Source organism: Lethenteron reissneri, chromosome 50, assembly GCF_015708825.2.
Source record: "Lethenteron reissneri isolate LAM-NWPU_2019-01 chromosome 50, ASM1570882v1, whole genome shotgun sequence".
Taxonomy (NCBI): Eukaryota; Metazoa; Chordata; class Hyperoartia; order Petromyzontiformes; family Petromyzontidae; genus Lethenteron; species Lethenteron reissneri.
Genome location: NC_083828.1, coordinates 3,522,387 through 3,594,475, shown reverse-complemented (window position 1 = coordinate 3,594,475; position 72,089 = coordinate 3,522,387). Strand labels below are relative to the sequence as shown.

General features: G+C 45.9%; 2 protein-coding genes across 2 annotated transcripts; both read right to left on the bottom strand.

Moving 5' to 3' along the window:
- Positions 1–30,867: 30,867 nt before the first annotated feature.
- On the bottom strand, positions 30,868–53,883 carry KRTCAP2 (keratinocyte associated protein 2). The gene is made up of 5 exons (XM_061572626.1): positions 53,753–53,883; positions 44,372–44,526; positions 35,892–35,955; positions 34,959–35,025; positions 30,868–32,448 (listed from the first exon to the last, which is right to left on the bottom strand). The coding sequence occupies exons 1-5, from the start codon at positions 53,754–53,756 to the stop codon at positions 32,334–32,336; spliced, it is 405 nt and encodes a 134-aa protein (XP_061428610.1). The 5' UTR covers positions 53,757–53,883; the 3' UTR covers positions 30,868–32,333.
- A 1,147-nt stretch (positions 53,884–55,030) lies between these two features.
- LOC133355047 (membrane protein FAM174A-like) lies at positions 55,031–68,189 on the bottom strand. The gene is made up of 3 exons (XM_061572304.1): positions 67,786–68,189; positions 66,214–66,359; positions 55,031–59,365 (listed from the first exon to the last, which is right to left on the bottom strand). The coding sequence occupies exons 1-2, from the start codon at positions 68,043–68,045 to the stop codon at positions 66,215–66,217; spliced, it is 405 nt and encodes a 134-aa protein (XP_061428288.1). The 5' UTR covers positions 68,046–68,189; the 3' UTR covers positions 55,031–59,365; position 66,214.
- Between the last annotated feature and the right edge of the window lie 3,900 nt (positions 68,190–72,089).

Here is a 72,089-nt window from a genome sequence, read left to right as displayed (position 1 = left end):
TCATCCAACAATATTATTTGTCGCCACCTAGTGGAATCTTTAATAAAATAAACTTGAGTGGATTGTATTAATAGTGAGTATATAAACAAACAAGATGTATTGTAAGAGTCACTTTATTTTTCATTAATATTAAAGAAGTTAAGTTGCCTTTACATGCTTAAGCTGTTAATTTATCCATTGCATGGGTGGACCTTATCCTTATCAATCATCCAGACATTTGCCCCCCCTAAGAGATTTTGCAGGAGCCGCCACTGGAATCAACATCACGCGCTTAGAGGATTCGGCCGCTGTGCATTTCCACGTGGTGATGATGATGATGAGCCATGTCGTTGGGGTATCACTTGTGGCCAGGTCGCTTGTGAAAATGAGCTGTGTGGCTCAGTGGGCCTTACTGGGTAAAACATTCATGTTGAGTTGAACAGTTTGAATAACACACACCCGCGCGCGTTATATTCATATTATATTAATTGTAACAAAATACAAATAAAAAAACACACCAAGGCTTGATTGTCGCTCTCAATCACGAGTAGCCGGCTTGATGTCTCCTACACAGTCATCCAGGACCCCCACCACCAACACAGATTCTCCGAGCCACCCCTTAGGGCTGCGCGCTACGAGAAGTCCGCATTTTAATCAAACATCGTTTGTTGTCACGCGCAGCGCCAGTTACACTGCCCTTTATTCCGCCGTGATTGATGTCTTCATTAGAGGCAGACGTGTGCACTGAATTACGGCCGCGTTAACTCTTTAGCCCGCAGTCTCTTTACTCCGGAGACCGGGGGGAGGATGTACGAGCGCGTGTCGAACTTCTTTCGCACCGCACGTAGCCAACCGCGAACAATCGGAGGTGCGGTTGGAAGGACAACGTACGGACCCGCAAAAAAAGCAGTTTTAAGGAAATGAGTTTTCAACCGAGATTTAAAACGGCATCGCTCCAGCGGCTTCCTAACATCGGAAGGGAAGAGCGTTCCAGACGGCCGCAGAAGTGCATCCGAAAACGACGCGGTGACCGCCGCCTTTGTTCGATGTCGAGCAGCCAAAAGCCGCCGCCGCCGCTGCCGCCGCTGCTACTACGAGGATGAGCGGAGTGCGCGCGACGATGGTTCATGCACGAGATCGGCACGAAGGTCACTAGCGGTTCGTTTTTTGGCCACGAACTTTGTCGTGCAGAATGAGCGCCACGTTACGAAGATCTTTTCGAGACGGTGGCTCCCGCCATTGGAATGTGGAATTTCACTTCGCGACTGATGGCGTTCGTGTTTAAGCCGGGAGACGCTGTAGCAACGGCCGCCCACACCGGCACCAGCGTTATTCGATGGCTCTGGAAATAAATAAATATAAAACACACATTTGATGGCTGAAAATTGTCTGTTGCTTGCAAATCAAACGCCGCATTTGAGTCGTCAGAGCTGCAAAATGCTCAATTAAAGTGCAATTCAACATTCAATTCTTACGATGATTTCCCCCCCCCCCACCCCTCCTACTCATTCCTGAACGAGCCCCATCTTCATCAACTCCCCCATACACTGCGAGAATTCGGTTTCAAGCGCCGGATGGCTGCACTACGCCCCCACCCCTCCCTAAAGATCCCCCCCCCCCCACTGCCCCATCCCTGTGATTCGGACAAGGCCAGAGCGAGCGAGCGAGCCCACCGGGTCCGCTGGTGACGTCCTTTGCTCTGAACTTCATTCAGCCTCCTCCTCCAAACCGCACTCCGAACCACCATCACCCCCCCCCCCCCCCCCCCTTGTGGAGATTTTCTCATCTTGACACCACGTTGGATTCTGCGGGCTCAAGCGCGCGGCGTTGATTTGGTCGTTCAACTGCCCCCTTCTTCGTATTACTACTACGACTACAAGATTCCAATCTTGTGCAATGATCAAAAGCGCACCGGGTTGCCATTAGATGCCCCCCCCCCCTATCCCGCCTCCCGTAATCTTTCAAGTTATGTAAATAGGCGTAGTTGTTTCATCCGCGACACGGAGCCGAGCGCGCTACAGCTTTATAGGAGGAACAAAGCGCGAGAGGAACGATTAAAGGATAATGATGTGCAGCACACACACACACACAGACGCACACACGTAAACAGTAAATTAATAAAGTTCCGTAAAGAAATGGACAAGCGCGTGACCGTACACCTCGCGTGTGCGTGCGCATGTTGCGGAGAGCAAAATCGACAGCGGTGAGCGATTTGGACGAACCCGATCCCTGCCGTGGCAACGTGGAATTAGACTCAGCGGGTTTTGACTTTCAGCTGTCGTCCCCAGAGAGTGGACACATCCGCTCGTCGCCCAGTCGACTATCAACAACAAAACCGACGGAGCGAAGTTGCTTCTCGGTAAAATTAGCGGGCTCCTCGTTCGCGTTCTGACCCGGCCACGAGTGATTCCGACGAATACCTCTCCACTCGCAAACTGAGACACCCCGAGAAAGCCCCCCCCCCGCCCCCCGCCCCCCCACTGCCGAGCACTCAGAACAATTAAGGGACCTACTCTAAGGAAGAGAAACACACGCCGCATAATGAGCATCGCTTGCGCAGCGTGAAACCCTCCGATTCTGATTGAATATGAATAAAACATTTCAGTTTATGAAAGCCACTCTCCGCGGACGTTACATTCGGCACAATACAAGCGCCACTTCAGACGCACGGGACAAAACAACACAAACACAGGGACGTTCAGTTTAGCCGTGGAACCGAGCTTCGTTAGCGAGCGCCTATTAAGGCCCCGCGTGGCACGCGGCTGAGTCAGACTATTTACGCGTACCGGAGGAGGAAATCCGATGAGCTATAAAGCGTCTTTTTCCGGTAGGGCCACGGGTGTGTTCAGAACGTCACACCGACGAACAATACAAAAGTAAAATACGACAGGGGTGTAAAGTATCGGGAAAGATTTAACAAATCCACGACTCAGGCGCAAGACCGGTTCGGGCACTCGTCGCTGTCGTTGGCCGCGAGCGGGAATCTCGAACTCGGCTCACCGGGTTCGCGAACCGATCCACCACCGCTTCGCGCACAAAATGAATTCAACACTGCGCCGCGTAAAATGACAAACACACAAGCGCCCAATGTACGTCGCGTAAATATATATTTACGCGACGTACATTACGTAAAAATCGCAGGCGTTTTATGTCAACAGAATGCAGTCGCTGCAGTCATTGCACAGAAGCCCACAAGCGCACTTCTTCATAGGAAGGCATAAATAGACGACACTCTGCCTATTGTCACAGCGGGCTCACGGTGTTTAAATTATTGTGAGCACTTTGCAATGAATACGTACGTACCCGCACACACACACGGGCACACACACACGCGCGCGCGCGCGTGTATAATTAATTCTAAGCGCACGCACGCACACACACACGCGCGCACGCACGCACACACACAACACTTGTCCTGATTTAAATACAAAGACACAAACGACTACCAAGCCCGTTGTTAATTGACGGAACGAGTCCTCGCAGCGAGCACCTATTCAAGGTCGGCTTGACATTCGATTAGGATCGTGAGATGTATCGGCACTTTGCGGAACGTGTCAGAATCAGAATCCTTATTTAGATTCTGGCAGAAACCGTTGAGCTATAGAGCTCTTTTTCACCGATTTCCACCGTGGAGATGGAGCGGTGAAATCAGCTCCTGTGCACAGGCGCCCTGTGGATCGTTACATCGCTACTTGGGCAGGCCTTCATCCAGCAGTGGATCGATGATAGCATTTGAGGAGGCCTGTGGGTCTCATATCCGCAAGAGCCCAGTTGTTGGCTTTGTCTCACCAGTAATGAGAGTCTTCTTGGTTCTTTCGGTAAAGTCACGTAGAAGGGAAATAATAAAATAATAAAAATGAAACATAATAAAATACAATTCTCACGACGTTTCGGCCACAACGCAAGCAGCCGTCCTCAGGTGAAGAACAGGTCTGTCGGAAAGACAGCGTCTACATGTCTTTCCGACAGACCTGTTCTTCACCTGAGGACGGCTGCTTGCGTTGTCGTGAGAATTGTATTTTATTACGTTTCATTTTTATTATTTTATTATTTCCCTTCTACGTGACTTTACCGAAAGAACCAAGAAGATGAATCCCTGCTGCAGTCACGAAAGCTTTAAATCGAAAAGTAATGAGAGTGTTGAAAACAACACATCTGGGCTCGTTTTAGGCTGAGTGGACCTAAGGCAGAAACGCAGCAGGTACAAACACATTTGCAACAAATGTGCCACGGCCAAGACTCGAACTGTGGTCACCGGAGATGCTGGTTTCGAGTGTTGTTATCCACCAGCACTTCCAACTATCACTCCTCGCAGAAGACGCAGAAGACGCTGAACACAGAAATGCAGCAAGTCATGCTTTACCGCGGTAGACGCGTTCCTTAAAAGTGCCGCGTTAAGCGACAAACGCGTTCAGCGAAAAAGGAAATTGCCCATAAATAATGTAACGATGAAGTCGCCGGTATCGTGGGGCAGCCGTGTCAGCCACAGCTCTGCAAGAACGGGAGCAGTCTTCTTGGTTCTTTCGGTGAAGTAGAATGGAAATAAAAAAAATAATAAAAATAAAACATAATAAAATAATTCTCACGACGTTTCGGCCACAACGCAAGCAGCCGTCCTCAGTTGGAGAACAGGTCTGTCGAGAAGACAGAGTGACCCACGCTTTGAGACTCTGTCTTCTCGACAGACCTGTTCTCCACCTGCGGACGGCTGCTTGCGTTGTGGCCGAAACGTCGTGAGAATTATTTTATTATGTTTTATTTTTATTATTTTATTATTTTCATTCTACGTGACTTTACCGAGAGAACCAAGAAGATGAATCCCTGCAGTCACGAAAGCTTTAAATCGAAACAGGAGCAGTGTTGCGCGTGTGTTGAACTAATGCTGCTCAAACTTACGCACTCACACGAAAGGCTGTGTGGCTGCTGATGGGACCTTTACCCAACAGATAATAGGGAGAATAGGGGCGTGGATCATATAGATTTTTTATTTTTAAATCCTTTATATTAAGTTCGCTTGCTTGCTTGCTTGCGTGCTTGCTTGCTTGCTTACGACCGTGCAAATCTTTCGGTCGTTTTTAAACCCACTTCCCGTGATCCAATCGAGCTGACATTATGCACACAGACTCGTTGTGCGAGACAATTAATGTTCGTGAAATTTTTTGTTCCAAAATTTTACACTGTTTAGGGAAAACAAATTAAATATTTAATTACCAATTGCTTAATACTGGCAGACAATCATCTGACCCATAGGTGGCAGCCATCTCAAGCCAGAGGACGAGAGGACTCTAGCCGCCACGCATATAAAGGATTTAGAGTGAAAAACTTTGTTTTTACGGGTTATACTTATTTCTCGAACCCGCCAGCTCCTGCGGCTAGCTGAATGAGAATCCCGAGTCAATGTCCCTCTGAGTGAAGCCCCTTGAGTTGAGAAGTTCTCTTTCTTTACTTCCAAGGGCGACTCGGACAGCAGCAAAAATCAAAGCGTGGGTGTCACGATATTTAGTGTCACGGATAACAGCAGCTCTCCTGTAAGCAAATACATATTTCTGTTTATCTACAAATTAATAGAATTGTTGTTTTCCTGCTCGGAGTTTGTGATTGTTAATTAAAGCCGTTATTTATTCATTTTGTGCGGTCGGGCGTGCGTGCGTTGATGGATCTCTAGATGTTAACTCTGCAAATTTGTCGCTGCCTCCTGCCAGAGAAAATTCCGTCCTTTTACGGCACCCGCTCCTTGTTCTACAAACAAACAACAACCACAATCCCTCGATTTATAGAAGTTCAACAAAAGAGCGCAACCCACAGGCCAGGTTCATTTCAGCTGGAAGAGTCCCGGCGCAGGGGGTTGGTGGACCACACGGAGATCAGCATGAGCTGTGAGGCTCCCACACCGCGCTCAGCTGTGAAGAGGCCAGGATGGGGCAGTACAGCAGGTGCATTCATCTTCTTGGTTCTTTCGGTAAAGTCACGTAGAAGGAAAATAATAAAAATAAAACATAATAAAATAATTCTCACGACGTTTCGGCCACAACGCAAGCAGCCGTCTTCAGGTGGAGGTGGAGAACAGGTCTGTCGAGAAGGCAGAGTCTGAAGACGCTCTTCGCCCCAGCATAAATAGTCGCTCCACGCCTGGGGCGTGCCATTCAGACTCTGCCTTCTCGACAGACCTGTTCTCCACCTGAAGACGGCTGCTTGCGTTGTGGCCGAAACGTCGTGAGAATTATTTTATAATTTTATTATTTCCCTTCTACGTGACTTTACCGAAAGAACCAAGAAGATGAATCCCTGCAGTCACGAAAGCTTTAAATCGAAATTCAGGTGGATTCAGTTTTCTTTTTTATTCTATCGTCTCGAGTGCGTTATTTCAGCCGGAGAAATCCTGGGTGGCACCCAAACCACATCTATCTCGAATCATTGTACCCCACGTGATCTCTGAACCTATAGATACATCTTTGTCATAAACCTACTTGCTGTACTGTCCTCTCCGATCCCAGGAAAACCTTCTTCTCGCGTGCACTTGGGACATATTACCTCTGCCACGTTCACCACAGACTTACACAAATTACAAAGGAGGAAATCGTACGAATTTAATCTGGCATGAAATGCGGGCCAATAGGTCTATAATAGTTAAATTCATATCATAGCCACGTAATAATTGATTATAATGTACAGACCGTTGCCAATGCACCGTTTGATGTAAGCCTCTCTACACACTGTTGGTCATGGGATTGATTGACCATACTTCGCCACGCTGGTAAGTACGGGTTGATGAAGGCTGGGGCATTTGGCTTCCCGGATTTAACGAGCAGCAGTGACCAGCGCGGTGAAGTATGGTTAAATAACTTCCATGGCCAACACGGCGCATGAGGGAAGGCCGTCATCTAGCAGTTGATTAGCAAATCGTCGTCAATTATACTTTAAGCACGTGCACATGTTACTGGCATCCAGAGCCGGCCCAGCCACTAAGCGACCCTTGCAATTGCAAAGGGCCCCGTGGCCAGCAGAGGGCCCCCTAGAGTCACTGCTAGCTCGTGGGTGAAAAAAATCATACATCAAAGGGGCCTCCAACCAAATTTTGCTTAGGGCCCCCAAAGGTCTAGGGCCGGTTCTGCTGGCATCATTGAAAGTGAGAAGACATTACGTGGCCCTGCACTGGACACGGCACGGCTCCAAGGGATGACAATATGACGATGATGATGATGGCAGAGAGTCCGAGAACAATGAGGGCGTTGCAGCCATAGGAATGGAACACACCTTAAGGAGACGTTCACCAAGGAGATGGAATAAATAAATCATCGTGTTGTGTGTCGATGCTACGTAAACTTAAAACTAATTTCTTTAGAACTGCTCTTTGTGTTTGGTTTGTTGTCCTTCCCCCGCACCTTCGATTAGCGCGGTTGGCTACGTACGGGGCGAAAGAAGTTCAGCATACAGTACATACATACAGTTGGTGGAAGATTCGATGAGGCCTTCATCCAGCAGTGGATTGACCATGACAGATTATTATGATTATTAAGCAGATATGTGCCAGCAGCCCCATAAAATCAGTGACACGTACTGACTGTCGTCGTACCGGCTATGATTACAGCAGTGCATACGGACTGTGGTGGTACCTGCTATGATGACAGCAGTGCATACGGACTGTGGTGGTACCTGCTATGATTACAACAGTGCATACGGACTGTGGTGGTACCTGCTATGATGACAGCAGTGCATACGGACTGTGGTGGTACCTGCTATGATGACAGCAGTGCATACTGACTGTGGTGGTACCTGTTATCACGACAGTAGTACATGCTGACTCTATAGCAGTATTTATCGACTCTATGCTTTAGCACAAAGTATTCACCTGACAGAGTGGTTTGGTGAGGCCTAGTCCCGTGCAGAGCCTCCGGCCTTGCCTAGATTGTCCAGCCGGCCTAGGTGGCACCTTGGCAGACTGGAGTTGGGCTGCTACCCCTGACCCCCAGCCACGATCTCCCCGGCCGCTCTGCAGTAATATCTATGGCCTATATGGTATGGTCGTGCACGCATCATAAATAAATAAGAAGAAAGCACACAGAAATCGCACAAAATCGCTAATGAAACTAATTTAAAGTTGACGGAAGTGAAAAAGGAATAGCGCTTGTTCACGGCGGAGCTTACGGCGTGGTACCTGACTATTTACTTTTTAACGTGAACCCCACCGTTGGAGAGGAAAATCCTTTGCAAGCGCGCGGACACACACAAACCCACAGACAAATTTTTACTTTTATATATAGAAAGAAGATATAGAAGAAGATGCTACAGGCCCCGTACTAGCTTAATCCGGCACTGGCGCGATCCACGTAGCAGCCGGCACATTTGATCCTGAATTAAGACGCTCTCCCTCCAGATCGTGTGCGCACAGGCTACACACTTCCACCGATAAGGTCTGAATTGGTCTGCAATAAGATAGGGCACTGATAAAGGGGTTGACAGGTATGCAGTGGTGAGTACTAGTGGTGAGTGTACTAGTGGTGAGTTTAGTAGTGGTGATTGTCTATTTGTTTGTGTTTCTCCCTTGTGGTGGGACTTTGTAGAATGAACGTTGAGATTCATAAGGGGCACGGGGTGACCAATAAGGTGCGAATTCGTCTGTAATAAGGTAGGGCACTGATAAGGGGGTGACAGGTATGCAACTGGGCTTTAAAGTAATTGCCTTTCGCGGCTCAGCTATCGTGTCTGCTGCATGTACACCGCCAAAATATAACGCGCTTTGTTTACTACACGGACCCGGCAGATGAAATGTACCTTTGACACTGCTACAATATCAGACTCCGAAGACGAAAACATTATAACTAGGCCTCAACTGTGATGAACGTTTTGCAGTGGCCGAGGCAGCGCAGCGTAAGTGCGCAATGTTGAAAGGTGAAATAAAGGCGCTAGAAATTGTTTCAAATGAACACCGCGCTAGATCAGAATGTGTGCGTTACACTGGAGGAATCCGATGAGCTATGAAGCTCTTTTTTGCACAGATGCCCAGCACTGCTCGTAGGTCTGAAAGTACGTTTCTTTGTCCCCCCGTCACATTCTCAAAGTAAAATGCAGACGCTGAGAACTATCTACGGCGGCAGCAACAACAAATTATAGATTTGAAGCTTTCGTGACTGCAAGTATTCATATTCTTAGGCTTTTTCGGTAAAGTCACGTAGGTAAAAAATTCAAATTTAAATTAATAAAAGTAAAATTAAAATAAAGTAAAAATCACGACGTTTCGAAGGCAACACAAGCTCCCGTCTTCCACCTGAAGACGGAAGCTTGTGTTGCCTCCGAAACGTCGTGATTTTTATTTTATTTTATTAATTATAATTTTTTACCTACGTGACTTTACCTACGTGACTTTACCGAAAAAACCTAAGAATATAGCAACAACAAAGGCAACGGAAAGAATGGAAGTGTCCCCCCCACACACAATCTTTCTCTCTTCTTCCCCGCCTCTACCCCCCCCCCCTTCAATAGACCAAAAACATTGCAGCAAAGAACGAATGTAAACATTGTCGCCGCACGTACACTCAGGTGTGACAGCCATCACAAACAGCAGAACGGGTGCGGCACGACCTCCTGTATACCAGGCGAGGTAGTTAACATCTCCTAGCCACCGTGATGGTGATGAGAGAGATCAGAAGAACGCAAACTCTAAAAATATAACAGGTGTCAAGGTCGGGATCGAACCCACGACATCCTGTATACCAGGCGAGGTAGTTCACATCTCCTAGCCACCGTGATGGTGATGAGAGAAATCAGAGCGACGCAAACTCTAAAAATATAACAGGTGCCAGGGTCGGGATCGGGATCGAATCCACGACCTCCTGTATACCAAGCGAGGTAGTTCACATCTCGCCACCACGGATCAGCCGTGTAACGAATCAAACTCAAACTTCCATTGCAACACGGCACGTTCCTCTGTTTCCCTGTCCAGGCCTCTTTCGCCTGGCCCACATTTCCCACGTGTGACCAGTGGACTCCCGGCTTACCCTCTCGAGTATCTATATTTCCCGACGTCGTGCGTGGCGCACTGAGGTTGCCTCGATGAATTCCGCGTGTGTGTGTGTCATGTTGAATTTCGTTCGCCGGGAGTTGGACTCGAACCTGCGTCTTCTGGGTGTCCGGCGTGCCAACCGTTATCGGCTCCGTTCGTTTCTCAGTTGAAGAAGCAAAACGTGTTATGTCATTTTTTTTGTTTGCTCCAAATATTTCGAGATTTGAATTTGCATGGCTCCAGTGGCTTGATCACGAAACGGCGATGGTGATGACGACGTGGTGCTGGTGACGATGACGATGAGGTGGTGACGATGACGATGAGGTGGTGGTATGTACGTGCGTTGGACTTCTTTCGCACCGTACGTTGCCAACCGTGCTAACCGGATTTCTGTGCGCCACGCCGGTATTAACCGGTTTTTACTGGATAGGGGAAGGGGGAGTGGGCGGAGGGGTTCATGCGGTTCCCGGCGATGCAAAAGACACGGATTTAACGACGCTAATCTGTATGCATTGGCTGCCGTTGTCATCCAATTAAACCACTCACCACAACAAACTCACCTCCCCGGCTTTAATTGATGTTGGAATGCAGCAACGGTTGAGTAATAGCGCCTGCAAGTGTCACCGCCAGGTTGCCTTTCGTGGTCCGAATGAAGCCAGCGCATTCCCTTTACGCACCCGTGCGTGCGTGCGCTGGGGAGCGGTGGCACGGTGGTTAGCGTGCTGTGCTACAATCATTGTCAACCCGAGTTCGATTCCTCCCCAGGTGTGGAGGGGGGTGGGTTGTTGCGCGTCGGACAGGGCCGGATTTTCGGCGAACCGCATCACGCGCGTTTTCAGGATGCGCTTCTGGGGCCGTCTGGAACGCTCCTCCTTCCGATATGAGGAAGCCATCGGAGCTATGCACTTTTAAATCATCATCTAGTGATTTTTGCGAGCAGCTTCTTGTGTATAGTTTGTTGTCCTTACCCCGCACCTCCTATTAGCACGGTTGGCTACGTACGGTACGAAAGAAGTTCAACGTACATACAAAGGTACAGTAATAGCCACAGCGGCTTTTGGCTGCTCGCCATCGAACAAAGAAGGCGCTCACCGCATCGCGTGGCGCTTTCAGATGCGCTTCTGCGGCCGTCTGGAACGCTCTTCCCTTTAGATATCAGGAAGCCACTGGAGCTATGCACTTTTAAATCTCGGTTGAAAACTCATTTATTTAAAACGTTTTTTTTTGCGTTCAATTTGTTGTCCTTCCAACCGCATGGTTGGCTAAGTGCGGTGCGAAAGAAGTTCGACACGCGCGCGTAACACAGCAACAACAGCAACTGAGACGCGGCCGTCACTCACGCCCCTTGACTTTTACGCGATGCCCATTTAATGGGATGATCGTGTCCACTCATCAACGCGTTTTAATTGCGCGGCCTTAATTAAAGTCCGGGCCGTTCGTGTGTCAGACGGCGCCGTAGGAGTGCGGACAGACGGACAGATTCATCGCGCGTGGAGAGGGTTAAGGTTGACATCTGCGATAAAGAGCTTTATAGCTCATCGGATTCCTCCAGTGTGTAAATACACATTCTGATCGTTGGCGGGGGCGGCGGGGGGGGGGCGAGGCAGTGGGGGTGGGGGGGACATTTTTTTTAAATTTGTTTTAACGTTTACAAAAAAAAATCCCACATCTGTCCAAAAAGACACAATTTATGAAAACGCGCATCTTGAAAATCCTTTGCAGCGGCACGCTCTGTGAAAGAAAAGAAAAAAAAACACGGAATCAGCCGGATTAGGGGAGATAAATTATGAAATATTTGACTCCGATGTCGGGGATGTTCTAAATGGCTTTGGTCAATGCCGCTAATGCACTCGAAGCGGACACAACCAGAGTTGGCTATTGACTGCGCGTGCCCAGCGAATCGTTTACCCGTCAAACGCACCCCGACAGCTGGGAAATTCAATTGGGCACATTAACACTTTTCATTCCGCGGGAGCGCTCCCCTCTTTTTTATCAGCAATTAATCGGAAGACACTTTTCCTGTATTCAATTGACGGACACATTGTATCGCTGGCAGTGTAGGGCGAGTGGGTGGGCGGGGGGAATAATGAAATTAAATAAACTCGCCCCCCCCCTCCCCCACCTCCTCCCGTATGAATTAGCTTTGGCGAATTGCAACAATCCACGGTGAAATGTTTAAATGCACGTCGAGACCCTCCGTCGGTGGCCCTCAGGCAAGGGTTGCAATGGCACGTTACTATGGCAGGGACCAGTACGTTCGCGACGTTTATGAGCCCGCGAATCGAGTGTGCAGCCGCAGAGCTGCCTTTGTAAAAAAAAAGGAAAACGAGTCTTGTGTAACTAAGGAATCAATCAAACATGAATAACGCATATTCTTAGGTTTTTTCGGTAAAGTCACGTAGGTAAAAAATAAATTATATTAATAAAAGTCAAATAAAAAAAATATTTAAAAATTCACGCCGTTTTGGAGGCAACACAAGCTTCCGTCTTCAGGTGGAACCGTCACAGCACGATAACTCTCACTTGATACAGCAATCGTGCTGTGACGGTTCCACCTGAAGACGGGAGCTTGTGTTGCCTCCGAAACATCGTGATTTTGATTTCATTTTTTATTTTACTTTTATTAACTTTAATTTAATTTTTTTACCTACGTGACTTTACCGAAAAAAACCTAAGAATACTGTCAGTGTTGTGTCCATAAGTCATGCAAAGAAATATCCTTGCAAGCAAGAGAGCACAGCAGCTCACGGGAAAGAGCATTGGAATATGAATGAATGGAGCAGAGTTCATCATCACGGGGGCTAGGAGATGTTAACTCCCTCGCCCCGGTATGCAGGAGGTCGTGGGTTCGATCCCGACCCCGACGACTGCTGTATATTTAGAATTTGCGTGTCTCTGTCTCCCCGTGGTCGCGTGGATTTTTGCCCAGTTCCTGCGGGTTTTCCTTCCACATTTAGAATCAACACGCGTTTATAGTATTTCACTGCTGTACATGTCCACGTGATAAGCTCAAGTCGTTGCGCTGTCATTTATGGCCAGGTCGCTTCTGCAAAAAGAGCTCCGTAGCTCAGTGGGCCTTACCTGCTAAAATAAAAAAAAGTTTAGTTTGAGTAGTATCAAGCAAGCGCTGTTGTTGCAATTACTCATGCTGGGTCGCACTGTTGTTAGAGTCAAGTGGAGGTGGTGGCCGACCCCTTTCGAAACATGACGTCCCAGTGGGGGGGGGGGGGGGGTGATCAAAGAGCTAGAGAACAAAAAATTTCACGAATATTAATTGTCTCGCACAACGAGTCTGTGTGCATAATGTCAGCTCGATTGGATCACGGGAAGTGGGTTAAAAAACGACCGAAAGATTTGCACGGTCGTAAGCAAGCAAGCAAGCACGCAAGCACGCAAGCAAGCAAGCAAGCGAACTTAATATAAAGGATTTTTTTTTAAAAAACTCAACATTTTAAGAGCCGCAACGCACTCGCGTGATGAACGCGAGACGGCGGATGACGCTTCACAATTGACGTCGGCGAAGCCAGCTACTTCAAGAGCAGCTCGCGGCTCCGGACCCGAATGTTGGCTCCACCCACCTCTGGTGTGGACCTTTTGTTGCTGTTGATGTTGTGTTTGCCCCCACTCTTACCGAGCGAACTCTTGCAGGCAGATTTCGCAGCCGGCTTAGCGTCCCACGCTAAGGACGGCTCACTCGCTACCAATCCCCCGATATAGTTGACATTCTATTATCCACATGCCATGCCACGGGCAAAACGAGGATTACACTTTTTATTTTATTTCATTTTTTTTTGTCGTCAACCTTCCGTTGTCCTCTCTGCAGATTAGCAACAATTTGCCTCCCTCCACCCCTCTCTCAGAAATCAAATAATTACTCGGTGTTTTGTTATTTTCCAGCAGGTTGTCAACATTAGTGGAGATCAATCAGTAACAGCCGAATCGTATGCTGTCTGTCTCGTCAGTGCTAAGTGCGAATAAATAAATACGAGTCATCTCATTACGAAAACATTGCTGCTAATTCGTCTTTTGCCGCAATGTCTACGGATAAACCAAAACAAATAACGTGACGTTGTTTTTAGCATTCTGAATCGCATTTTGCCAGGGATTGCGTTTTCAGATTTTTCAAAAGTGAATCTGGTTTCCAAGGACATTTGAGGATCGTTTTTCTTTTTCCTTCAGATTTTCTCCGACCGGTCACATTCTGAGAATAGGTTTTCCCCTTTTTTTCTGGCAACAAAACAGGTGTTAAGATGTTATAACCTTTTACAAGGAATCATGCCTGCATTAACCACAATACTTAATGCGGACATTATTCCTTGTAAAAGGTTTCAGTTTGGTGTTTTAACATCTTAACACCTGTTTTGTTGCCAGAAAAAAGGGGAAAACCTATTTTCATATTTTGGTACTGGAAAAGGAGGTCCCATGACGGTCACATTCTGTTACAGTTTAACGATTCCTCGCACGGACATAAGTAACGTCACCCATCCGAAGTGACGAAATAAAAAAAAAATAAGTACAGGTTGAACCATTTCCCCGTGACGTCATACTATCAGACAACATTCCTAAAAAAAAAATATTTCCGGAGCATCTGAACTGTTGACTCTGGGCTCAATTGTCAGATTACTCCAATTAATCTGAACAGCTGGGAACGCACCTTTGCACGAGCTGGTTTCATCACTCCATCTCCGGGACGAATGTGAGGTCACGTTCCAAGTTCATTTTTTTCACGAGGTCAGAGCTCCATCAAGAGACCAGGATCCAGGATAGGCTCATTTGCAAGCGACTTGGGGTATTAGTCTGCCAGTCGACGGCGATGATTGCTGCTGTGTGATCTAGACTAGGGGCACTCCCAGTGGTGGCTGTCTCTGTGCATCCGTCTGCCACTTGAGTCATTTGCGGTTGTAATTTTTCAAATTTTGGCAAATTTGGACCGTGACGCCGGCACACGATGGCCTCCTCTTGCGAACGACGCCGCGGGAGTTTTAACGTCAAATGTGAAGCAGTGGACGTTACAGCACAGCAAGTTGGCACAGTAGAGGGCACAGGTGGTGCATCAGCCAGTCATCTCAGTCATCTCAGTCAGTCGACCCGTGGCACCTGCTGGGTCTGCCCCGTGACATCCGGCCAGCGGGCGTTCGACACTTCACGTGGCCTCAAGGTGCACATGGCCTGGCACAAGCGTCGTGGAGACGTCACCGCCACTTGGTGTCGAATGGCGGTTGTTGTTGTTAAAGATTAACATCGGTGGTGAGATGTTAACTGCCTCGCCTGGTATACAGGAGGTCGTGGGTTCGATCCGGACCCTGTAGTGCAGAATGTAAATGGGGACACGGTGCCACTGGCGGAAATTCCACATTCCCATGACAGGGTCCGTATGACTACAAGACGACCATCCTACGGGTGACCAAATAAACGTGCCCACTGTTTCTGTTCAGTGTCCTGAGATACGGTCACGTTGAGATGCTGTATGAAGCCACGTTATATATGTAGTCGAAATTACATTATTTTGTATGCTAAAAATGATTGGGCATTCTTTGAAATGTCACTGTTTCTGTTCAGTGTCGTGAGATACGGTCACGTTGAGTTGCTGTATGAAGCCACGTTATATATGTAGTCGAAATTACATTATTTTGTATGCTAAAAATGATTGGGCATTCTTTGAAATGTTTTATGATTGCCTTGATCGCGTTGAGGCTTCGCCGTGCATCTAAACGCCGTCACAATGCATATGTCTTGATAACACTTATTTATAATTACTTGTCTGTAATAATCAATTACAACATTGAGATTTAATTGGCTCATTGCTATGATGTGCTGCACTCGTTACGGAAGAAGAAAAAATCAATGTTTCAAAATCAATTGGCAAGTTGGGTCTGAACTGCAGACTTTAGCGCCCTCTATTGAAATCCAGGACTTGCTGCGGCAATTGAAGCACCGTGTGGTGAGATGTTAACTCCCTCGCCCGGTATACAGGTGGTCGTGGGTTCGATCCCGACCCTGACTCCTGCTGCTGTATATTTGGAGTTTGCGTGTCTCTCTCTCTCTCTCATCATCATCACGATAGCGAGATGTTAACTACCTCGCCAGGTATACAGGAGGTCGTGGGTTCGATCCCGACCCTGACCGTTGCTGTATATTTGGAGTTTGCGTGTCTCTCTCTCTCTCTCATCATCATCACGATGGCGAGATGTTAACTACCTCGCCAGGTATACAGGAGGTCGTGGGTTCGATCCCGACCCTGACCGTTGCTGTATATTTGGAGTTTGCGTGTCTCTCTCATCATCATCATCACGATGGCGAGATGTTAACTACCTCGCCAGGTATACAGGTGGTCGTGGGTTCGATCCCGACCCTGCTGCTGTATATTTGGAGTTCGCATGTCTCTCTCTCCGTGGTCGCGTGGATTTTTCTCCGGGTCCTCCGGTTTTTCCCCTCCACATTTAGAATTGCCATGCGTTTAGAGCAGCGGTTCTTCACCTGGGGTGCACGCACCCCCTGGGGGTGCGAGATGCCCTTTCTGGCGGTGCGAGACATGGCCACATTTTTTTAGAAGGTAAATCGAAACACAAATTAAATCAAAGTACAACTACTTTGCTTCATCCATCTTATGCATTTATTAGAATTATACATGTCTTAACGGCTGAGAACCAAAGGGGTACAAGGCTGCAGTAAAGGCTAAGAACCACTGGTTTAGAGCATTTGGCCTCTCTAAATTTCCACGCGATAAACCACTTCGTTGAGATAGAATTTGTGATAACCAGGTCGCGTCTGAAAAAGGGCGACGTAGCAGCTCACTGGGACCTTACCCGGTCAAAAAAAAGTTCAGTTTAGTAGTTACGGTATTCCCAAAACGTGAGTGTGTGTGGCCGTTTGGTCTCGAGCAGGTGTGTCCAAACTTTTTGCAAAGAGGGCCAAATTTGATAAAGTGAAGATGCCCGGGGGCCAATAGTGCCTTCTGACATTTTTTAACCACAAAGGTTACGTGGAAATACACACTGTTATATAAAAAAAAATGTCACAATTACCTTTATTTTTCAAATGACAATGTAACCAAAATATAAGCCACTCAGGCAGACGTGAACAACTCTAAAAACGCAATTCTGCCTTTCATTCAGTCAGATAACATTGAACAAACTATATAGAATACCTTACATTTCCATGAGTTAAATATTTTTGCCTCATGAACATTTTAAACAGGAGTTATAAGTAATGCAAAGTGGTAGGAAATCTGACCGCGGGCCGTGATTGGCCAGCGGGCCGGACTTTGGACATGCCTCGTCTAGAGTGCATTTGGTAGGGCTCCCAAATGTTTGGGCGACCTCAACGAGTAAACATTGGTGCGCCGGAAGCCCCGCCCTCCATCCGGCACCGCCCACTTTCACATAGCCACACCCACCCGCTTTGTTAGCCGCCGCCCACATGTCCAGTTGCCCTGCCCACTCTCCTGCTATCCCCCTCTCACGAATCCTTTGCTGCTACCACGAGTCGAGTGCGAGGCCAGACATTTTTAAACCGGGACAAAACCAATTACATGCCCGCCAAATGTCCGTGTGGGTACCTGTGGATTCCACACATCCGGTTTCGCTGGTACTCAACAAAGCGGCTCTGTCATCCAGCCTGAACTTTGCCTGGCTTCCGAGATCTTGACGAGATCTGGGGTGCACTCCGGGTGATGTTGGCTAGAGGCAATCGCCACAACACCGGGCAATGATGAAGGGCGAGGAGGGGACAGCGAGGGAGGGAGGGAGCGAGTGAGAGGGAAGGGCATTGCCGGGATGTGACGATGATGAAGAGCAAATAGATTAAACGCCAGCCTGCGAGGGCAAGCATGCGACTGTTACGGCTGTCAGAGCAATGAGCCAACGCAGCTGACGTCCTGGGTTCAAGTCTCGGACTTAAATCTTAATTTCAGCGGAGTCAAATTAATTGTAACAGATTTGTATTTATTCGTTTACACACCTCGGCGCTGTTACTGGTGGCCCTGGCTGGGAAGATTGAGTTTCTCTGCAATCGAGAGCCTCCTGGTTTGAACCTTCAGGATAGGAGGCTCCGGATTTGGACCACGGAGGCGCCAGCGATGCTGGTGCAGTGGTTCTTGACAGAGGCCGTTGATTGCGATGCCCCCCAATCTACCCAGCCATGCATGAAATGAAAAGTCTGTATTATTTGTTTTCATTGATGATGATGATGCAGATGATGATGCAGCAGCATTTAAAGAATATCCTCTGCTTTATTTTGACTGAAGGCAGTGGACAATGGCGATGATGATAATGATGATGATGCAATATAAAAAAAGATTATTTATAGTAACTTAAATGGGTGGATGACAATGATATGTTAACGATGACGGTAGGAATATGCATAATCTTTTCTTAACCGAAGGCAATGCACAATGGCAATGATAATTACGAAGAAATATAAATGATTTAATGTGACTGAAATTGTTGGATGATGATCTTGACGATGACGTGGTAGCGGTGCAATAAATAGGATTATGCTTTGCTGTGACTAAATCAGCAGCAGCAGATGATGATGCTGATGGCGAAGCTAATACTATTACGGAGATGGTGAATACTTGGCTGTCAACTGTGTCAATTGTAACCGTAAGAAAAGGCAAAAGACAAAAGTCAGAACCTGCTCTGAGTGCCTGGCAGCGCTCGTTTGCATTTACCCAAAGCCAGCGATGAAAAGTGCACATTCCTAGGCCACGGCAATGTTCCCGTATGGCAATAATGATGCAATATTTAAACAGTCAATGATGAATATCCTATGATCAATCAATGAAGTAAATGCTAATGATGATGACGCAAGTCATGTTGTACACGAATTCTAAAAAGCTGATGACGCCGGTGATAATGACAAAAAAGTGATATTCTTTGTTCATTCATTCAAATCAATGACGACGATGATGACGACGACGACATTGATGATGATGACGACATTGATGATGATGACGACGACACTGATGATGATGATGATGATGACGACGACAGCGACGATCGTGGTGAAGGCACCGCGCTCTTGCGATCGTCGACTGCGATACATCAACGCGTGCCCCCCTGTTAATCCTCCCTCGTTGCGACCGTGGGGGTTAGAAGGTCAGCGGACAGTTGGGCCGCACGCCCACGAGAGAGCGAGCGAGCGAGCGACTACGAATAAATATCTCCCAGATTCTCCGGCTGGAGACGCGGCGTGGTAACGCGTGCGCTGACTGTCAACGGCTGTGCGCTGCTGCTGCTGCTACTACGGAAGGGTGTAGGGTACACACACACACATTACTGGGAGGAGATGCCGGCGGAGCGAGGCCAACACCTGGCAACTGCTTTACAAAGCGAGGGGGCAAATCCGAGTTTGACATCAGACGATGTTTGCTTCGATCGCGTGCAAAGCCATGCGCGTGGTCTGTGTTTAACGGGTCAAGGTGCAGCCCTGCAAGTGCACGCTCGCGCCACTGAGGATATGCATTGGGGCCATAAGTAAGAAAAAAAACCGTAGAAAATTATTTAATTCACTGAGATTCGATATAATCAGGTGTGAAAAGCAAATATATTGTAAGGTGAACATGAGCTTCATCTGACATAATGACATTTGTAATGAAAGCGTCGTCTTGGTCTGCAAGTTCAACGAAAGTACGCGCGACTACTCCGGGCGGCTTTGATTGCCTCCGGGCTGAAATTATTGGAGAAATTCGTCGCAGCGACCGTCGCAAAGTTTCGGGGCTTTCTCACTGAACACTCTCCCTTCAACTTGCTCAATAGGAGTCGGAGATCGGTCGGTTCGAGGTCTGCCGACACGATGCCCGGCATCCACCCCCGGTGTTCCCGTTCGTCGAAATCTGGAAATCAATGCCCGAAATGTCTGCGATCGTCTCTCTCCGTGTTGAAATAATTGAACAATTGTTGGTGAAATAAATGTCTTAACTATTCTTACACGCTGCTGACGTGTATACCCGTTAATCATAAACTCTCATGCTTCTACTTTATTATTTCTGCAAATATTTGTAACGAATTAATTGAATTTCGATTTAAAGCTTTCGTGACTGCAGGGATTCGTATTCTTGGTTCTTTCGGTAAAGTCACGTAGAAGGGAAGTAATAAAATAATTCAAATTAAACAATAATAAAATACAATTCTCACGACGTTTCGGCCACAACGCAAGTAGCCGTCCTGCTTACATTGTGGCCGAAACGTTGTGGCCGAAACGTCGTGAGAATTTTATTTTATTATGTTTTTTTTATTTTTTTTTATTTCCCTTCTACGTGACTTTACCGAAAGAACCGAGAAAATTAATTGAACACAAAATACCGCCATTTCAACGCAGATCGTTGCTTATGGCCCCACCCTGTATTTGCCCTCCCTTTCCACGCTGGGAGTTGTGGGAGGACACACGCTTTTCCCCGCCACGATCGACTTGGGTGGAAAGTAAAGTCACGACATTTACAATTGTGGCTTCACTCTGCAGCACACCGGTGTGGCTGTACCAGTAACGAATTGCCATGTTTTGTTTACGTGACAAACCTTACTAATTGGCTGCGTCGGGTGGCGGTGGGGTTAACGACACATTTATACCACTGCACCACTGTTCGACTCCACAGCATACGGCTGTGCACGTCTGAGATGCAGTGGATGCGGTCCTGTTTTAGTCGGTACTGCCTGCTACGACACCTGGTTCACAAACGTGGCCTTTGACGAGAAATACAGAACAAAAACTGTCAAGTGTGCAAACAAGCGTGGCATCTATGCACGCTTGAACTCAACAGTGAGAGACGGGGAGAACACCGGCGGTTAGATAACAACCACGAATTAATTATCGCAGGATGTACAACGATGTATGCGCTGCATGTTGTTGAACTTAATTCGCCACACACGCGCGACGCAGTGAACGTCTTTGTTCGATGGTTCGCCAAAATCCTCCGCCGCTGCGAGGATGAGTGGAGTTCGCCTGATGGTTTATGCCAGAAAGGGATGCTGAGCGATGGTCAAGAGCAATAACGGAGTGGCAGGCAACGAACGGAACGCGTCCGACAAGACGCCCACCGAGTAGTACGGAGTGATTCAATCAACTCGTGTGCAGGTGCCGCGTGCCTCGTTGCGCCACAGGGTCGTGAGAGGTGGCGACGGCCTTGGGGAAGGCCTTCATCCAGCAGTGGATTGACCATGGCTCACGAGGATGCTCACGACGACCGTAATAATGTGCCGTATATATATATCTCTGCATTCTCCGGCGAGAAATAGCGTGGCTTGGAGAAGGGCATACGCGCGATTAGCTGCGTGTCTGCATCGTCCCAGACTATCCGTATCAAGACAGCCGCCGTAGGTGACACGAGTAAGGGCACAAACCCTGCCTTTGAATGTCCTGCATGCCAGATCTCCGCAGGGTCCCCCCCCCCCCACCCTTCTCTGGCTTGCAAGACTGCAGGGTGTCACGGAGAGAAAGCAGAGCAGCGCGGTGGATATCGCCAGCGCTGGAACCAGCTGATAAAACTGGTGGCACGTCCGTGGTGTATAGGGAGGGGGGATGGGGGGGGGGCGTGGAGTGGTGGCGCAGCGGTTAGCGCGCCGCGCCGCGAAACCCGAGGTCTTTTCCTCGCTCACTGACACCAACGCCATTGACGATTATCTGAACCGGTACCGTGTGTCCCCTAGGTCGACTCAGCCGCAAATGAGTAGCTAGTGCGGTGCACAAGCTGCCCAGGGGAGTGGTGCTGGCCACCCACTCAGTCGTGTTGCCGTGCCGGCCTTCATAGGCGCTCGCTGAGAGCACTTGCCCCGAAGGTCTGTGAAAGGCTGTACGGGGGAACTTTGTCTTTGGCGCACGACAATCAGCACTGCCTCCCACCCGACTCGAACGAACATGTATGAACGATGGCCTTGAGCCGCTGTGGAAATCATAATAGCAGCAGCTGCAGCAACAGCAGCAGCTATGGTCTATCTGCTGCTGGATACAGGCTCTCCCCCCCCCACCCTCGTGCCGTCGCTATCCATCGCAGTTTTTGTGATGTCACAATCCATCTCAAACCTCTACCCATTACGCCACCAGGCTCGGACATAGGCCAGGAATTCTGAAATAGATTTTTTTAAAAACCTTCAAGTACCGTAGTGATCTTTTAATTCGTTCCACGTTAGTGGATGGACACAGCAAGATCCCCCGTATATATCCTGAAGAGACTGTTGCTGTTTGCGAGTAGCACTGCCTATGAAGACCGGCACCACGCCCGGCCGCATTTGTCTACCCCATTGGTGATGTTTACACATCGCACCAGGTTCTAATTAGAGGCTGAGTCAACCTAGGACAGGAACCAGGACCGGTTAAAGTAATCGTCACTGGCGTTGACCGTGAGCGGGAATTGAACTCGGGTGGCCGGGTTCGTAGCGCAGCGCGCTAACCGCTGCGCCACCGCTCGCTCCCCTTGAGTCGATGAGTGGATGCAGTGGATGCACATTCACACACACATTCACACACACATTCACACACACTCACACACACATTCACACACACACATTCACACACACACATTCACACACACACATTCACACACACATTCACACACATTCACACACACACATTCACACACATTCACACACACATTCACACACATTCACACACACACATTCACACACACACACATTCACACACACATTCACCACATTCACACACACATTCACACACATTCACATACACACACACACATTCACACACACACATTCACACACACACACATTCACACACATTCACACACACACATTCACACACACACACATTCACACACACACATTCACACACATTCACATACACACACACATTCACACACACTCACACACACATTCACACACACACATTCACACACATTCACACACACACATTCACACACACACATTCACACACATTTACACACACACATTCACATACAAAGACAAAGATCCCCCGTATATCCTGAACAGACTGTAGGGGCAAGTGCTGTTAGCGAGCACCTATGAAGGCCGGAACGGTACACGAGGGGGTGGGTGGCCAGCACCACGCCCGACCGCCATTCACATACACACACACATTCACACACACATTCACACACACACATTCACACACACATTCACACACACACATTCACACACACACACATTCACACACACATTCACACACACGCTCTGCTATGAGATTGTCACCATCCAGTGAAACCGAGGAGCTGGAATTTAGACAAACCAAGTGTCGAAATTAATTCAACACAACGCGGGGCCTTTTGGATTTTGTTTTTCTTCCGGAACCAGCCTCAATACAGTCAACTAGCGCCACTCAAGAGCCTGGTCTGCTCCAGTAATCACAGGGCACTGCTCGGGTTTGAACCTGAACATTTCGCGTGGCTACGTCAGCGCTCTGACCTCTGACCTCCATCTGTAATATTCCGTAATCTCCGTCTTTTATAAGACGATCCGGCAACGTAAGACGCACCTCAAACTTGCCCCGGATGTCGTTAAAACTTTTACAAATCTTACTCTTAGGTTTATTTTTTATAATAACCTACAGTTATTTTGCTGTGCCTTTTTACACCTGATGAAGGAAGCTTGTGTTGCCTCCGAAACGTCGAGATTTATTATTATATTTCTATTATTATTTCTCTTATTTATATTATTATTTTTACTAACGTGGCTTTACCGAAAAAACCTAAGAGTATGAATCCTTGCAGTCACGAAAGCTTCAAATCTAGAATTTAACAATTTTGATCACCACACCAGGTATCATTTGTGGCCAGGTCGCTTCTCAAAACGAGTTATATAGCTTAGCGGGCCTTACCTGGTAAAATAAAATGAAAAGTTTGGTTTGGTTTAGGTATGACATTCGCCACGTAAGTGGCGGTGACGTGTCCAAGGCGCTTGTGCCAGGCCAGGTGCACACTCCGAGGCCAAGTGCAGTGTCTAAGATTCGCTGCTGGCAGAAGATCACGGGACAGACCCAGGCGCTACGGGTTGAGTTGACTGAGATGACTGGCAGATGCACCACCACCACATGTGTCCTCAAGTGTGCCAACTCTCTGCTTTTTTTCATTCCGCACCGGCGCTCCGCTTGTTGTTGTGATCTCACTCCACACGCACACACACGTGCGCGCTCTTACCGTGTTTTAAGTGCGTATTACAATATGGATAAAACACTCCCGTAATAAATAAATAAAAACAAGTACGCACCAGCAAATTGTGTGCAGATCACTCTAGCTCGAACAGTTCCCGATAAACTTTTCTCACTTCACAACCAAGGTCACGGGACTTCACTCCTAAAGGGACGCCTTTGATTCGGTTTGCAAAGCCGAACGTACACACGGCCGCCCCGGGCTCAAACGAAGGAAGCTCAATAATCCACAAAACAACGAATTATTTATTGCGCGGCAACGCACACACCGGGAGTGAGCGCACGCACGAACACGCTGCGCGAATTAAAATGTCCTTCGGCACAATCTCCATCGCATTAACGGACGCCTCGGTGTGTAAACATGGCCTTGGAATGACAAAACGGCCTGCGTGCTCTGCCCTTATTGTTGATGTCACTGCTGCCGCTGCTGCTGCTTTCGCTGTTGTTGCTGTTCACGCATTTGAAGTTTAAATATTTGCCGTCAAAGGCAAGGAACCCTGTCTCATCATCAACACCATCACCATCACCACCACTCACCAGCCATGATCAAGCCACTGCTATGTCCGTTTTCATTTATCCATCAGCCCCTCCCCTCGGTCCCCCGCCTCCACCGTTCCCCCGGTCCACACAGCCCCCCCCCCCGCCCTTCTTCCCCCGATTTCGCCCACAGCCCCTCCCCCCCCGGTCCCCCACAGCCCCTCCCCCCGATCCCTCCCACCCCCCCTTGACCCCTCACACCCCCTCCCCCTTGGTCCCCACGGCCCCCCAAATTCGATCCCAACGGCCCCTCCCCCCCCGGGCCCTCACAGCCCCTCCCCCTTGATCCCCACAGCCCCCCCCCCAACTCGGTCCCAACGGCCCCTCCCCCCCGGTCCCCCACAGCCCCTCCCCTCGGCCCCGAGGGCCCCGGCGTTTCGGTTGAAAGAGACACGAAACGTGAAACACGCCGTGTCATTTTGTGTCATATTGGTGAAATAGCTTCGTGAGCACTCTGCGAAGATCCGTTGACCTCCTACTGAGTTTAGTTCACTTAAGCAGCGCTGCGCTGAGTTAAAAACATAAGAATGAAATGCTTTGTGGATTTGGGCCACTCGCCAAACCTCTCAAGCCATACGCGCAAAAAAAAATATTTTTTATTTGAGAACACGTGTCTTGGGTAATATCAAAATTCACTCCCAACACCCCGACTACAAGATTGTTCACAAGCGATTAGGATGTTTCACCAGCTCCGTGCGTGGGCTGTCGTGTTCACGTCCACGTGTCCTTGCACTGGCCCATGGGTTTGGACCATCATCACCATCATCAGCAGCCATGGTCAATCCACTGCTGGATCAAGTAGCCACCAACACGAGCTGATTCCATCGCTCCATCTCATTGCATTGGACGCTCTTTTGGACACGTTCGATTGCTTGGCTGAAAAAAAAGAGCTTTACACCTCATCGGATTGCTCCAGTATGAATAACCACTCTTTATTTTGATTGTATCTTGAACATCGCCCAAAATTCCATTCCGGGCAATGTGTCCTTCCCCACTTTTCTTCACGCTTTAGTTGGGATGATGTCATTAACATCTGCATGTTCTCTGAGCTACGCGCTCCCTCCTTCAGGCTCGCAGTGCAATTCAAAACAATCGTCTCACCAAGCTTCTTTGCCCACTTTGTATTCTTTTTAAATCCTTTATATTAAGTTCACTTGCTTGCTTGCTTGCGCGCTTACGACCGTGCAAATCTTTCGGTCGTTTTTTTAACCCACTTCCCGTGATCCAATCGAGCTGACATTTTGCACACAGACTCGTTGTGCGTGACAATTTATTTTTGTGAAAATTTTTTTCCATAACTTTACACTTTTTAGGAATTTTTTGTTTATATTTAATTACCAATTGCTTAATGGTGGCAGGCAATCATCTTACCCATAGGTGGCAGCCATCTCAAGCCAGAGGACGAGAGGACTCTAGCCGCCACGCATATAAAGGATTTATAGTGAAAAACTTTATTTTTACGGGTTAATTTTTTTTTGTTCTAGGTTGTTTGTAGATTCTGTCTGAGAATGAGTCGGAATATCCCCCCCCCCCGTCTCCCTCCTCCCCCCACTCCACCTCGTATCGCTGTTCTTCCTATTCACGATGCGACATCGCATTCACCTACATCTTTGGGGCCGTCCATAAATGACGTCACGCACCTACGGGAGGGGGTGTCAGACATTTGTGGCGATGTGTGACGAGGGGGGATGAGGGGTTTGAGAAATGTGACGTCACATCAAAATGCGCAACTTTAAATAAATATAGACAACATGTTCTACTTAATTAAATAGACTTTCTAATAAATGTTTTCTGCTACATCAGAGTGCAGCGCCGCATTAAATACGCACTACAATGACAATAGTTTAAAGCGATTTGAAGCATGTTATATTTTTTTTTGGGGGGGGGGGGGCAGAGCTTTGTGACGTCATATTTGAGGGGGGGGTCTGACTTTTTGTGACGTCGTGTGACGAATGGGGGGCGGTCAAAAATCGTCCAAAATCTCGTGACGTCATTTATGGACGGCCCCTTTCCTGCTACCACCATGGTTGATGAAGTCAGTGAGTAAACCCACAAGATTCACAATTCCAGTAACGTGATGTTGTGTTTAGCTATCGGAGGAAACCCAAAGGAAACGCCACGTTCTAGATTTGAAGCTTTCGTGACTGCAAGGATTCATATTCTTAGGTTTTTCGGTAAAGTCACGTAGGTAAAATTTTAAAATTAAAATTAATAAAAGTAAAATAAAATAAAAATAAAATAAAAATCACGACGTTTCGGAAGCTTGTGTTGCCTCCGAAACGTCGTCATTTTTATTTTATTTTACTTTTATTAATACGTGACTTTACCGAAAAAACCTAAGAATATGAAACCCCACGTACCCAACTCCACGCAGGGAGGCGCCCGCATCGGGCATCGAACCCAGACGCGCCTTGCGTGTGAGGCACAAGTGTTTCCCACTACGCCACGCGGCCAACGCCCAATGTGATTGCATTGCACTCAACACGGAATTATATCGCGTGGTTCCACCGGTGCCTGCCTTCGCTAATCAAATGACAGTACGGTAACACATTACTCCCCAAAGGATGTTGCTGCAAATCTGACCTCTAATGGACTACAGAGTGTTGTGGTTGGTGCTATAGAGAGGGTCTATTTTGGGGAGCCAACGCCAGTGCCGATTATCTTCACCGGTCCTGGGCCTCTCCTAGGTCGGCTCAGCCTACAATGTGTACCTGGTGCGGTGTGTAAACATCGCCACTGGGGAGACAAAGGCGGTGGGGCGTGGTGCTGGGGTACCCACGGCCTTCGTGTACCGTTTCCGGCCTTCATCAGTGCTACTCGCTAACAGCACTTGCCCCTACAGTCTGTTCAAGGCGACACGGGGGGTCTTTATTCTATTGAAAATATAAGACACTGGTAATGGTTTAGCGGCCTTTCACGGGATCATTTCTCAGAGAAGTTGTTTTGTTTTTATTTCAAGAGCAAAGATTAAATATATTTCGTGACAAAATCCCCCTCTCCCAACTGCCCCCCTCCCCACATCACCGCACCTGCCCCCCAAAATCTGCAGTAAAGACTTAAAGAATAACTGAACTTTCTCAAGGTCATCAGTCATGAATTTAGAGAAATATATTAAGAGCCAAAACTCATTGTCACGTGAAAGAGAAGCCGGAGAAAGGAAAATGCACCGAAGAGGATTATGAAGTACGTGTTAAAAATGTAATTTTTGTTCAAACTAAGGTTGTATTTCCTTGATGTTTATTTAAAGTTCGGTCCTTCTGCACTTCCTCTGAAGCTGCAAAGAAACTTGTGTAGCACCACATGGGTGCATGAAAATATAAGCGGACCTGCGTTCTCTCTCCACGTGAATGTAGACGTGCATTTTAGTTAGGTCGCCTATCGACTTTACAAGACCATCAATGATGAAGCAGCGTGTTGTGTTTTCAACCCAGAGCCAAAACCGATCCACACTTTGCTTAGACGCATGATGCTTGAGGATGTCTATCTGGTAATCCAATAGACTGACGGACTAAATCACACTTGTATTTACATTTGGAGGCAGAGCAGAGTTTTGCTTGGATAGATTTAACTATCACATATTATGTTCCATGCAAAAGCAAAAAGCCTTTCAAAATACTTACTTTAATATAATTACGCCTATTCCCGTATCCGTCCTTCCACGTAACTATGCATTATTTTACACATCCCATGGGAGTAAATAATTTCAGGACTGATTCAACACAAGCAACACCCAGGAACGGTCTGGTTTGTGTACAAACCGCACGGTTTGGTGGGGTTGAAATGATTAAGATGCAGCAATGGATGCTTGCATGTGTGACTCAATCTGTTGTGCATTTGAAACCATTATCGAAGATCAGTGTTGACGTTTCATTTCAAGTTGTATTTATTTCATATTGAATCTGGAGTCGTGCCCAATTGTAAACAGCCCCATGACAATCCACTGCTGGATGAAGGCCACAGCATGTAATGGAGGTGGTTTGACCATACTTCACCAAGCTGGCCAGTGCCGATTGATTCAACGTTAGCGGAAAAGGTTGAGGCTCGACTTTGCTTTTAGCAGTGGCCTGGAATCCAACTCAGGTTTCATAGCGTAGTGCACTCACCGCTGGTCCACCACCACCCCACCCTCCTGTAACATGGAATAATACATGCAGCACGGTACAAATCATCACGTCTGAAGCTAGTGTTTTGTTTGTATTGAAGACATAATCAGTGTATAATATATTTGTAATGCTGCATTTTTGTTTGAGAACCCGCCGAGTCCGTGGCATCCGGCCGAATGATGCTGTGCGCACTGCCACACGCTTTGAATGTCGACAGAGTTCAAATCCTGATGGTGGTTGGGAGGGCAGATTGGCCGATGATTTAGTAACTTGAGGATCACTCGGCGGCGTGAGAATTGCAGCGTGTCCGATATCTGGCTTTTCTGCCTCTGGGAACGTGGCATTTCAGCCCGATTTGCTCAGGTGCCAATGGAGATGCCTGCCACACGACAGGCACTCTCGAGGTTTGTTTGAGTAAACACCGCTTGAACCCTACACTCCCAAGACATTTTTTTACATCAACTGGGGGGGCTGTGACCTGCCCAAATAACACTGTTCATTGCTCGCCTTGAATACACGAATGCCGTCACGTCATTCCGACGCTTACTCGCGTCGAAGTGACGAGGTTCAAGCGTGGCCCCCTCCCGTCTCCCACGGCTCTCCCCAGCCAACGGTGGCAATTTCAGCAGCCCGTCGCACAAGGGGCGCGGGTGGGTGGGGTGGAGTGGTACTTTATTCAAGAGGGCAACCACCGCTGACTTCCCTGCAAAGCGCAACCAGGTACAGTACTTTATTTCTTTAAGCCCCGAACGGTATACTATGAGCAGAGGGTTCAACAGCAAGGTGCGATTGAACAAGTCTACCAACTGATTCCTCCCTAGATTTGAAGCTTTCGTGACTGCAAGGTTCAGATTCTTGTTTTTTTCGGTAAAGTCACGTAGGTAAAAATTAATAAAAGTAAAATAAAAATCACGACGTTTCGGAGGCAACACAAGCTTCCGTCTTCAGGTGGAACCGTCACAGCACGATTGCTGTATCAAGTAAGAGAGTTCTTACTTGATACAACTTGATACAGCTTGTGTTGCCTCCGAAACGTCGTGATTTTTATTTAACTTTAATTAATTTTAATTTTTACCTATGTGACTTTACCGAAAAAACCTAAGAATGATTCCTCCCTCCCCCACAGATGCTTTCGTAGCCTCTCATCTCACTTTACCCCCCCCCCCCCCCCCCATGCACTCTACTCCCCTCCACAGCCTCCGCTCCAACAAGCAACGTCTTCTGCCAAAAGCCCACAATAAACCTCCACTGCGATCTCCATCCCCCCCGCCCCGCCGCCCAGGCATCTGTGCTGTGGAGTCCCTGTCCCCATTCAAATCCGTCCCAAACTGGACCTGCGAAACACGGCTTCACAGCTCATCGCTCCTCTAGTCTTGAGTAAAAATCGTGATTCCCTACCTCACCTACCAGTGCAGGAAGGGGTCCGGCATTTTTAAAATCCTTTATATAAAGTTCGCTTGCTTGCTTGCGCGCTTACGACCGTGCAAATCTTTCGGTCGTTTTTTAACCCACTTCCCGTGATCCAATCGAGCTGACATTTTGCACACAGACTCGTTGTGCGAGACAATTAATGTTCGTGAAAATTTTTTTCCAAAATTTTACACTGTTTAGGGAAAACAATTTAAATATTTAATTACCAATTGTTTCATACTGGCAGACAATCATCTGACCCATAGGTGGCAGCCATCTCAAGCCAAAGGACGAGAGGACTCTAGCCGCCACGCATATAAAGGATTTAGAGTGAAAAACTTTGTTTTTACGGGTTATACTTATTTCGAATTCGGTTTAAAAAAACTCAATATTTAAAGAGCCCTAATGCGTGTGAATAACGCAGCTTCAGAGCTGCAGGTTTGCCGACCTCCGTGCATGCGAATAATATTTACAAGACCGCTTATACGGTGATCGTGTCACACTAACTAATGTAACGGTGGTCTGCTGGTGCAGTTGCATTTTAGATGCTTTGCAAATCAGCCATGCATTGTATACGCACCAAACACCACAGTGCAAATTGACTGATATGGGGAATAATTATGTGCTGCGTGTATAAATGAAACATGCCTCGGTTAAGTAATTATAACGGGCAAAACAGAACAATCAGCATAAACCCCTGCTAATGAAACACACTGTTCAGAATTTAACAAATCACATTTTATTAAGGTGTTGTTCCTGTTAATAAGTTGGCTGCCAAAACTCACACGTATATGTTCTGCCACGTTATGACACAGACTAATTTGGGCACACACTCGTATGGGCGCACACACACACACATACACACGCGCACACAGATGTCCCCGTTAAGTTGTACAAAGGACGTTGGGGCTGCAGTTGTTTGGTGGACACCTAATCGGGCAGGCTCGGCTCAGCTCTGCACACTAACGAACGACACGCAAGCCAGGCTTGTCTCTGTCTCACTGGCCTTCGTCTACAATACCAACACCAGACACTAATGTTAGGCTGAATTGACCTGAAGGCTGACCCACGGCTGTGACCGATAACAGCGCGTGGCAGTGAGGCGATCAACGTGTTAGATAACACAAGTCCGCTGTGAACTATGAAGGCTGCACAAAATCAGGGTGGAAAACCCCCAAGTATGCCTGCCGTCCACAAAAGAGCGCCCAGAGTCGGCTAACCAGCCTCCGAGAGCTGAGCGAGTCCACTTAACACGCACCCAAAACCCCAATACGGAAAGTGTACGTACGGATGTCTGGGAATGAAAGAGTACAATGTAAACCGGCTGCCGCAAGCGAGACACGGGGGTTTGCTCATGCGGATCAGTTCTGCCGACAAAACTACGAAAACTCACTTTGCAGAGCGACCAGCCACTTTATCATCAATCTCACAACCGATTACTTGGGCAAGAACCCTTGCACCGTCGATGAGATCCAGAAGGTCGAAACCGGTCGCGAGATTGCATTATTGCTGAACCGCTTCGTCAGGCCGCGACGCGTTGCGATCACAGCTCGCATCTTGGCCTACGCAGTAGTTTTTTTATTGTTTAGTCGACACGACTGCTCACTGTCAGCGGGTGCCACGCTGCTTTAGACAGCCAATGCACGAGCCCCGGAAAATGGACGGCAGATTGCTGGCCACTGCAGCGCAGTCTGCTAACCACCAAAGACACCTCCCCGCACCCCCACCAAGTTTGACCTTCTAGAGTGTCAGGGGCAAGTGTGTTCGCGGGAAGAGCGGTAGCAGTAGTTGGCGAATTTCCCCTACAGTGAACGGTCACTCGGCCTGAAATTACAACCTCGGGAGAGGTGGGGGGGGGGGAGGGCGGCGGTGTGGTCAACATCGGCACGGGCGAGGGAGGAAAGGCAGCCAGGCGCGCGACGGCGGCGGCGACCGACATGACCGCATCCTCGAGTGCCGTAATATGAAAAGGTGATTACCATAACAAAGACGCCCACTCCCGACAAACACACACACACACACACGCTCGCTCGCTCACAATTGCATGCACCCACGCGGATAAGACCACACAGAGGAACGTGTGTGGAGCAGCTGTTATTGTTGTTGTCACACTGGTTCTCCGCTAACATTTGGTTGACTTAGTCTGGTCGGCGTCGCGTCTCTCCCCCCCTCCCCGGCCCTCGGCAGCTCTACTTCTTCTTGCTCTTCACTGGCTTGACGGCCGCTTGCGCGGTAGGCACCGACTGGTATACGGTCGACGAGATCTTATTCAGGTAGTAGAGCGCCACCAGGGAGAATATGAAGCTGCACTCACACACACACAAAGACAACGATGCACCGCAATAAGCCTTTGATGGACTGTTAAGAGCAAGTGCTGTTAGCGAGCACCTATGAAGGCCGGCACGGCACACGAGGGGGTGGGTGGCCGACACCACGCCCCGGCTGCAGACTTCTCAGAACGGGAAAGGGTTAAAAGAATGCAAATCAAGTCCCATTTGGGGACCCGACCCCGAACACATCCCCTCTCTACCAACCCACTCTGCCCCCACCGCCCCCACTATACCTACCCCTAAAATAATCTGCTCCCTCTACTTGACGAGATTTACTGTCTGTGGGCCTTGCCAATTTTTGATGAATGCATTGTGGCGACGGCACCACGATCTCTCATCCTAATGAGCTGCATTATTATCATATTTCTCTATTCATGCCGCACGGCACGAGAGGTGCAGTGGGCGGGGGGCGGGGGGGGGAGGTTTCTTTGCGTGCAAGCAAACCGGACGCAAGGAAGCGAATGCTTTAATAAGACTCTCAGTGATGGCCGATTCCACTTTGCCGCGCCGTTTCTCTCGCGCGGAGCGCCACAATTCCTCTCCCTGTTCACACGGTGCAACAACGCTCGTAGAATGTTTTTTTTTTATGGTTATTAAACCTGCAAAACGCGTACTTTTATAACGTTGCTACAAACCCCCCCGCCGTTAATTATTTTCCGCGCAAAAAACGATGCGCACACGTAGGCCTCGGCAAGGTAAGGTAAAAGTGTAAAAACAACGAGCCTACCTTTACCCTACCCTTTACCCTTATCCCTTGGCATGTCGACACCTTTACCTTTACCCTTTTACCCGGTAAAAAGGGTAAATTACCTTACCTTGCCGAGGCCTACACACACGTCTACCAAACGCGCACGTAACACACACTGTAGATACCCAACATGGAAAGACAAAGATCCCCTGCATAGCCTGAACAGATTTTTGGGGCAAGTGCTGTAGCGAGCACCCGCGAAGGTCGGCACGGTACGCGCGGGTGTCAGGTGATCAGCACAATTCCTGGCCGCCTTTGTCTCCCCTATGGCGATGTTCACACACAATACCGGTACTCAATACAGGCTGAGACGACCTAGGGGACGCTCAGACGACTGGCTTAGATAACACGATGTAACACAATTTTTGATCCTGGGTACTAAGTGTTGTTTTTTTAATTGCTTATGCCTAAAAAGTATAGAAGATGGCTATTATTCCCCACAAACTTTGCTTTTGTGACCAGGACGTTACGTGAACGAAAGACACAAACGCACACCACGTTTTCTCATTGAAAATAGGTCAATTTCTAAATATCAATGTCTTGGTCACAAAAGCAAAGTTTGTGGGGAATCATAGCAATTTTCTGTACCTTGGAGGCATAAGCAATTAGGAGGCATAAGCAATTAGGAAATAACACTTACCACATAGGAACAAATATATTTTTTTGTTACACAGTGTAATCGTCACTGGTGTTGACCTTGAGCAGGAATCGCACTTCAAGTTGCTGGGTTCGTTGTGCAGCAACGCTGACCGCTACACTGCCGCTCCCCGTTACCCAACCAACGCACGCACACACAGACACGCTTGTACACACACACAGACACGCTTGTACGCACACACAGACACGCTTGTACGCATACATTCACGCTGAACAGGTCAAAGTCAAAAGTGGCTTTCGTTTTACTCGAGCACGACGGGGGTCTGGTGCTCATCTCCACCGGTTGGCCCTCGGGTCCACGGTGGTGGAAATTCCACATTACACTGGAGGGGGTAGGTGGGGGGGGGCAGTCTCACCACACGACAACCCGCTGTTGGTTTCACACAAAGGTAGTGCGCCGTTTGTATTAAATCTGGAGGGAGGAATGGAAGGGTTGACCCCCCCGATTTGCATTTTAACTCGCGGCCTCAAAACTTGCAACGTCAAAGAAGGAAATCACGCCACGCACTGCGACGACTCGTGTGATCTCCACTCTCTCCACTCTCAAGAGCTTTCGTGGTCTGAAGTGTCAGCCAATTATACAATTTGCTGTGATACACGGGGGAGCATCGACATGGGGACACGGAAGTACAGCACAACCATGTCGTGCCCCACTGCCCTCTGAGGGCCCAGTGTCGAGCCCCACAGCCTATAACACCTGTTATGCACCTCCGATTTGCACGGTTTCCTACATACCGGCGCGAAAGAGGCTCAACATCCATACATGCATGGCGGTCGCTCACCAAAGTGCTGTCCAGGCTCACACCTGCTTAGCTTCCAAGGCCTGACGGGATCAGGTGCATTCTAGGCAACTTGGTTAGAGGCAGCGTGAATGACGAATGCGGCGATTGGTTCCTAACCCGTGCTCTCGCACGGTTAAACCCACAATCCACCACTTGATGTTTAGTTCACCATTACGATTGCAAATTGACTGCCCCAACTAAAGCACAGCCTGCCCAACGGTAGGGCAATGTAACCGCCTACTGCAAGCTAACCAAAGCCTGCCGCCCTTGGGGAGCAACGGGGATGGAGATACGTACCACGTGGTGACGCACACCCTGTGGATAAGCCCGGAGGCAAACATGGATAGCAGGAGGCATAGCGCAACTGCAACACAGACAGACACGCACACCATTGAGAAACAGTCAGCTTTAGGGTTCAACACAATCACCACTTGTCAAAGGTGGCCACTCTTCCCATATTATGACCAATTCTTGAATTTTCTTGAGAGTGGAGGGATGATTGTACGAGTTACACCCCTGGCTGGGATTCAAACCCATGCTTATGAAGTCAGTGGGCGCTATCCCTAGCACCACTTGGTCAGATTACATCGATTTTTTTTCATACATTTGGTCACGGGATCTGTTCGACCATACCTCACCTTGCCAATTTGTGATGGTCGGCGAATATCAGCTCCGACATCACTCACCCCTGACATTAACCGTGGCTGGGAATTAAACTCCAGTCGCTGGGTTCACAGCGCCTGCGCGTTAATCACCGTACCACCGCTCCGCTATATACACATATATATACATAGAAAGATTACCATAGCGATAACTCTAACTGCCCATTTAATGCTCCAGTGAAGCCACATATGCACTTACCACCGAGGTTCCCCTGGTTTATATCCAAGGTACCTTTTGTGATTTTGTTAATCCGGCCAGGTGGCTGCTCGACGATAGATTGAGCGGCCTGCAATTGCAAGGTCGCGGAGTTCGCATCCTGATTGTGGGGGGTTGACTAAGCCCATCATCCCTCCGGGCAAACACAATGAGCAACCACTTTTGCGGGGGAATGTCAACCGTGGCTGTCCAACGGGGGAGACTCGCCACTGCCATAGGAACGGGGAATATCCCCCAACTGGCCGTTGCAGGGCTGTACACAGGGGACGAGGGCCGATGTCCTCAATTTGACCGGGAGCTTGCCCACTCTTTGTCGTGTCTCTCGAATTGATTTCTGGAAACGGTGCTTACTCTCTGGAAATATCCTGGCTTGGAATCCCTTGCCAAAGATGATGCTCTCCAGGTTGTTGAAAGCCTGCGCGAGGGCATTAAGGAAACCGCACATTCATCGCTCGAACACGACCGTGTGTTTTTTTTGTCCGCGCCCTTATCATAAATAATCATCACGTCGCGTTCCCCTATTGTGCCGCGCACATGCTTTGTCTGCCGTGGCAGCAAGGAGCTCAAAACACCTGGCAGAAGGCTCGATTTCTCCTTTATTTCCCTTCCCCAAATTCTCTTTCCAATTGCGCCATCAGCGTGTCGCGAGATGAAATTTCCATTCCATCGCAACTGTGCGCAGCAAGGAGAGCTGCCCCTGAGAATGACAAGACACAGAACTGGCGCTGGAGTCGCTTTAATGGCCCATGTTGTGCGCATTTTCTACAATTTTTTATGCCCTCAATCAAACCCAAATATGTAGCATTCAGGGCATAAAACGCAGGCTTCAATGAGGAACCAACTTTAATGGAGTTTATTTTTTCACTCGTGATCAGGCTGTGATCACCAACTACCCCTACACAACAAAATAAGAACGACTTTGGTTGGAAGTAAACAGGGGTTGATTTGAAGACAAAGGCCCAAGGGCATAGGAATGTTGAATTTCCACCGCTCAGGGCAGCCAACAGAGGTGAGCACTACCCCATGGCTCATTCACACAGGGAGCCAATTTAAATTTGGACTAAAACCGACTTATCATTCTATCCTACAATTCCATTGTTCAATTAATCATCAGCCATCAACCTAATTCTGAACTGTCTCCCCAAAGCCATCGCCATCCATCAAGGTCCTGCGATGCAACAACCCATCAAGCAGAGGTCGCAAACGGGTTTTGATTCCTTACCCGTACCCGGCCGCACCAGGGTCGCAAACGGGTACCCGTACCCAGCCGGGTACGGGTAGCCGTTCCCTACCCGTACCCTACCCGAAATTAGTGACAAACGGTTACTCACCAGTGACTCACGGCCTACCCGTACCCGGCCGCACCAGGGTCGCAAACAGGTACCCGTACCCGGCCGGGTACGGGTAGCTGGGTATCGGGTAGGGTATCGGGTACCCGGTTGCGACCTCTGCCATCTAGTACCGGCATTAGATGATTTAATTGCTCCCTCTTTGCACTGCATGCTTCCTGTTGGGGCAAACCTTCCCTCCTTTGGCTACCGCTTTGCTGCTGCTCCTCGACCAGTGGCCATTCAACACTTTTAGCTACGGACGTGCCCTGCCCACTTTCCTCAAGTCAACGTGACTAATGCGTCTAAACTTCCATTTGTCCTCCTGTTCCGACACTTGCGCAAAACGGCTTGAAACTCTTAAAGCAAGAGATGTACCGGAGCCCGCCGCAATCCGTTTTACATTAGATCATTATTACCCCGGCAATCTAGTTCATCAGATGCGTTGTTGCCCTTTCCCCGATTGCACAGCACCTTGAAATACAAGTGCACTTAAAGACTCATCGTGAAATCCAAATGGAATTGCGCCGTCGCGATCGCAAAGCGCAGACACTTCATTGCCCCGCAGCCGAGCACGGGAGCTTTCTGCCTAAGGGGAAAGAGATGAGCTCATAACCTAATGAATGAACAATAACAGAGGCAGCTGCGGCAGCGTTCGCGGATCACCTCGCAGCTCGAGCAAAGCGCGGCGATTACCGACGATCACTCAAGAGGGTTCATTACAGGCGGCAGAAAGCTCACGCTCGCTCGCTCGCTCGGGCTCGCCGCCGCGCGCCACCTCGAGACGCATCAATCACGGGGGGCCGCCTCTCGCCGTCACGGCCCCTCGGCCTAATCCCTCCAGCCGAGCCGCCCTTCCCCGCGCACGTTACGGCAGCGCGATTGAAAAGTTCGTGACCCGACGCGGAAAGCGATGAGTGACCTTGACGAGGCCGTCGTTATTTACACACGTCGTTCCGCCAGCGTTACAACGTTACGGCCACGGAACAGCTGCCACGGTGACCGGCTGAAATAATCAATTGCTCTGTCGATTGCTGCTTTCGATTAATCGGTTCGGCGAATGCATTACGACTAATAGGGTTTTTCCCCTTTTTTTATGGCAACAAAACTGACACCTTTTGCAAGGAATCATGCTTACATTAACCACAATACTTGCAGTCAAATGCAAACAAAAAACAATACTCTGATAATTTATGCATTGTTCTCGAAACTGATTGGTCCACACCAGAGACAGCTTTCTTTGGAGCCTAGTCTCATATGGTGTTCGACCTTTTGGCGTCATCTGGTCGAACACCATATGAGACTAGGATCCAAAGAAAGCTGTCTCTGGTGTGGACCAATCAGTTTCAAAGACAATGCATAAATTATCAGAGTATTGTTTTTTGTTTGCATTTGACTGCAAGTATTTTGGTTAATGTAAGCATGAGTCCTTGCAAAAGGTGTCCGTTTTGTTGCCAGAAAAAAGGGGGAAAACCCTATTAGTATATTTTGGTACTGGCAAAGGAGGTCCCATGATGAATGCATTAAGTTTCCATAGAATCTACGTAAATTCCACACGGTAAGGCTCAAAATGTCTGTGTTATAAGCGAAGGGTTTAATGGCGTTTATAACATCACTGTACATTTTTTTGAGAGGCTCGTATACCCAGGAATGTCTCACCCGAGTCTCAAGACTCTTTTTTCAGGAGGGTCCTGTCAAGTTTCTGCATTTTGCGGTGACGTTGTAGTCGGCAAAGAAGTTTTCAGCACTGCGATGTTTAGCCAACACAGTTGCATCGTTTAATTTTGGTCCGCGTTATGCTGGTCACGTGCTGCGGTGAGGTTCCCTGTGATCTTGAGGCTGGATTGCCCAGTATCCCACCCAATGTAACATGACTCTGAATTAATAGCTCATTTATATATTTGCATGTATTCTTTTTCTTTAAATGTATCATCTGTGGGCTGCCTGGGTTTGATTGACAACTGGGGTACCTATCTGTAAATTCTCCCCTTGTTCGACTTGCGTTTCCTCTGGGTTCTCCAGTTTCCCGCCCATAGCAAAAATAACGTAAAACATTTTTTTACTGGTACTGGACAGGCATCCACGTAGGAAAAAATTCCCGGCAAAATTACTTTAATTTGGAATGCAGAGAGCAGCAGAAACAGCAGCGTCGCCCTCTCCTGCGAAAACTTGGCAGGACCCTTCTGAAAAATGTCTCGAAACTCGGCGAGGCTTTTCTGGGTAAACCAAAGCATTCTAATAATACGATGGAAGGACTACGTAAATGTATTTCGCCCTTTGGACTCAGCCTGGAATAAGTTTCACCTCTCAAAGCACTCATTCCCTCAGCCCACATTCCCACATTGTCAGTAGCAAATTGCTCTCCTCACGGGCAATTCTTTAGACGTGGATGGTACTGGGTAGCCAGCTCTCGTGAGGGTGGGTTTTGCCCATGAAACTATTTTAAACTAAAAATGAGGGGGGAAAACGGAGGACCCGGAGAAAAGTTCACGTGACTACCGGGAGAACATGCAAACTCCAAATATACAGCAGGCGTCGGGGTTGGGATCGAACCCATGACTTCCTGTATACCAGGCGAGGTAGTTAACACCTCACCACCGTGGTGCCCACAGCCCCACATTGTCAGGAGCAAACCGCTCTCCTCTCGTGAGTGTGGGTTTTGCACAATTACCTCGGTATGTTCTCCCATTAATTTTTCTGCAGACGTCTCAACCTTTTTGCAAATTTCTACATTTTTTCCAGTTTTTATAACAAACAAGGTAGTTTTGGGCACGTGCAAACCAATATGACAATAAAACTTGACAATCCTTTTTTTTAAACAACGTTACTTTCAACAGTACCATTCAACTTTTGTTGGGGCAGCTACCTCTCCCCGTCATTTCATGGGCGATTCGATCGTGCTCGTACTTGCGCACTGAACGCTAACTGTCCGTGGGCTGCCAAGCATTCAGACGGGACAATGTAGCCATTGTTGCCCAGGTATAATGTGATTTATTTCAACGTCAAGGGACTGGAATTCCCTGTGCCCGTCCAACTTGGCCTCAATCCAGAAGAAAATTAGCGCCGAACAAGAGCCATTATGAACCCCTTTCAGCGAACATGTTTTAACACTGCGGGCCGATGCAATTACCAAAGCGTGCAGTCTACTGGAAAGTGGATGTTATAGAGCACGGGAAATCATTGACGAGGATCAAACATCAGCTAATGATGCCGTGCGATATTGAACAATGCTAAGCCGAGGCAAAGCACCTCCTCCACTCATGCAAGATCTGGGCCAACAATCATTTCCAGTGGGTAAGAAATGCAATACTCTTAGGTTTTTTCGGTAAAGTCACGTAGGGGAAAAATAAGTAAATAATAAAATAATAGACATAATAATTGAAATTAAATAATAAATCACGTATCAAGTGAGGATACAGTAAATTTAGCTGTGACGGTCCCACCTGATGATGGAAACTTGTGTTGCCTCCGAAACGTCGTGATTTATTATTTTATTATTATTATTTCTATTATTTTATTATTTACTTAATTTTCCCTACGTGACTTAACCAAAAAAACCTAAGAGTATGAATCCTTGCAGTCACGAAAGCTTCAAATCTAAAAGAAATGCAATACTCCTATATCCCGGGAGCCACTCTCTCCATATCTCTCTTCACTGATTTTAGCAGCCATCTATTGATGATCAGCTTTGTTGCCCTTTGATCAGGATTCCCATCGTATTGCTTCCCCCTATGCTGGTGTCCCGTTGCGACGAGTTACACGTTTTTGCAATGCCAATGTTTCCACAGCGCCGAAGCAAGCTGGAGTAGAACCTACGACCAGAGGTCGCAAACGGGTTTTGATTCCTTACCCGTACCCGGCCGCACCAGGGTCGCAAACGGGTACCCGTACCCGGCCGGGTACGGGTAGGGTACGGGTATCGGGTACCTGATTGCGACCTCTGGGATGAAGCCATGTTGCAGGCGCGGGTGGGTTGATTCTAGAAACTTGAACTGTGAGAAGAGACAAGACGTTGGGTAATGAGTGACAAACAGTTACTCACCAGTGACTCACGGTCTACCCATACCCGTACCCGGCCGCACCAGGGTCGCAAACAGGTACCTGTACCCGGCCAGGTACGAGTAGCCGGGTATCGGGTAGGGTACGGGTATCGGGTACCCGGTTGCGACCTCTGCCTACGACCAACGGGATTCGGGTCGAGCGTGCTAACCACGAAGCCACTGCCGCCACCTACGAGCGTCTAGGCGATTTTTCACGCCACAGGTAACACCAGCTGCGCGCCCCCTCGCATCGACGCCGTCGCACACCGCCTCCGTACGAGCAACGCATCTGCTTCCAAATTACAGGGAAGGAAGTGAGTCTTCGGGCTTTAAACCGGGAAAGGCCTGCGGTGAAATAAATGGCCGCTTTCAAGGTCTCCATTAAAGTGGCCCAGCGGTGACTAAAAGGCAAAGGAGGCTCCGGGCCGAAGCATTCGAATAGAGAGCGGCGGCAGCCCAAGAGAGAAGCCGAGAGCGGAATAATAAAAGTGTAGCTGCGGTTTATTATTACTTGGCCTGCTGTGTGCATGACCTCGTCATTATTCTTGTGCAAGCGTAATTCTGTTCCGTGTCTCAAATTGTACATTTTTATTTTTAAAACTACATCAGCCTGTTGGCTCTGCAAACCAACATTATCTAGCAACGTATGTTAAGGCAAGCAAGACATTCGGGGTGTCATCAGCAAGTCAAGGCTTGTTAAACAAATTCTGCTGGGTTACAGGACGTTATTGGCAAGAGCACTCTTGTCTAAATCATGGGGCTACGCTGAACCGAAAAATAAACATTGTATACATTTAAAATATTTCGGCAGCAGGGATAAACAGTGGTCAGAATGGTCAGCACTGGACCAGTTCGCATAGGGTTGGATGTTCTGATTCTTTCAAAAAATATAACCCCATTCAGCATTTTGGAGGTGGGGATAGGCAGATCACAGTGATCATTGTGTGTTGTGAAACTCCCAAACCTGCTTGCCAGTCCATTGGCAGTACAGAAAGTGGGTTCACGTCCATTTGACTGTGCAGATTTTTAGGCGATGTTATCCTCTTGTGCGAGTGGGCATTCTCCAAGAAGCTCTGGTTTTTCTTCCACGAGCAAAAAAATATCAGCCTAGCGGTTCTGATGATTATGACGGTGATAATAATAAAAATTTAATTTATGATCAATGATAGTAAGCATTTCAATACTTTACGCAAGGCTCATTTAGCGTTTCTGACTTTTTAGTATGTGGGGTGTGATAAAATGGGAGGAGAGTACAGAAAAGCTACGTAAGTCACCATGAAGACAGTTTGATGAAGGACATCATAGACAGAAGAATTTAAGAGAAAGAATGAAGCCGGACGCTTGGAATGTTTGAGGAGCTGAAGGGGCATTTGTGGAAAAGAGGAAGGCAGATAACAGAGGATGGCAAGGATGTCAGCCAAGGAGCCACCGTGAAGGCAGAGCTCCAGATCAGAATAAGAGAGGAGAAAATCCACACGGAGAACGGGGGACAGCACGCTTCAATCTACAACAAATAGTTCACGAACCTACTCGCTGATACTGCCTCCTCTTTGCCCTGCAGGCTGTGTTTTGGTGTGATCCATCAACCTTGCCCCCGAATCACAGATTAAGTTTATGCCGTTGCACCCAATACATCAATAAATGAAATTGAAAAATTGCGTTTTAAGCCAGAGATGCGTGTAGTGCTGAATCGGCATTTTTTTTGTACCCACGTGATACTGTGGGCTTTGAAGCGGAATCAAGTTACATCTCGTGATGATAACGAGAGCAGAGACATTCCTCAATGGGGTAATTAGTAACCGGAGCCGCTCATTTTTTTCAACTCACGGTATTTGACAATATGGATACATCTATTATCATTACCTGCATTGTTATCATCGGCATCATTATTTTTTTACATCAAATTACAGGTCTAAGTACTCAACATCCAATGAAACATTGGGAATGTGCATTGCTCATTTTAGAGTAGAAAGACATCATTATGTGAAGGATGGTTTTTTGCCACAAGTTAAGATGTCACTCCACTCTAATGAGTGTGCATTTTTCTCCTGGTCCTCCGATTTTTTCCTCCACATTGAGCAATATATACGTAGAGTATTTGGCTGCTGTAAATTTCCACATGATAAGCCACTTCGTTGAGCTATCATTTGTGGCCAGGTCACTTCTGAAAAATAGCAAAATAGCTCAGTGGGCCTTACCTAGTAAAATAAAAAAAATTGTTGAGTTTAGTTTCATTTTCTTGGTTCTTTCGGTAAAGTCACGTAGAAGGGAAATAATAAAAATGCAACATATTTTATTATGTTTTCTTTTTATTGTTTAATAATTATTATTTTATTATTTCCCTTCTACGTGACATAATAAAATGTTTTATTTTTTTTATTTTATTATTTCCCTTCTACGTGACTTTACCGAAAGAACCAAGAAGATGGATCCCTGCAGTCACGAAAGCTTTAAATCGAAATTTAGTTTCATGATCAAGTAGTGATCAAATCCATTAGCTGTGCTCAGCCAGTGGTGTAAATTCCACGTTAGTATGGCAGGTGTGTTTCTATCCACAGAACAACAACAGTTGTGTTTCCATCAAGGCAGTAGTCGTTTCATCAACAATGGAGAGAAGATTGCGAATCGAGTGCTCCAACTACATTATCACAAGTGCTGCCACCACAGATGTGACAATCACCGATTGAAGTAAAATTATGCTCATTATACAAGCACCGGATTGCATGTGAGATTCATACGGATGCATTGGTGCTTTTTGTTTCTTTTTGTTTGCACCGACGTGGATTCACATATTTGTTAATAAATCCACGAACATTGATCTAAACGAGAAAAGGTTGAATCCTACACATCCTGAATTAATGCACTGCTAAGAGCCTCAGAGTTAAAGGTGGAATCTGGGCCGATTACACTGGTCAACAATAACAAATTTTGGCCTGGACTTTTGCAGCTGTTTTAGACTAATTTCAGGATGCTGATTCCAAATCTGATCTCAGATTTGCTCAATCACATCTCATTTTTATGCTATCGGCATACCCCATTTTCATTGATTTTACCCAAAATTAACTCTGTCACTTATGATTGCAAGTTGTTGCGAGTCAGTGACTGCGTTAGTGTTAAAATATGGTGCTGTATTTTTAGGATAGTGTGTTTATAATATCATTTTATGTAGATATCCACATTTAATATTTTTCTTCTGCAGTTTTTATTGAAAATGCAATATTTGATATCTCAAAAACCTGATGTGATAGACAAAATTACCTTAAAACCGTTGGAATACCTTATTCCAGAAAAAGTGTGTTGACCAGTGTTAAAATACAATGGGGGGGGGGGGGGGGGGGGCCGCGGTTGGCTCAGTGGTGCAACAAGCCAGAACGCAGGAACGCCAGACACACGATCCGCCCGGCTGCTCTCGACTGGGGGGGGGGGGAAGGGCAGCCATGCCGGGCTCTGCCACCAAGGATACGGTGAGGGAGAAGAGGAAGAGCACAGATCCCAGGAATCCTCCGAAGATGGTGAGCCACTCGCCCCCCGCCAGCTGCCGGCTGTACATTTGCATGCCGGCAAACAGCAGCAGGGACAGCAGCGACGACAGCAGGAACGACACCGCTGGGCTCACGGCTACACACACACAGAAAAACATAACCAAATACATATACACACGTTAATTCACACACGACGACCGCCGCTAAGTGGCGGTGACATCACCACGGTGCTTGTGCCGCCTTTGGGGCGACGTGCAGTGTCATTACAAAAGCACTTCACCTTGCGTTAATCGAATGCTTGCTGATGTTTCTCAAAAAGGCAGTGCTTCTTATGTATATATGAATATACTGAATGGGTGGATGGGGCAGGTGAGCCAGTCGTAACACAGGACGAGTCCCGTGGCTTTCCCACAGCAGTACATCTATATAAATAGATACACATTTGCCGTGGTGCCGTTGATCATCCCGCAGTGTTCTCATTGGCTCCCTCCCCATTGCTTCACGTCCAGTGAGCAGAGGTCGCAACTGGGTACCCGATACCCGTACCCTACCCGATACCCGGCAACCCGTACCCAGCCGGGTGCCGGTACGGGTACCCGTTTGCGACCCTGGTGCGGCCGGGTACAGGTACGGGTAGGCCGTGAGTCACTGGTGAGTCACCGTTTGTCACTCATTTCCCAACGTCTTGTCTCTTCTCACAATTCAAGTTCCTAGAATCAACCCACCCGCGCCTGCAACATGGCTTCATCCCAGAGGTCGCAATCAGGTACCCGTTTGCGACCCTGGTGCGGCCGGGTACGGGTACGGGTAAGGAATCAACCCCCGTTTGTGACCTCTGCCAGTGAGTGATATCTGGGGAAAGGGGCCCAGCATAGGGTGGGGGAGGGGTGGGGGGCCACGATGCAGGGTGCCTGGTACGAGGGGCCACGCACCACTGGCAAGGGTGCGCTTGGAGAGGGGGTGCAGGTGCCATGGTGGCGAGATGTTATTTCCCTCGCCTGGTATGCAGGAGGTCGTGGATTCGATCCCGACAGTGACGCCTGCTGTATATTTCGAATTTACGTGTCGCTCTCTCCCGCGGGCGCGTGGCTTTTTTTTTTCCGGGGCCTCCGTTTTTTTCCCTCCACATTTAGAATCAACCTCACGCGTTTATAGTATTCGTCTGCTATACATTTCCACGTGATGATAAGCCACTTTGTTGAGTGATCATTTGTGAATGCAAGGTCGCTTCTGAAAAAGAGCAATACAGCTCAGTGGGTCTTACCTGGAAGATTTTTGTTAAAGTTTATAGGGTGGGGGAGGGGGTTACAGGAGGATGGGGATGCCTGGAGGATTGGCAATCACAAGTGGGGGGGGGGGGGGCACCCAAGTGTGGGTAGATGGGAATGGTGGGGGAAGGAGTGGGGGGGCATTGCTGAGCGAGGGGTACTTCCTCTACTATTCTGTTAAGCCTTTGCGAGGTGAACCGCTCCATTATGCTCCCAATATATTGTCTCTACTTACAACCTCTCAACTGTGAGTGCCAGAAAACGATGTTTCATTAACGAGAACTCTGCACTGTGAGCTTTACTCTAACAATAACCTCACCCTCCCTGGAATTACGCAGAGATATACGCAGGCCGACGATCTTCAAAGTTCTTGAATCCTAATCAGCTCACCATTTAACGAACATTGCCCACCCAACAGAAAGTTCAAGAATCCTTACGGGGGACACCTCCTAAGTGCTCTTTGACCATGTCTACATTATTAGACCTCCTTTTCCAGTACCAAAATATAATAATAGGGTTTTCTCCCTTTTTTCTGGCAACAAAACTGAAACCTTTTTACAAAATATCATGTGTGCATTAACCACAATGCGTGTGGTCAAAATGCAGTATTGTGATAAATGCACACATGATTCCTGTAAAAAGGGGAAAAACCCTATTATTATATTTTGGTACTGGCAAAGGAGGTCTAATGATGTAGATGTTAACCAGAGCCCTCATTACTTTGATCGTGAATTGTCTTTGAGCTGTATGCCTTTTGGCGTCCTCTGGTCTAGCACCAATGCAGATGAGGCTCAAAAGAAAGCCGTCTCTGGTGTGGACCAATCAGTGTCAAGGACAATGCATATATTATCAGAGTGTGTTTTTTGTTTGCATTTTGACCACAAGTATTGTGGTTAATGCACACATGATTCCTTGTAAGGTTTCAGTTTTGTTGCCAGAAAAAAGGGGTACAACCCCATATGACCATGTCCAGATTGTGAACTCAGGCTGGTTCCAGTGCTCTGTCTTGCAGAGCAGCCACATTTTAGAATGTCCTCAGAAGCAATCTTCATATTTCAAACGTCGCTTCTTAAGCATGGTTGAAGGCTATGCTGCAGGATGACCTCTGCCACAATTATTTTATTTTATACCTACGTGACTTTACTGAAAGAATCAAAGAGTATGGATTCCTGCAGTCACGAAAGCTTCAAATCAAGATTGAATAATATAACTTAGCTTCCATAATGTTTATGCTGTATATAAAGTGTGCCCTCTTGTGTCCATTGAATAAATGTGATCCATCATCTACTGTTTATCCGGTGTGCAGTAAATTCCGTCACGTTTCATGTCATATATAATTTAATACTTAATTTCCATATTTACAATTCCAAATGTACCTTGGCCAAGTTTGTTTTAGGACCATGAAGTAGGAATGCTTCTGCCACAACCGCATATGCTGCAACTTCGTGATAGCATCATGTCCGAGGCTGGGTATAAGGTGTATTTACACAACAACTGACGGGATTTTTCGACTTTTAGATTTGTTTTTAAGCTATCTTTATTGTGTATCCTGTTTGCAGCAAGTTTTGGGGTGTGAATACTTTTTTTTTGCGTGTGAAAACTTTTAGTTTTTCCTCTGGTTATAAAATAACTTGTCGACGGTCTTGGGCTGTTGTCATCCTTGTTGCTGAGCTGCTTATTTCCATGGGGCCTCAGCATCTGAAATCAAGCCCGAGTCTGACTTCCTAACAAAACGAAAACACAGACTTTATTCCTTTGGGCTCTTACCCGCTTATAAATAGAAACTTAGTTTCAGACAATGCCAACGCTTAAGTCCATTCTGCTTGTGATGTATTGGGAGGCATCTGATAACTGTATCTATGGTAGCTGGCCAAAGCCTTGTAGTAAGCGTTGTTACAATGGAGCCATATTTCATGCTATTGTTTCGCCATCAGTGCCTGTTCACCGCTGCATGGCATTGCTAAAGCACGTGGTGAATTGGGCAATAAAAGAAAACCCCTCTCATGAGGACATTCACACGAGTATTGTATGCCAAGGTTGCTGCCCCCCAATCTCAAATGTGAACATTGCAAGATTTAGTTTTAATCAAGTGAATCGACATCGAGCCAAATTGTCTCCGTGCTGAAATGAACGTGGGTTGGTGTTCATCTCTATTGTTGGTTTTCAAACAATGATCAAAATTCCACGTTCCTGTGGTGGGAAGGCAGTATCTCAAAATTAGTCTTACTCATCTTCTGGGTTCTTTCGGTAAAGTCACGTAGAAGGGAAATAATAAAATAATAAAAATTAAACATAATAAAATACAATTCTCACGACGTTTCGGCCACAACGCAAGCAGCCGTCCTCAGGTGAAGAGCAGGTCTGTCGGAAAGACGGCTGCTTGCGTTGTGGCCGAAACGTCGTGAGAATTGTATTTTATTATGTTATATTTTTATTATTTTATTACTTCCCTTCTACGTGACTTTACCGAAAGAACCAAGATGATGAATCCCTGCAGTCACGAAAGCTTTAAATCGAAAATTAGTCTTACTGTTGCTTTTCCATAGAGTGGAACTCATTAAAAATGTTAGTGTAAAAATGGACTATGCTGCAATGGCCTCTGCTGTCCCAAAACATGTAGTGCATCGTGGTTACCCATCCAAGCACTACCCAGGGTCAACACTGCTTAGCTTCCAGGATCTGAAGGGATCAGGTGAATTCCAGGTGATTTGGTCATCAACCCAACTAATGCAACGTGAGTAATGTAAATATATTTTTTCAAATGCTTATTATTATATACATTTCACGATTGCATATTGTATTATCTATTATTCAATCTCTATTTTTATTCTTTGTTTTTTTGTTAACACAATGGCATTTGCTGTTTTGTTCAACTTCATTTAACACAGGTCTCCACTGGGGAATGATCAACAGATCTATCGATTCAATGGGCTCTTACCTGGTTATAAAGGTCATCTACGCTTCCACTGAATAATAGCATGACCATTTGTACAACCATTTTTAAACCCATGCAAGGCTAATTACTAACAACAATGAATGAGCTGGTCGGTTGAAAACAATTATAATTCTGCAGCAGTGTGCAACTCAAAAGCAGCAGAAGCAATAGCAGCAGCAGCCACCGAAAATGAACCACTTCCATTCAACCATTAATTCTTCTCCGGGATCTATTCAATGTGAGAATGTGCATCACACGCACGGGGCCACTGCACACAATTGAGTGACATTGATTTTTTTCCAATTCAATGAAACATATCATTTTTGGGGGGACCAAGAGTACTTATATGCGTGAATGGACGCGTGACAAAGGGACTCCCTTGACCCCACTTATTTTAAGCACGGTGCAGTCGTCACCGCTGCTGCTACTGCCGCTTCGAAAGCTCTCTGCTGACCTCGCGACTGAACACAAACATTTTCTGGCAGCAAACACGAGATTAATTAAAGTGCTTTATTTTACCAAGATTAGGCAGGGGGGGGGGGGGGGGGCAAAAGCAAATAGAAAAACTAAAAAGGTTTGAATAGAAGCATCGTGATTTTAATAGAAGCATGTTCAGAATTGCAGTGAAAAACAGAAAAGAGGTGCATATGAATTAGGAAGCCAAATGCCAAGCAGAGACATCGCATTAACTGTTAAGTGGGCTTAGCCAAGACACAACGTGAAAACGAAATTTGGCCAATGAACATGAAGGGTAACAGATCCGTAGCAAATGAAGGGAATGCGTCAAAGGGTGACTTCGCAGATGAAGCGATGAGATCTATTCATGTGCCAGTGGCATAATGGGCCATGAGGAATGGTGATGGCATAAGGGGGAATTTATCCTGCAGTGGCTAGCCAATGACTAATGAGTATGACCTATTTGAATAATTATCACTACCACACGAGAGAATTGTGAAGCTAATTATGTGGGGACAGCTTTACAGAATCTTCTTGTACTTTCTAATTTGGAATTTAGGTTTCTACACAGCACAAACTGACTTCACAAGTTCAACAAACACTTTAGGAATAAGTAATATTTAAAAAATACTATTTTTAAACACGCTTTAATGAAATGTACCGTACTCGTAATGGCAGAACTCCACGACTCCAGGAAGTGGCCGCAAAGCTTGCCATAACGTAGGGCCGTGGTGATTTACAGCCAACGTCAGTTGAGCGTGGACAATTAGACCCAAGCCGAAACATAACATATTTTAAAAAAATGTTAAAAAAATATATATTTTTTTGATAGAATATAGTATTGTCATCAGTATGACATAAGTATACCAAGTTTGCAGTCGATACCACATTGGGAAGTGGGTTAAAATTGAGTTACAAGATTGAGGATACGACAACAACAGAGTGAGTTAAATAAAAGCATGTAAAAAGGCACATTTTGGGTAAATACACGTATAAATTAGCAGTGGAATTTGGAAATCATATTGATGATTACAAGCAAACTGATTGGCTATTCGTAAAGCTAAAATAGTCAAGACCCAGGATAACATATGAAGGACAAAGACAACCTAAGAGAATAGGTGCAAATATGAATTGCAAGCAGCAATCAAAGTAAAATGCAGAATACTATGTCAAAAGGCTTTTTCAACTACAGTATTTTCTGGCAGTCCATTAAACAAGACTAGCTTGCGCTTGTGGGTCACATGACGTCAATGCAACATCACGTGGTGTTGTGACGTCATGACATCTTTTTGTCACCAAAAATGGGTCCAGTTTGTCTTGTCTGATCCCAATAATCTATCTCTACGTTTCAGCAGGCCATAAGTCAGTGGGCAACTCGATGCCTTCACCAGTTGAGGAACTATTCTGTATGATTAAACGACAGTGTTCCCTAGTTGGCCCATATTTGCTCGTTTTTCTGAATCTCAATTTTATTTAGTAAATGTTTGTTATCACCATGGCGTTTTGTAGTGCTCTCTCGTGTTTGTATGGGTTAAAATAATTACATACTGAACCCAAAAGAATAACTACTCTAACACACAGAATTCTATGCATTCAACTTGAACGTACAAATATATTTAATCGATTAATTGATGCATGGGTAGCAATCATCTTCACTGGCGGACCAGTGGAAATTTCACATTATATGATTGGAGAGAGCATATCATAGCACAACTCTTGACTTGCCACAACGTGGTACTTATGTTATCGACCCTGAAGGTATGATGGGGAAAAAGTCGAGTTAAAGTGTCTCCTTGTTGAACTGAGCAACGGGTGGTGGTTATTTCCACCTGCTGCCATGAACCACTTTGAAAATTCCGCATTGCCATGGTAGCTGCCACTCACTTCATAAGAAGACCACTACTGACTTTCACAAAATAGCACTAACTTTATCAATCAACGAGGGATGGCCTGAACCAACTCCCAAATGGGTTGTAGGTGTTCTAATCACAAGGCCACTTGGCTGTTAGTCTGATCAAAAAGTATTGGAATTTACACGTACGGCACCCTTTTGCATGCAGGTCTTGATACTGTGTGTGGGCTGTGGGGTTATTTGACCATACATCGCCACAATAGTTCAGTGCGGATTGACGGCAGGAAGCAAAGTGAAGAACAAAGTAAACAGGCAGTCCTCTACTTACGATGGAGAAGCGTTACGACGACCCCATCGTAAGTCAAAAATATCACAAGTCAAAGATGGCCTAGCCTACCCAGCAGTCTTAAAGAATGGTGATAATTTAGCAAAACAGAGCAATTTACAGTACCGTACTGTATAAACTATATACTGTATGTATTAATTACAATACTGTATTGCACAGTAAAATATAAAGTAAAAAAAAACAAGGTAAATTCTTAACCTACCTATATGAACTGCAATTTAATAGTTTCTTCAGGAAACAATCCAATCTGCTATAACAACTTTTAACATGCATTGAACGTATCGTATCGTGGTAACCCTGAAATTAAATCGCTAAAGCTACGTATCATACATACATTGCACGTATAGTTCGCTGCTGCGTTTGCCTGCCGCGCGAAATTTAAAATATTTAACAATTTTGTCGTATCGCGATCGCCATCGTAAGATCGAAATATCTTAAATCGGACCATCGTAACTCGGGGACTATCTGTAGTATTCTGCACTGCCCTCTGTTGACACTGTAGCCACGTAAGCAGCCTGCGATCATTTGTGTACGGACGGTGGTCACCCTTCCAAGCAAAATTCAGACTAAAATCTGCTTAGCTTTCGATAACTGACCAAGATCGAGCGCATTTCCGGTGGAGTATTTTTTTTCAAAACAAATAGAAAATAATTTTTCGTAAAAAAATCTATTTTTTTTTTATTTCACAAGGACACAGAACAATCTAAAATGTGATAATTATTGTTCACATAGCGGGGCATGGCAATGGGACTGTCCTGTAAATATTTCACATCAGTGAAACTGACAATTAATCTTCACGGTAAAGTATTCAGTTAAATTAGGTCGTCGTTGGAACCCCAGGTATGGAGTAAATGTATCCATAATAAAGGTTTTTTTGGGGGGTTGGATCGCGTAAATGGGTTGTAAAACTCGCCACCAGCCAACACAGACAATTAGTAAGGTTCGTCACGTAAACAAAACGTGGCACGACATTTACAATCCTCAATGGGCTTGCACCTGGTCAAAATAAAGGACTTTAAAAGAGAATTTATACCTGTGCAGTAACACCATCATCATCATCATCATTCATCCTCACATTCATCGAACTGCACAGGTCTGTCATCGTCGTCATTGTCATCGTCATCATCTCTCCAGAGATCTCTTCCCCGGCCACGGCCACCATCAGTGGCAAGTGGCATCCCACTCAAATCTTGGGGCCTCCTCCTACCAGAGGTGGGACAAAGTCATTGTTATGCAAGTCCAAGTCGAGTCTGAAGTCATCAAATTCATGACTCGAGTCTGACTCGAGTCCAAGTCACATGACTCGAGTCCACACCTCTGCCTCCTACTCAGCCAACATTCACAAACCACGCACTGGCCCAGCGTGGGGAAGTATGGTTCCAATATTGTGTTGTGATCGAAACGTCGTGATATATTTTATTTTTCTACCTATGTGACTTTACCGAAAGAACCAGCGTAGGTACATGCTTGGTTCTTTCGGTAAAGTCACGTAGAAGGGAAACAATGAAATAATAAAAAATTATAAAAAATATTATTTTGGCAATAACAATAATACAAAATAATACAAATCTTATAATTTTTTATAAAAATAATACAAATCTTATTATTTTTTATTAAAAATATTATTCTTTTTTATTGTATTCTTTCCCTTCTACGTGACTTTACCGAAAGAATCAAGAATATGAATCCCTGCAGTCACGAAAGCTTTAAATCAAAATGTAACCAGCGTATGGTTAAAATCTTCACTACCCACACGATGTGGGGGGGGATTACACTTCATACTCAGGTTTTTTACACTTCATCCAGCAGTTGATTGATCATGGCCTGATCATTTTAACAGTGGCAATACCAATAGCATGATGATATCACGTAAAGTCATCTGCAATCTAAATGAAACCAACTCGACTCGCGTATTTGTATGACATTTCACCAGTTGACAAAATTCCCGAAGGTGTAGTGGACATCCCCATCACCGATTTAAATCTTTCGTGACTGCAGGGATTCATCTTCTTGCTTCTTTCGGTAAAGTCACGTAGAATGGAAATAATAAAATAATAAAAATTAATCAAACATAATAAACGTCGTGAGAATTATTATATTTAAATTATTATTATTTTATTATTTCCATTCTACGTGACTTTACCGAAAGAAACAAGAAGATGAATCCCCATCACCACTAAAAAAAAAACCACCCTCGACATTTCTTCGTGTTTGCCGTCAGCAAAACGCGCCGCGTGAGAGGGTTAACACACAAACACACACAACAACAACAAAAAACCACGACACAATCGGACGAGCGAACGAAAAACCCCGACGCAGTTCAGACGTTTCGAGGCCGAGGCTTGAGTTGCCACGTCAACGTCAGGAGGGGAGGGGGAGGGAGGGAGGCGAGACGGGCGAAGCCCCCAACTTGACCAGCCCAGAGTCATTATATCAAGACAACTTCGCTACTCGCCATTAAAACTACAACAACAACGGCAGCGAGTGTTCCACCGGGATAGTTACCCATGGTCGATGCGACTTTTAACAGCACAGAGGCCTCAAGTTGAATGGAACGGAGGAGGCGGGAGGGAGAGAGGGGAAGGAAGCAGCGGTCACGTGACGCGCGCGCGCTCGATGACGTCACGGCGGTCGGTTTGAAAGTTCGTACTGAGAGATGACGTCATCGTGTTTTTTTGTTGCTGCTGCTGACACGTGGCTCGCGCGATGACGTCACAACCCCCCCTCAAATATGACGTCACAAAGCTCTGCCCCCCAATCCCCCCAAACAACATATTTCAATTTTGAAAATAAAAAATGCTTAAAATCGCTTTAAACTATTGTCATTGTAGTGCGTATTTAATGTGGTGCTGCACTCTGATGTTGTAGGATAAATTTTTTTATTAAAAAGTCTATTTAATTAAACTAGTGGAAGAACTTAATCAAGAAAGCTGAAAATGCATGTTTACAGTAATTTGTCAATGTCACGCTCCATTGCTGTGATGTCATCCATGAGCCGCGTGGCTCTACCGCCCGCGAGGCGTTGCAAGCGCGACCCCTGCTGATGTAATTTGGTATTCAATTTGATCGAAACTAAAAAGTGGTCATCGGAAAACCTTTTTAAATGTAATTTCTCATGAAGCCGGCCCCATGGCATAACGTGCAGTCTCCCACTTTCATTATCCACTCGATCTCTCTGACCTGTCTATTGACGTGTAATTAAGGCCATTCCCCAAAACGTCACCTGTTTTCTTTTAAGGCCACATACTGATGCTTTTGTTTTATTAGTATAGCAATATAACGTACCTTATGTTAAAACAATTCGTAATAATAATTAATAATATAACATACACAACATTACCCGAGTCAGCATCTCTCTGCTTGAACGTTCACCTCGGCAGTATTAACCAGGGCGGCCGTGGGGCTCGAACCACGGCAAACCACGAACAAGTAGCAACACATGCCCCAACTTGGCCGTGCCACCGCCCCGTGCCAGACGGTCTATGTGCTCAATGCAGACGAGGTCTCATAATGCGACGAGTTCCAGGGAGAGCCCCAGCACGAACGATGTCTAACGCCAATGAGATCCTAAGGCCAAGCACCGACAAGTCCCCAATGCTGATGATCTCTAAGCGTGACAAGGTTCTTTGCGCAGCAGTGATGAAGCCAGCAACGGGTGAAGGCAAGGTACTGTAGTGGCAATGAGGAGCAGGGATGATAGCTAAGAGCACAGAAACGATTGCAGGGGCCAGGTTGAGTGACATGGGGACTAGCAAACACAAGACAACTGGAGAGAAAATTCAAATGTACTCAGGGAGAGAATATGACTTGATACTGTAGCACATCTGTGAGCAATACACCGTCATTTCATCCTAAACACAAAACCAAAAAATGCTTTATGTTAAAAGTACTTTAATTTGTTTCACAATGAAAACAGACATCGCAGTGCACCCAAAGCCAAAGCGTGTATTTGTACAGACGGGTATGTACAGTGATCATGAACCCCCACCCAGTTTCAAAATGAAAAAAAGAAATCTGACAAAAGCATTACATCACAGCTTACTCAAAACGTAAATCAAGACACCTGGGCAAAGCAACCTGCAGTTGCATTGTACATCAAGCCATCGACATACATTCCTGGACACAGCAACACGTGGTTGTGTATAGTGGTAAACAAGTGGACGACGGACTATGCGACTTTTGATTTGAAGCTTTCGTGACTGCAGGAATCCATACTCTTTGGTTCTTTCGGTAAAGTCACGTAGGTAGAAAAATAATAGATCACGACGTTCCGATCGCCACCAAAAAACAACCGTCTTCACCTGAAGCAACCGTCTTCACCTTCATCTGACGATCAAAACGTCGTGATGTATTATTATTTTTCTACCCACGTGACTTTACCGAATAAACCAAAGAGTATAGACTATGCGACGTACAACGGATGAGTGTTGCTGTCAAGTCTTCCACGTGACACACCTGCACGCTTCACCACGCAGGCACGCTTCACCACGCAGGCACAAAGACGATGTCCAATTAATTAATTCTAAATTAACTTCACATAAAGACTGGACCCGTGCTCAGATAATATGGCCATTATAGTCCTATGGGATGCCTGGCACCCGCCACAGGAATGAGGAATTACCACAACTGGTTCAGAGCAACCTACGCAGATGCTCTCCACCCCATTGCACATTTGAGCAGGGTGGTAAACTTTGAATTGACTCCCAACTAAAGCCACGTGTTCTTACTCACCAACACGTATTACTTCTAAAGAGACACTATAACCAAATACAAGTTGTTAGAGTGTTCGACTCGACGATCTGGGCAAGAGTTCACAACGTGGTCAGGGTCAAATGTGGCAGTCGTTACTTCCAATCAATCGCACCACCTCGTAATAACAATCGAATGTGGTCGTCATTTTGAGATACCGGCCACCTGCATGGGAAGGTGAGAATTTCTACCACTGTCTGCGAGTGTCTCCCAGAAAGCATCACCCCAGGGAGATGCTTTTCCTTAAGGAGACAGGTTTGAAGGGACATTTTTGTTCAAACAATCTTGCTCATCCCAAGCATCATTACAGAAAACCATGACGTAAAACAAACTGATAATCCTTTTCTACACATTTTGCATGTGGTAGCAAACCGGAGTATCTGGAGAAAGCCCAGGCATGCAAGAGAATAACACTGCGTTGCATGTCTCGTGCACACAATGATCTTTGCATGATCCATCAACCCCCACCTCTAAAGCAGTGTACTACAAGCATGGCAACATCTGGCAAATTACAGAATTGTCACTGCAAAACGGTCACTCCCAGTTCACCTGAAGCATACAGACATTGGCAATAATAAACGAGACTTAAAGTGCAAAAAAACACATTACAGCTACAGGGAAATACATTTAGGACGAGCTAAGCCCTGAGAATGTGCATACACACACGAGTGTCAAATGAGGCCATGTAGCACTGTGCTTGATGCACAATAGAAAGATTGCAAAAGTCAAACCCGTGGGGGAAATTGGAAGCAGCAGTACACAATGGAGGTCAACAGTGGTATTTAAATGGACAGACTGGGCCCCACACCATGGGAAAAAGAATTTGCGCAATTGATCAATTTTACAGAAAGATGAGCATTACCAAACATTTATAGACATTCTGACATGACTAAATGTCCATTCATCATGTGAAGGCCCAGGTTCATTCTTTTGCACGGTAGAATTCAGATATGTCAGTCGCACAAAAAATAATAAATGTCCTCCTAGAAATAGAATGTTAGAACGTCACTTCAGTAAAAAAAATTCTTGCGGTGGTTGTCACACCTGATGATGATTGCTTGTATCGCAATCGAAACGTCGTGATTTAATTTATTTACTATTTTCTTTACCTACGTGACTTTACCGAAAGAACCAAGAGTATGGACCCTTGCAGTCACGAAAATGTCAAATCTAGAAACAGAATGTTAATGCTACAACATTGCTCTCTGACAACGCTGCAGTGTCTCTCACGGACAATGCTAAGCAGTTGGTGCCCTTTGGTAATCGGTCGAAGATGGAACGAGGTGGCCACGAGAACAGAACGTTTCAAATTCCAACAAAATGGCTAAGTGGCATGCAACTTTGAACTCGACTCCCCCACAATGTTACTAAGGGAACACGAATTCATAAGTGATCATACCCTCAGACCTACGGGTTTATCATTCTTCCATAATCAACATTGTCACAAATAGCTGTATGGTTCGTATATGCAGTTTTATTGTATCTTTCTGTACACTTCACCACCTGTTCTATTAATTTAAATAATCAATGGATTAGTTGTTTTTTTCAGGAATGATCTTACATTGGGATGTTTTGCCAAATACTCTTTGATGCTTATGTTGCAAGTGGGAGAAAATTGGCATATCTGAAAACAATCCCATGCATACTAGGGGATGACACTCAAAAGGTCATGAAGACGGGTCACCAAATCCGCTTGCTTTATTGCCATCTACTAGCCACGTCATAGGCCTGCAAGACCAGTCACACAGTGACGTTCACGTGATCCACCATCCACACGTAGAAGCACTGCATCGCAGGTATGCCGCACCATGCCTGGCAAATACGGTGACTTTTTAAAAAGTAATTATGAAGTTTCACTTTGGCAATAAAGGTTTCGAGTGAATGGGTGGATACATACACTGGTTGCCCAATTTTGTCTTCATTTAAGTGGTGGATGAGAACGTCCCTTTAGAAAAGACATTAGTCTTTTTGGAAGAGAAATGATAGAATTGAAAACAGCAGTGAGAAAAAACAAGAAAACTCTATACGCTTATCACAACAAAAGTTTTGTTCACCAAATTTGGATAAGGAAAGCCGAAAAGTCGTAAACTTGCACTGCGCTGCGTCCACATGGCAATGTTTTTTATGACATACATGAATGTCATATTGATTGGTCATTATACACGTAACAATAAAAACAAATACTTGACGAAGCATAAAGAGAACGTTGACATTTGTCACTCACTAAATGAAGTGAAACGGGACAATGTGTGCCCCTTAGACAAAAATAAAAGCTCGATGTGAGAGGCTTGCAGCCTTTTCACTTAATTCTTAATCATACAGAGCCTCTTGAATCAAACATAATTCACAACCGGATAATTGCAGCTCTCCATGTCGGACATCGTGCCAAAGAACACGTGGAATAACACGCAGCACGACACGAAGTACAACACGAAGACACATTTAGACAAGCGGCGCAAAAACCAAAGCGGTTTTAGAAAGATCAGGATCACAATATGGTAGGCAGTAATAAAATATATTACATCTGAAGCTAAGCACAGTTATTCTCCTCGAGTATTGCTCACCAAGAACATTTGGGTTGTTGGTGAAAACAGCGTTAATTGCTGAAATGGGAGGGCAATCTACCGTTTGTGGCAACTCTTAACCAAAATCCCTGTTTGGTAGCAAGTGATATCGTGCTTTATGAGAGTGACACCATGTTAATAGTTACCGGTCAGCTCAGAAAACATGAACTCGTGAAACGACGAAAGGCTGTTAACCTGAAAACAAACTAAACCCTCACCAAAGTAACAACACAACTCAAAACAATATCAACAGTGTTCCTTAACCAATTCCAAAAAAACACTAATTCCGTGTTTATTTTAGTCAGTCATTGGTGACTAGGATCCAACCCATACTTTTGGCATTGCTGACTCAGTGCCCTGACCTCAGCATCGCTATACTCCAAGGGCCACACGCAGCCACTTGTTGCACAGATTGACTTTGACAGCATCATTAGACACGATACAAAATAGGATGAGCACACACGTCTATTTTCCTTGAAAGTTAATTCGACTGGAAGTTATATCATTCACATTCACTTCTTTATAACAAAAATAAATTCCTACCAAGAGACCCACCGAAAGTAGATCGCACACCGAATCCAAACCTTTTCATCATCCCTCACAAAGTGTTGATGCTTCTCGGAAGATAATAAGATTTCAGGCTCCTGAACAACACTCATTAATTCTACCAACACGCGCGTGTGAAATTTATGTACAAAACTTTTCTGGTGAACGGGAAAAGCACTGTCGCTCTTTGCTTGGCCTTTCATATTTTTTTTCCCCCGGTGCAGTCGGTGAACTCCTACATCCAACATCGCCTGGTGTCCTGTGGATGAAACACAGAGCATTTTACATGTCAACAAAGCACGAATCTTTTAATACTATAACAAGTTCAAGTTTAAGTTCATTTATTAGGTATAGCCCTGTGAGCCATTCGGCTCTTGAATCGGGTGCAACCGCAACAAACAAAAAACAAAAACATGAACAAAAAAAATCTTAAAGTGAATATGTGACTGAGTGCAAACAGAAAATCAAATTAAAGACAGCAAAATATTGCAGAAAAAACACCGTACACCAACGCAAAGAGCCCATTTGTGCCAAGTAGGAAATCTGCTGTCTGAAAGCGCCTACTAAGGCCAGGAGAGAATGCGTGGCATGGATAGCAACTTTGCCCAGCCACCTTTGCCTCGTCAGTGTCGTCAATTGCAGACATATCATCTCAAACACTCATTTCATTTTGAAATTACTTAGCCCAGGAGTCGGCAACCTGCAGCTCCGGAACTGCATGCGACTCGTTAAGGACCGCTATGTGACGTTATTTATTTACAACCACCGTCTCGTATTCACATGCATTGCTCTTCTTGAAATTTTGAGTTTTTTTTACCGAATTCGAGAAAAAAAGTCTCTTCTTGTTATTTTCTTTACCGACCCCTGACCTAGGATAAGTTAAGGACAGGCTGACAATCACTTGGCACTGATGTGCAATGGTCAGAAAACAAGTCAGGATCAATGGGATTGCAATGTTGTGTATTAATTATAGTATTACTCCACCCTACCTCTCACACGAAAATATACTACTGGCTTTTATTGCCCGTCCAAGGACGGGTGTATATTGCAGTAAATCTGAAATATTCAATAGAAAAATTGTTCAGCTCATGATTATTAATGAGTGGGGGGGGTTGCCCCATGTGGAGTGACATCACCTGTTAATGGTTATTGTGGAGGGGTGCAGCATGTGGAGTGACGTCACCCGCTCATGATTATTAATGAGGGGAGGGGTGCGGCATGTGGAGTACGCGACCTTCTTGTGCGTTAGTGTAAATTTCCACGTGGGCATGAATTTTAATGAAGGGGGGGGGGGGGGCTCTGTTGCAGTGATGTCACACACGGATGTAGCACTGTGCTGTTTAGATTTGTTTTTTACCGTCACTTTCTGTAAAGAAACGTCATATTTGAAACGACTTTGCGTAAGTGTGGAGTGACGTCACACGGGAGGGTGGGCCTCATGTGGAGTGACATCACGCGAGGGACACACACATGCTTGGCTTATTATAGTAATTCTTTTAACTAAGGACACTCAAACCTCAATACAAATTGCACGTTAAATCAATCAGTGTTCTGCATTTAAAGGGAAAAAAGCACGAAGAAATGTGCTTATCTTTACAATAAAGACAAAGACCAGGGTCTTGGGTTCACGGCTGTCCGAAAAAATTAAGTGCCTCTCAGGAGACACGGATTAGCGCTCTCGGGACATTACTGCAGTGACCATACCACGGTAACATCATGACATAGCCTGAGAGATACTTTGATATAAAGCTCGGACAATTAATCAATTAAATTAAATCAATTAAATTGACTCGACTACTTGTTTGTGTTCGATTACTCCTGAAGGCCGGAAACCCCCTACAAGTCAAGCCCAGGTTGATGCCACTGATGATGTTGGTGGCTTCACCAAGCCCTGCCCATCACCTCTCATCCAGAGGCACATGTGGGAACAAAGGTGGGTCTAATAGTAGGTTTTTACCCTTTTAACTGGTACAAAACTGACACCTTTATTCAAGGCATCATGTTTGCAATGACCACAACACAAGTAGTCAAAAAAGCAAACAAAAAGAAGCAACTCTGATAAGGATGATAATATGCACTGTCCTTGAAGTTGATTGGCCCACACCCGAGACGGCTTTCTTTAGAGCCTAGTCCCCATTGGTGTAGGGCCAGATGACACCAGAAGGCGTACAACTCAAACACAGTGCAATATCAGAGTATTGAGAGCTCGGGGTAAGCATTTACACTATGAGATCTCTTTTACCAGTGGCAAAATATAATAGTAGGTTTTTACCCTTTTAACTGGTACAAAACTGACACCTTTATTCAAGGCATCATGTTTGCAATGACCACAACACAAGTAGTCAAAAAAGCAAACAAAAAGAAGCAACTCTGATAAGGATGATAATATGCACTGTCCTTGAAGTTGATTGGCCCACACCCGAGACGGCTTTCTTTAGAGCCTAGTCCCCATTGGTGTAGGGCCAGATGACACCAGAAGGCGTACAACTCAAACACAGTGCAATATCAGAGTATTGAGAGCTCGGGGTAAGCATTTACACTATGAGATCTCTTTTACCAGTGGCAAAATATAATAGTAGGTTTTTACCCTTTTAACTGGTACAAAACTGACACCTTTATTCAAGGCATCATGTTTGCAATGACCACAACACAAGTAGTCAAAAAAGCAAACAAAAAGAAGCAACTCTGATAAGGATGATAATATGCACTGTCCTTGAAGTTGATTGGCCCACACCCGAGACGGCTTTCTTTAGAGCCTAGTCCCCATTGGTGTAGGGCCAGATGACACCAGAAGGCGTACAACTCAAACACAGTGCAATATCAGAGTATTGAGAGCTCGGGGTAAGCATTTACACTATGAGATCTCTTTTACCAGTGGCAAAATATAATAGTAGGTTTTTACCCTTTTAACTGGTACAAAACTGACACCTTTATTCAAGGCATCATGTTTGCAATGACCACAACACAAGTAGTCAAAAAAGCAAACAAAAAGAAGCAACTCTGATAAGGATGATAATATGCACTGTCCTTGAAGTTGATTGGCCCACACCCGAGACGGCTTTCTTTAGAGCCTAGTCCCCATTGGTGTAGGGCCAGATGACACCAGAAGGCGTACAACTCAAACACAGTGCAATATCAGAGTATTGAGAGCTCGGGGTAAGCATTTACACTATGAGATCTATTTTACCAGTGGCAAAATATAATAGTAGGTTTTTACCCTTTTAACTGGTACAAAACTGACACCTTTATTCAAGGCATCATGTTTGCAATGACCACAACACAAGTAGTCAAAAAAGCAAACAAAAAGAAGCAACTCTGATAAGGATGATAATATGCACTGTCCTTGAAGTTGATTGGCCCACACCCGAGACGGCTTTCTTTAGAGCCTAGTCCCCATTGGTGTAGGGCCAGATGACACCAGAAGGCGTACAACTCAAACACAGTGCAATATCAGAGTATTGAGAGCTCGGGGTAAGCATTTACACTATGAGATCTCTTTTACCAGTGGCAAAATATAATAGTAGGTTTTTACCCTTTTAACTGGTACAAAACTGACACCTTTATTCAAGGCATCATGTTTGCAATGACCACAACACAAGTAGTCAAAAAAGCAAACAAAAAGAAGCAACTCTGATAAGGATGATAATATGCACTGTCCTTGAAGTTGATTGGCCCACACCCGAGACGGCTTTCTTTAGAGCCTAGTCCCCATTGGTGTAGGGCCAGATGACACCAGAAGGCGTACAACTCAAACACAGTGCAATATCAGAGTATTGAGAGCTCGGGGTAAGCATTTACACTATGAGATCTCTTTTACCAGTGGCAAAATATAATAGTAGGTTTTTACCCTTTTAACTGGTACAAAACTGACACCTTTATTCAAGGCATCATGTTTGCAATGACCACAACACAAGTAGTCAAAAAAGCAAACAAAAAGAAGCAACTCTGATAAGGATGATAATATGCACTGTCCTTGAAGTTGATTGGCCCACACCCGAGACGGCTTTCTTTAGAGCCTAGTCCCCATTGGTGTAGGGCCAGATGACACCAGAAGGCGTACAACTCAAACACAGTGCAATATCAGAGTATTGAGAGCTCGGGGTAAGCATTTACACTATGAGATCTCTTTTACCAGTGGCAAAATATAATAGTAGGTTTTTACCCTTTTAACTGGTACAAAACTGACACCTTTATTCAAGGCATCATGTTTGCAATGACCACAACACAAGTAGTCAAAAAAGCAAACAAAAAGAAGCAACTCTGATAAGGATGATAATATGCACTGTCCTTGAAGTTGATTGGCCCACACCCGAGACGGCTTTCTTTAGAGCCTAGTCCCCATTGGTGTAGGGCCAGATGACACCAGAAGGCGTACAACTCAAACACAGTGCAATATCAGAGTATTGAGAGCTCGGGGTAAGCATTTACACTATGAGATCTCTTTTACCAGTGGCAAAATATAATAGTAGGTTTTTACCCTTTTAACTGGTACAAAACTGACACCTTTATTCAAGGCATCATGTTTGCAATGACCACAACACAAGTAGTCAAAAAAGCAAACAAAAAGAAGCAACTCTGATAAGGATGATAATATGCACTGTCCTTGAAGTTGATTGGCCCACACCCGAGACGGCTTTCTTTAGAGCCTAGTCCCCATTGGTGTAGGGCCAGATGACACCAGAAGGCGTACAACTCAAACACAGTGCAATATCAGAGTATTGAGAGCTCGGGGTAAGCATTTACACTATGAGATCTCTTTTACCAGTGGCAAAATATAATAGTAGGTAAAAACCTACTATTATATTTTGCCACTGGTAAAAGAGATCTCATAGTGTAAATGCTTACCCCGAGCTCTCAATACTCTGATATTGCACTGTGTTTGAGTTGTACGCCTTCTGGTGTCATCTGGCCCTACACCAATGGGGACTAGGCTCTAAAGAAAGCCGTCTCGGGTGTGGGCCAATCAACTTCAAGGACAGTGCATATTATCATCCTTATCAGAGTTGCTTCTTTTTGTTTGCTTTTTTGACTACTTGTGTTGTGGTCATTGCAAACATGATGCCTTGAATAAAGGTGTCAGTTTTGTACCAGTTAAAAGGGTAAAAACCTACTATTATATTTTGCCACTGGTAAAAGAGATCTCATAGTGTAAATGCTTACCCCGAGCTCTCAATACTCTGATATTGCACTGTGTTTGAGTTGTACGCCTTCTGGTGTCATCTGGCCCTACACCAATGGGGACTAGGCTCTAAAGAAAGCCGTCTCGGGTGTGGGCCAATCAACTTCAAGGACAGTGCATATTATCATCCTTATCAGAGTTGCTTCTTTTTGTTTGCTTTTTTGACTACTTGTGTTGTGGTCATTGCAAACATGATGCCTTGAATAAAGGTGTCAGTTTTGTACCAGTTAAAAGGGTAAAAACCTACTATTATATTTTGCCACTGGTAAAAGAGATCTCATAGTGTAAATGCTTACCCCGAGCTCTCAATACTCTGATATTGCACTGTGTTTGAGTTGTACGCCTTCTGGTGTCATCTGGCCCTACACCAATGGGGACTAGGCTCTAAAGAAAGCCGTCTCGGGTGTGGGCCAATCAACTTCAAGGACAGTGCATATTATCATCCTTATCAGAGTTGCTTCTTTTTGTTTGCTTTTTTGACTACTTGTGTTGTGGTCATTGCAAACATGATGCCTTGAATAAAGGTGTCAGTTTTGTACCAGTTAAAAGGGTAAAAACCTACTATTATATTTTGCCACTGGTAAAAGAGATCTCATAGTGTAAATGCTTACCCCGAGCTCTCAATACTCTGATATTGCACTGTGTTTGAGTTGTACGCCTTCTGGTGTCATCTGGCCCTACACCAATGGGGACTAGGCTCTAAAGAAAGCCGTCTCGGGTGTGGGCCAATCAACTTCAAGGACAGTGCATATTATCATCCTTATCAGAGTTGCTTCTTTTTGTTTGCTTTTTTGACTACTTGTGTTGTGGTCATTGCAAACATGATGCCTTGAATAAAGGTGTCAGTTTTGTACCAGTTAAAAGGGTAAAAACCTACTATTATATTTTGCCACTGGTAAAAGAGATCTCATAGTGTAAAGGTGGGTCTCTTTATTTTTATTTGTATCTACATAACAAGATCTACCTGTTTGAGGGTTGCATATTCCTTAAAGCCAGGGGTGGGGAACGTCTGGCCCCCGGGCCGTATAAGGCCCGCAAAATCATTTGGTGTGGCCCTGCCAAGGCAACCGCAAGCTGGACTCCAAAATTCAATTAATCTCGGGGCAAACCTGGAAAAACAGTTGCGAGTAGCAACATCATCAATACCAGCTAACATCACACGCCTCACCAAAGAGAAGCAATTCCAGCCATCACATTAGGGGTGTGTTAATTAAATGATGGACCAAATATAATAGGGTAATTTTGAAGTTGAAAATTTTGTATGGCCCGCGAATGATGTTATAAATATCGATATGGCCCTTGGCAGAAAAAAAGGTTCCCCACCCCTGGTTTAAGCAGTGGGAGAATAACATGTACATTTAAAGCACCTTCACCACAGTGGCAGACGGGATTAATCATCCGTAGGCTGTGGTACATGCTATGTAGTTAGGCAACAAATGTACACAATTACTCTACTATTGAGCACTGGGTGGTAGGAGATGTGTCCCAGTGTGCTTGTAGAGCTGTTTGTTAACCCACTGTGGATCACAGTGGTTAAATGACCATATTTCAACCATGCTGGCCTGGGTGGGATAGTGAAGATGGGAGGCATAGTTGTGTGAGCATAGAAGAAGAGTACAACAATTGCTATGCTGCCCACCATGTGGCCAAGTATGAATGCACAAACCACATGAGGCTATCCCTGTCTGAATCAATACTGCGTGTGAGTGTGTTAGATACAGTTGGCACAGGAGAGGGCACAGCTGGTGCATCTGCCAGTCATCTCAATCAGTCAACCCATGGCACCTGGGACTGTCCCGTGACCGTCGACACTTCACGTGGCCTCAAAGTGCACCTGGGCCTGGCACAGACGCCGTGGTGATGTCATCACCGCTTATTGGCGTACGGTGTTATTGTTACATGCAGATGCGCTGACATGTGAAACGCACCTCATCTCCGGCCCTGGCGAGCTTCGAAGAGGGTGGTGTCCTCATCGTCGTCATCGTCCTCCTGCTCCAGGGCAGCGAGCTCGATGTGCTCAGCTGATGTGCTCAGAACGCCGTACCGCTTGTTTCTTCTCGACCGCTTGCCCACGCTGTCAACAGAGACTGTTGGTGACTCCCACCTCAAGGATTTCCATGTAGCAGCAGCAGCAGCAGCTGGGCAAGTGGGGATGGTTAAAGGGCACAGGTCGTGGCGTTTTCTACGACTGCACATCTGCGAAAAAGAGCTCCATTGCTCATCGGATTTCTCCAGGACAAATTCTGATTCTGAGTGAAACGTTGCTGCTTATCCTTTTGTCCAGCCCCATGGCGTGAAAGTTCCCTTTCCCGAATCACCCGTGCCTCCGACTGCCTGCTCAATAGCTTCGTCTCCTCCTCTGCCTACGGCCGACTGCCTCTGAACAAAATACAGTAAAACCTTGGATTGCGAGTAACTTGGTCTGTGAGTGTTTTGCAAGATGAGCAATTTTTTTAAATGAATATTAATTTGATAAACGAGCGAGGTCTTGCAATACGAGTAGTACGTGGTATACTCTTTGTCTGCCGAGCGTCACGTGATCACAACTGATATACGAGTGCTTTGATATACTAGTGCTTTGGATTAGAAACATGTTTCCGGAACGAATTATGTTCGCAATCCAAGGTTTTACTGGACAGCAAATTAAAGATGCCCACGGCTTCCGTCAAGCGCCTTGAGATGCGGTTGTATTCGACCAGCATACATGTCAACCCATTATCAGTGCCTAAATTATTACAGACCAATTCAGACCTTATTGGTCACCACGTGCCCTTAAAAATCTCAACGTTCATCCTACAAAGTCCCCATCACAAGGGAGAAATACAATTAAATTTTGCCCGCATTGAAACGGCTGTAAGAAAACAACATTAGACGCTATGTAAGCTCGCATAGCAATGCCCAATTGTGTTGCACAAAGTGATACAATGTCTTGAGACCACCCCCCACGCCCCCCCTTTAATTCTCTAAAACACAATGTTTATTTTGTAAGTGAGGCTTATTAAATACATAAATTAATATGCAACGGTGGGGGGAGGGGGGGGAGGTGTTCTCGGTCAATTAATTGTGAAATCACAAGACATCTGGACCAACCCCGTACAGTACTCAAAAAACTTCACCGCACTGGTAAAAAATTAACCCGTAAAAACAAAGTTTTTCACTCTAAATCCTTTATATGCGTGGCGGCTAGAGTCCTCTCGTCCTCTGGCTTGAGATGGCTGCCACCTATGGGTCAGATGATTGTCTGCAGTATTAAACAATTGCTAATTAAATATTTAATTAGTTTTCCCTAAAAAGTGTAACATTTTGGAATTTTTTTTCACGAAAATTAATTGTCTCGCACAACGAGTCTGTGTGCAAAATGTCAGCTCGATTGGATCACGGGAAGTGGGTTAAAAAACGACCGAAAGATTTGCACGGTCCTAAGCAAGCAAGCGAACTTAATATAAAGGATTTTAAAAAGCAGCTTTGGCGATCACCCTTAACAGCAAACATCTCCGTACCTAATGGTGCGAATGATGAAGTATATGACCACCACGGCCGTGACACCGATGAGGACGTAGAGAGCGCGCTGGATCATGAGGTTGTCGAACGGGGACTTGTACGAGCCGTCAGGCGCCGAGGCCTCCTTGCCGGGGGCCTCGGTGCGGTTGAACGCGGCAGCCTTGTTAGGCAAGGCCGAGGCTTTGCCGGGGGTCGCCGTGGAGGTAGCCGCGGCGAGCGCCGCCAGACCGAGCAACGCGCCGACGTAGCGGGCCGGCATGACGCTTGCTTGCTTGCTTGTTGTTATTGTTTTGTAAGAAGACGGCGCGAGTTTAAACGTTGGCCAGGGTTCAGAAGTCGACCCTCTGTTGCCGTGCACGGCGGACGTGGGAACAAGGCCGCCGCGTTCTCAGACGGATCAACAATCGCGCCTCTCCCATTGGTTGACGAGCGACCGGTGACGTCATTACGCTGCTTCGTGACGTAAGCGCGCAGCGAGCGTGCGCGTCGTGACGTCGTTACGCTGCTTCGTGACGTAAGTGCGCAGCGAGCGTGCGCGTCGTGACGTCATTACGCTGCTTCGTGACGTAAGCGCGCAGCGATCGTGACGTAAGCGCGCAGCGAGCGTGCGCGTCTGGCCGCATTGAATTACCGGTGCCGGAAAGTAAGACGCACCCTGAAACCGTGTCCCCCCCGTGTCAATCAATAAAGTTCGACAAGTCCGCTGTCACGAAGACAAGATAAAGATCGCCCCGTAATAGCCTTGGCCTGAACAGACCGTTGGAGCAATTGCTGTTAAGCCGGTGCTGTTAAGGGTGGGGTCAGCACCAGTGGCGATGTTTACTGAACACGCCGTACCAGGTACTTATTTGAGGCCGAGTCGACCTAGGGGAGGTCCAGGACCGGTTCAGATAATCGTCACTGGTTGTTGGCCGTGAGCGCTAACCGCTGCACCACCGCTCCCCACACGCGCACCCACGCCAGATTATGAGACGCGAAAGGTCCCAAATTTTTTAAATAAAAAATACAGCCAGGGTGTGCGTCTTATAATCCGACGATGCTGTGCCGTAAGAACTTCTTTCACACCGTGCGTAGCCAACCGTGCTTATCGGAGGTGTTGCAATAAAAGCAAAGCATTTCGCGTCTCGTGTCTCCACACAATGAACGTGTTTGATAGTCCATCAGTCTCCCGGCTTTGCGGACGAAAATCACCCATCAGGGTTTATTCAAGCAACGTTTTTTCTTGGTTCTTTCGGTAAAGTCACGTCGAAGGGAAGTAATAAAATAATAAAAATAAAACATTTTATTATGTTTTATTTTTATTATTTTATTATGTTTTATTTTTATTTCTATTATTTAAAGTCACGTGGAAGGGAAGTAATAAAATAAAAAAAAAATTATGTTTTATTTTTATTATTTTATTATGTTTTATTTTTATTTCTATTATTTAAAGTCACGTAGAAGGGAAGTAATAAAATAATAAAAATAAAACATTTTATTATGTTTTAGAAGGGATTATGTTTTAGAAGGGTAGTAAGAAAATAATAAAAATGAAACATATTTTATTATGTTTTATTTTTATTATTTTATTACTTCCCTTCTACGTGACTTTACCAAAAGAACCAAGAAGATGAATCTTTGCAGTCACGAAAGCTTTAAATCGAAATTTAACGGTTTTTGTGTTTCGTTTTTGGGTCCTTCGGGTTTTCCCTCCGTATTTAGAAACATTAATTGAGATTATTTTCGGTGCAAGGAATGTCCGAATGATAAGGCCACTTTGTTCAGCTGTCACTTGTGGCCAGGTCGCTTCTGCAAAATAAGTTAACATCTCGGTGGGCTTTTTGCCTTGTAGGATGGGGATGTTTCGATTTAAAGCTTTCGTGACTGCAGGGATTCTTCTTCTTGGTTCTTTCGGTAAAGTCACGTAGAATGGAAATAATAAAATAATAAAAATAAAACATAATAAAATTATTCTCACGACGTTTCGGCCACAACACAAGCAGCCGTCCTCAGGTAAAGAACAGGTCTGTCGAGAAGACAGAGTCTGAATTTCAGACTGAATTTTTTCACACTCTGAAATTTCAGACTCTGAATTTCAGACTCTGTCTTCTCGACAGACCTGTTCTTCACCTGAGGACGGCTGCTTGCGTTGTGGCCGAAACGTCGTGAGAATTATTTTATTATGTTTTTATTATTTCCATTCTACGTGACTTTACCGAAAGAACCAAGAAGAGGATGGGGATGGTTTAGTTGTGTCTTGTATGTGTTTGGGTGATTTGTTTACCTTTACTCTTTGGTTCTTTCGGTAAAAGCACGTAGGTAGAAAAATAAAATATAACAAAAAATAATTATTTTATTTTTCTACCGACGTGACTTTACCGAAAGAACCAAAGAGTATGGATTCCTGCAGTCACGAAAGCTTTAATTCAAGATTGTTTACCTTTCTTGTACGTTGCACTGCTATCGTTTTTTTGTGCTGTTGTAACCTTCTTAACCGCCCCCAACTGGACATATGTGATAAAGAGCTTCATAGCTCATCGGATTCCTCCAGTGTGAATAAATATTCCGACTCTGTGTCTCATAAGCAGAGTCAGGTTTGAAAATTTTAGAATAGAATTTACCCTTTCTGGCAATAAAACAGGTGTTAAGATATTCAAACACCAAATGGCAACCTTTTGCAAGGAGTCAAGTTGTTTGCATGTTCGCCACAAGCTTGTGTGGTTAATGCGAACTTTATTCTTATTTTTTCACACTTTGATACTGACAAAAAAGTCCCATTTTTTTTAGAGCCGGGCTTGTTTGAACGAATGCCGCTTGATGAACAGGTTTGAAGCTCCATTATAATGAAGCCTCCCACTCTTTTCTGTTGCCCATTCTCTTCCCTCCCCTTGTCCCCTCCACTACTTCCCGTCCCTCCCCATACTTAAGCCCTTTCGTGACCCCCACTCCCCCCACAAAGTACTCCTCTCTCGCCGCTGTTACTCATTCCTCAACACCTCCTTGTGGCACTGCCCCTGTCAACTACACGGAACATTATCCCGTTCTGTGTAAAGCTGTGGCAAGCGCCTCGAGTGAAGGCGCCCTTTAAATTTGCCGTCGATTGTTTGACTTGCATCCCACTGGGATTTTTTGCACACAGCGTTGAAATGCGGTGTTTTTTTTTCATGGAAGACTTTGCTGTTTTTCCAGATTTTTTTTCTGTTGCGTGTAGTCACTTTGAGATGTTTCTTGCTCATGTTTTTGTTTTGTTGCGGTTGCACCCGAGTCAAGAGCCGCATGGCTCACAGGGTTATCTCCACATATTTAAAAGGCAAAGTTGTGAATATGTGTGTCTGTTCAAAATGTTTAGCGTACTTCCCGACATGCAACAAACTTGAAATTTGCCATGTGGGTACTTTCCAGACTGTACACCATGCAAAAATTTGTAAAATACACTTTAGTGTTTTTTTTTGGGGAGGGGGGAGCTCAATAATGCATATATTTTTTGCACGCCTAGTGAGCTGTGACGTCAAATCTGTCATGTGACCCGCGCACGTGGAAGCGTAACGCATTGTAGTGTAGTGGGTAGCGCGCTGCGCTATGAACCCGGCGACCCGAGTTCGATTCCCGCTCACCGGTGACGATTATTTTAACTGGTCCTGGGCCTCCCCTAGGTCGACTCAGCCTCAAACGAGTAAGTAGTGTGGTGTGTGAACATCCCCATTGGGGAGACAAAGGCGGCCGGGCGTGGTGAATCTAAGTCCCGGGCGAAGCCGGGTAGTACAGCTCGTACCTAATGAATGAGACTGAAAGTGCGTTGACGTGTAAAAATGCCTGCAAGTGCCGTCGCTTGCAGAGTTTGAAGCTCCTGTCTCGGGAGGTATTTTTGGAGTTTAGGATAATAAAAATTAAAAAAAAACTCCATCGTATTTATAAGGACAATTTCGGATCTTTTTTTCCGATTTGACGTAAAATGTCTATGTTAATGTGAAGATATATTTGTGCAAACAACAGTGCCGTCACCGATTTTGACCGGGAAATATTTTAGTTTAGTGAATTATGTCACTTCCAGTTATCACGTGAATGCGAAAGGAAATTAAAATTCGGATCTTCCGAAATGTTGTATCCCTGCGGTCCCCATGTAGTCTCCTTGTTGTGTGTTATTTTGTTGTCATTTCCACGCACCTCCTATTGGCAAGGCTGGCTACGTACGGTGCGAAAGAAGTTCAACATACGCACGTCGTCTACGCTCTTGCGACAGACAAAAAGCAACCTGCACGAACTTTTCTCTCCTGAAGCCCTCTTTGTGGCAAGCAGACGTCCTTCGTCATTGGCATTTTTGCTC

Coding starts and splice junctions, on each gene's coding strand:
- KRTCAP2 (XM_061572626.1), bottom strand. Junction 35,956..44,371: donor TCTTCCTCTTCTCCCTCACC/GTATCCTTGGTG, acceptor GCCCTCGCGCAG/GCTTTCAACAACCTGGAGAG. Junction 32,449..34,958: donor AGGGTGTGCGTCACCACGTG/GTACGTATCTCC, acceptor GTGTGAGTGCAG/CTTCATATTCTCCCTGGTGG.
- LOC133355047 (XM_061572304.1), bottom strand. CDS start 68,045: ATGCCGGCCCGCTACGTCGGCGCGTTGCTCGGTCTGGCGGCGCTCGCC. Junction 66,360..67,785: donor TTCATCATTCGCACCATTAG/GTACGGAGATGT, acceptor CTCTGTTGACAG/CGTGGGCAAGCGGTCGAGAA.